At 43.8% G+C, this 69,710-nt stretch overlaps 1 protein-coding gene across 1 annotated transcript; it reads right to left on the reverse strand.

The window, feature by feature from the left end:
* Nucleotides 1-16,091: 16,091 nt before the first annotated feature.
* On the reverse strand, nt 16,092-60,166 carry Ccbe1 (collagen and calcium binding EGF domains 1; the record flags this gene model as incomplete). Its single annotated transcript, XM_046419476.2, has 9 exons — nt 16,092-20,166; nt 21,775-21,810; nt 22,715-22,750; nt 22,839-22,978; nt 27,137-27,257; nt 41,693-41,796; nt 49,226-49,378; nt 51,291-51,425; nt 60,114-60,166. Coding segments are annotated over 9 exons (997 nt in total), but the record flags the coding sequence as incomplete, so codon positions are not given.
* Between the last annotated feature and the right edge of the window lie 9,544 nt (nt 60,167-69,710).

A 69,710-nucleotide genomic window follows, 5' to 3' on the forward strand; every position in this document is an offset into this window, starting at 1 on the left:
AAGGAATCTTGGCAACTAACCTAACCATTGCTGTCTTACAAGGATGAAGAGCATTGTGAATTAACTGCCAAGTAACCAGGATACTTGGTTAACTAGTCAGCAGCCCAGGGATACCCTTAATTACCAAATAATCCTGCTGGTGCAGAACTAAGCCAGCTCTGTGGCATGGAGATCTGTGTGGGCCTTGCTTCCAGGCCTTTCCTTGGTAGCCTGTCCAGATGGGTTGTGGAGGAGAGTGGCTCAGGGCATGGACCAGGTGTCCCTTTGTGCCTGCGTTTCCCAGGCTGATTTGCGATGTGGCAGTGTCGCCCGTCCCAGGGCTGAGGTAACTGCAGCCTCACCCAGGAACTTAAGGCAGAGCCACAGAGGAATAGGTCTCTACGCTGTTCGCAAGCCGGATGCCAGGTGTGCCAAGGTCTTGGATTTTGCAGTGGGAGAAGTTTTAGGTAAACACCTGGAGAACCTGGTACTTTAAAAATTCTAGAAGGCAGCTGAAGGTCCTTCCCTCCCTCTGCAGCCCTCCCTGGCCCTCCACCAGCAGTTCTCCACAGCAGCAACACTGCCTCCTAGGGGTGTGTGTGTGTCTGTGGAAGAGGAGCTATTGACATAAGGATGGGGAGCCTAGAACCTATTTTGCATATAAACAAAATGACATTTTAAGGCTTTAACCTATAATAATCATATGCAAAGTAAAGAATGATTATACTTACAGCCAGTTGGAATTTTCTTGAGTTACTCACGTACACAATGCCCCTCAAGGTCTGAGGGATACGCTTCCAACACTTAGCCTGTGTTTGTGTCTATCACATTTAGGGTGATGCTGGGAACAAGTACTAACATCAGACCACTTCCTGACATCTTCCTGCATAGTTGTATCTGAGCATTTACATGTCGAAATACATAGTTACTATAATGACTCTGCTTTCATTTCTTCTTCATATTACTGTTAGCATATTACAGTGATTAGAGTATCGCATGCAAGCAAGTTGTAATATCTGTACATTTTAAGATATGGAGGGGCATTAGGTTGAGAAGTGCTCTTTAAATAGAACTTGCAGCCTCTAGCAATTTGGCTGTGCTGGAAAAAATGGAAATTAATTGTATTTTGGAATATTACTGCTGGAAGCTCTGGCCTGGCACACTGTAGCAACTGCTCAGATGCTGCTGTTATGTTGGTCCATTACTAACCCAGCCTCCAGAAGCATGTGGGGTGATGTTTGTTGAATCCTGGAAGGACTGGTGCTAGATCAAAGCTATATAATTGAGGACTGGGTTGGAAAGGGCTGCCTGGGAATATCATATTCCAGTTTTGTGTCCAATCTAGAATATCAATAATGCTTCACCTAGACAAGAGATAGATAGATAGATAGACAAATAAATAAAGGAAAGCCAACAAATCTCCTGGATTTCAAAAACTGAAAAATCTTTACTAAACCCGGGTAATTAATTTACACGGTCTTTCTTGAAAGACAGAATGTTAACTGGACAAGAACTTGGGTCCTGAAGAGCGTTCCTACAAGAAATCAGCAGGTGCCTGGCTGCATTGCTAGACTGTCTCACTGTGGGGCAGGAGTCTTTGGCTTTAAGCCGGAAACTTCTGTTTTGTGACTCTGCCATGGCCGCTTTCTGCCAGAATCGCTGCCCTTATAGTCTAAACTTCCAGAAGAAATACAGGTTTGTGCTGAATGAAAGTAGCACCGTCGGCGATCTCCTGGGGATGTGACTCTGAGCGGAGGCTCACTGTGCGATTCACCTGCGCCACCTGCCGAGCAAGCTGGGAAGTGCAGAGGCACTGGGAAAGGAGGAGCGGGGAGAAGGAAGGGTCACAATGATTGACAGGACAACTAATACAGCGCGCCCGTGGAGCGTGTTCTATTATTCCCATTTCACAGAGGAGAAAACAGACTTAAAGGTTCCATTTCTTGCTTGAATTCACAAAACTGTTAAATAGCATGCTTGACTTTGTAAGGGATCCCAAAAACTATAGTAAGGAAACTAATGTTGATCAGACACTATGTTAAGCAATTTCACTTTTAATGTCTTATTTTGCACAGCAACACTGTGAAATATGTACTATCCTGATTTTCAGAAATATCGAATCTGATCCTTAGGTAATTTGTCTGAGGTCCCAAAGTTGATCACCTGCTGAATTCTGCCTGCTACTCAAGCCTGGTCTCATAGGTGGAGAATGGAAGGTGGACACAGAGATAGAATAATATTACACCTGTAAATGGACCACAACCTTGTATTAAGTCTAGATTGGCTGCCTTCTTTACCATTTCCCAAAGAGAAGATATGCTTTGCTTTACACGGCAAAAATAGATGAGAAATGATATTTACAAATAGAATCTTGTTAAACTGAACTTTGTTCAGGACCTAGGAAGTGCATGATGGGAAGACTCCATCGCAAACTGCTTTGTTGCAGACAAAAATAAAACTGTAATTTAGCTCTTTAGCATTCTCGTGCGATAAAGAGGACAGATTTCACATTCATTTATATGTTCTCCTTATACAAATGAAAAAATTACAGATAATAAACCATTTGACCTACTTTGCCAGTACACCTCCACACACTGTCTTAGTACACCCTCAAAGGGAAATGGTATGTATTTGCCTAGACCTTTTCTGTGCACTTGCTTTCCTATCTTAAAAATGTATTACTGTATTAGGGGATATCTTTATCACTTTTCACTTCCTTTCTACAAAAGGATCACATCTTTTCCTATCTTAAAAATGCATTACTATATTAGGAGATATCTTTACATAAATAATGTGCGGTCTTCAAATTGCTCTTTCTCTCCCTTGCCCTACTTAATGTAATTTAGAGATCTTACCATGTTGGAGCATGTAGACTGGACTCATTATTTTAAAAAGTATTTTGTGGAATGGAGATACCATAACTAACACAAGTGATTTTCTGCTGATGGACATCTGGGGTGCTTCCAGACTTGCTTTGGTGCCTGTGCTATTATAAACAATGCTGCAACAAGGGCCTCATGCATGCCTCTGCACATGCGCAAGGTCCTCAAGGACAGATACCATGAGGTGGACTTGCCAGGAAGGAGGGTGTGAGCATTAAAAATACCAATACAGACCAATTGCTCTTCCAAAGTGCATGTACTTACTAGAGATACCTACCTGTTCCATCTTCTTAACCAACTCATCACTTTTAAACTTTGGCATTCCTTTGGAGATCACCTTAATTTTGAAATTTGAATTTCTCTGATTCTTACTGAGCCTGAGTATCTATTCTAGTATTTATTAGCCAATCTTTCCCTTGATTGCCTATTATGCCCTTCTTTCTATAAAACTCTTTGTCTTATTGTTACATAGAATTATTTCATTGAAATAACAGTAGCAAATTTTGATATAAATTTAAATTTTTCCCTTTATGACTTAGTTTTGGGGTTTGACCAAAAATGTTCCACATTCAGCCAAATCATTACAGATGGGCTTTATATTTGAGTTTTTATGTGTATGTTTAATCTAATTAGAATTAACCGGTGTTAAAGGTGTGAAGGACCAAATCTAGTTTTTCAAAATGTAAAGTCTGTACCTAAACATTTGTTAATGCTTTGATGACTTGAAGTGCCGACTTTATTATGAATTAAATTTCAACATATAGGTTTTCATTTCTGGTACCTATTCTATCTTTGAATGTTTTTCTAATTATCCACCTATTGGAATAAAAATACATGGTTTTAAATATGGTGCCTTTGTAATACATTTATGACATTTTAATATTTAATAGGGCAAAACTTTGTTTTCAAAATCTGCGTGGCCACTTTTGTGCAGTTATTTTAAGAATTCTAGAATGAGTGTGTTAAGTTACAGGAAAATCCTGTTGAAAATGTTTGGGGTTGTTTCAAACTTTATAAATTAATTTTGGTACGACAAAATTTACAATATTGAGACTTTCTATCAAAGAGCATGGCATTTGTAATAATTTTTCTAGCTTTTTAAATGTTCTTGGGAAATTTTATAGTTTCTACAAAAGGATCACATCTTTATCTTGTTAGGATTATTTCTGGATCCTCTATCATGTTTGTTGCTATGTTGCATAGAAACTTCTAAGAATGAGTTTCTAATTATTTATGTCTGGTACATGGCAAAACTGTGGATGCCTGTGTTATGATTTAGTCTCTGGTTACTTAATTGTAATCTCTTTTTGTTGTGACTTTTTAGGTTTTTAAAAATAGACAATTGTGTATTCTGCAAATAGTGTTAGTTTTCTCTCTTCTTTCCTACATTTGCATCTTTGGAAATCATGATATTTGATTTTACTAGGGGGGTTGTAGGGTTGTCTTTTTTTTTTTCCAATTAATTACATCTGTTTGTCTTCTTGAATCTGAGAAATGTTGCCTTTCAGCAAATCAGGAACATTCTCTGCCATTATCCCTTTACATATCACCCTGCCACTTTCTAATTCTTCCATGTAGAATTCAATTAGTGTCTTTTAGGGCTTGTCACATGGTCCCACACAACTCTTCGTATTTTTCTTGTTCGTCTTCAACTTGCTTATTTTCTTTAAACCTCTCTTTCAGTTCACCAATTCTGCTGTAACTCACCTGCTGTTTAAACCATCATTTTGATGATAATTATCTTTTCCATTTATAGATGTGATTTTGCTCCTCTTTCAAATATGACTGTTCAAATTCAAATGTTCCAGGTTCCTCTTTGTATTTATAAAGACTTTTTCCCGGAAATCATATTAAATGCCCTTTTTTTTTTTGGTACGTAAAAATTTCATCTGTGTTCTCTTGCAGTTGTTTTAGCTCATCAGCATTTCCATCAACTCATTCTTGGTTCCTTGTGTGTTTAATGATTTTTGACCAGGGGCTGATGTTTCTTGGGAATTTACTTGTGGGACTTTTCTTTGAGGTCTGGGTTTAAAATAAAGTATGTCCATCTGGAAGAATTTGCATTCACTTCTGCCAGATGCTTGGAAACTGTCCACCTGACGGGGGTCATTTGAAAACAAATGTTCATCTCAGAGTGTTTCAGAAGTACCTTGAATTGAGCTGGTGACAGTGAGGGTGCCTCTTTACTAGTTCTTTGGTGGATGCTTTCTCCTCCAGATGATCCCTGAGACTGCTGGTCTTTGTCCAGGCATTGGCCCAGGGCCCATTCCAATTTCCTTCCCTGCATGGGTTCCTAGGGCTATTGTAACAAAGTACCACAAACTCAGTGGCTTGAACAGCCCAGTTCTGGAGGTGGAAGTCCAAGGTCAAGGTGTTGGTGAGGTTGGTTCTGAGGGCAACGTAGGAGAATCTGTCTCAGGCTTTTCTTCTGGCTCCTAGTGGTCGTGGTGATCTTTGGTGATCCTTGGTTTGTAGGAGCACCTTCCTGAGCTCTGCCTTCATCTTCACATGGTGTTCACCTTGTGCGCCCATCTGTGTCCACACTTCCCCCTTTTCATAAGGACATCAGTTAGATTGGATGAGGACCTCATCTTAATTAATCTGTACCAACCACACTATTTCCAAATAAGGTCATATTCTGATGAAAGGGGGGCTAGGCTTTTAGCATATGAAATGTGATGGTCATGATTCAAACTATAACATCTCTGTTTTTCTTCAGGCTTTGTTTCCAGTCCCTATGTGCATGGTCTACTAACAAGTGACAAGGGATCAGTAGATACTCAGGGATAAATGACAACTCAAATTCTGACTTGCTTTTCTGCATTTATCATCTGACCTGCAAATAATCTCCTTGGTTTTCCACCAAGTTGACCATGCACCTAAGATGATATTTTAAAAATTATATAAATCATGTCAAGGTTCACAAAAAGAGTGGTTTTCTGAATACTTAGACCAAAATATTCCTGAAAATGGGAACCCTTTTTGATATAAGATAAATACAGAAGTCCTACCTGACTTTCCATTAGAAAGGAAAAAAAATTTCAAATTATTGGTTTACTGTGACCAACATTTTTGAATAAACCTTCCAAATATTTTTCATCATGAGGTAGCATGAGATAGGAAAACTAACCAAAATGTAATCCTGGCAAGAATTCTATGTTTTAAAGAAAAAGAAAATATTTAGCAGTATTGCTATACTACTTGAAATGATGAGATGATCATAAAAAGTTTAGAATTATTTAAATTGGTCTTCTTTGTTCTGATATATTTTTTTTTAAAAATTGAAGTAATCCTCCAATAACTCTTTGTCCTACCAGCATACTTGTAGGGTGATCAAATGAAGATTATCCACCCGCATGTTAGATCCAACCATAATACACAGAGGTGGCTGGATTCAGTTAAGTTTGATGCTTACAAGTTAACAAGTAGTGCAAGGATTTGTTTGCTTCTGCCAAAACAAGTTTTCATAATAATTCAGTTCTCAACAGGAAGGACATTCATGGAAGCATGCCACTTTAAAAAGTGATTTGACGGTTTTCCTCCCACTTTCACTGTAGCATAGCACAGCCTGACCACGCCTTCCCCTCACACCCCCTTGCCTTGCCTTCTCCAGTCTGCCTGGGCAGCTCTGCAGAGCCTCCTTGAAAGGACATTTTCTCTCTCATCTTCACTACTTTCCAAGTGAGATGCATCCTGCAGGATTCTCTTTTCCCCTTCACATTTTCTCCTTCAATTCCACTTCTGAGTGTCTTGGTACATGATCATTATTTATGTCCGCTCACATGTTCCCCATGGTCAAAGAGAAGACCAATAGCAAAAGGAGCTTCCTGTTGATTTCTTTTCTTTTTTTTTTTTTTTTAAGAGAGAGAGAGAGTGAGAGAGGGAGAGAGAGAAAGAGAATTTTTTTTTAATATTTATTTTTTAGTTATCGGCGGACACAACATCTTTCTTTGTATGTGGTGCTGAGAATCGAACCCGGGCCGCACGCATGCCAGGCGAGCGCGCCACCCCTTGAGCCACATCCCCAGCCCAAATATTTATTTATTTATTTTTTAGTTGTAGTTGGACACAATAACTTTATTTTATTTATTCATTTTTATGTGGTGCTGAGGATCGAACCCAGGGCTTTGCACATGCTAGGCAAGCACTCTACCGCTGAGCCACAACCTCAGCCCTGTTGATTTCTATTTATAGTGTAATACAGGGGTTCTCAAAATGTAGTTCATAGAACTTTTTAGAAATGTGCATATTTAGGGGCTGGGGTTGTGGCTCAGGGGTAGAGCACTTGCCTAGCATGTGTGAGGCACTGGGTTCGATTCTCAGCACCACCTATAAATAAAGGTCCCAACCATGGACAACTTAAAAAATTCGCATGTTCCAACCCTACCCCAGACACTCTGAAACTCAAATTCTGAGCATGGGCTGGAACACATTATGGGATGCTGCCCATCCCAGAACTGAGGCTGAGTCCTGGAGGGTCTCCCATAGGGGTGAAAGGAATTTGGTGATCCTCACTCGCAGAGCATTGGTCTGCTGCATCAGAGTTTTATCAGATCTTGTCAGGTTCAATGGCATGTTATGGAAAACTCAAAATGTTAATACGTGTCAATAATTACAGTGGTTAAGAGGACTTTTTTTTTCTCTTGCATACAAGGCCAGAGGTTGGCAGCTGATGAGGGCTCCACAGTCATCACAGACTCTGCCACCCTTTCTTTCTGGTCACCCATAATGGGCCTATTCAGAGTATTAAATGGCTGCTTCAGTCTCAATATTACATCCAAATTTCAGTTGGCAGGAAGGAGGAAATGACATGGCATTTTGCTGAAGTTCTTTGGTGTCTAGTCACATGACCATGTCCAGTTGCAAGGGAGGCTGGGAAATGTAGTCTTTGCTTTGGATGGCCATGAGTCCAGCTAAAACCAGGAGCTTTATTACTTAGGGGGAGAGCCAGAGACTTTCTGAGATCCAGTCTTAACCACTATCGATTACATGCACATCACTTCTATGTTTGTAAATCCACCTCAAACTCTCACTTGAGGTTTTTTGGGGGGCCAATTCTGCTGATAGATTTACCTCCTTTTTTCTCACTTCTGACTCATCAACTGCAATAAGTCACATGGGTCTGTTGGATGGTGAGGAAGTTTAAAATTGATTATTGTTCACAACTTCCCAAGTAACAGATTTTGGAGACTTCTGAGACTGCTAATGTCATTCTGTGATTCTCTGAATGGACTCACTGTGTGGCTTTTCCAGTGAGAACATGAACGCACTCCTCTGGGTCACAGACATGATCAGGATTTATCAGGGATTCCGGCCAACAGGCTCTTCCAGGGAATGGAGGTAGGCTTGCTCAGAAGCACCCGTCTCTGTGCCCTAATCACTCAGTGTGAGGCCTTGTTAACGGCCATGTAGCTTCGCAGCAGCTCTCTTGCCCTGAGTCCACCCATTCTTATAATATCTGTGAGGTCCACACCCACCACAGCTCAAGGCCTTTCCTTCCTGGACCATGAGATCTCAAAAATATTTTCTTACAAATTTCTGACATCAGGCAGCCCAGAGGAGAGTCTTTAAAGCCTGCTCAGCTCTACGTTCCATTGCCATTTGGAGCCACTGTTAATGCTCTGAGAGGAAGTGAGTGGCACAACGAGCAATCAGAAACAAAAACTAATAGCTGCAACTGGAGTCTGTTTTTTGACAGCAAAGGACATTATTGTCTCATACAACTGAGCCGTGCCAGGGAGGTTTTACTGCAGGCCTGTTCCAGGGGTTCCAATCAAGTGGTCCGGGCGCTCTCTGGGCTCTCTTTTCCCTTGCTTTGGTTTCATTCTTGGGCAGGCTTTTTCCATGCAGAAGAAAAGATGGCTTGCTGACGTGAAAGGCAGACCCGTGGAGTCTTTCATAGTATTTAAAGTATAAATGGATGCAAAATAAAACAAGTTTGAGAACTGTTGAGAGACATACTCATTAATGAATCATCACTGTAGCTGACATTTCATTCATTCATTTACTTCTTGTGTTCTGGGCACTGCATAGCATCAGGGCCTGAGGCGCGGCCAGCCACATCCCAACCCTATCCAATGGGTTTCCCAAAGACAAGATGTGTTTTGTTACCATAAAGAGGAAGAATTTCTGCATAGCTGACAACAGAGATAAACTTATCCCATGGTAGGTGCTATTTGTTCATAAAAACCCAAGTTTCTCATTCCCAGTGGGTGAAATTTACTGAGTGGTCTAACGGGACAGAAACAAATAGAACATCTTTAGAATCTTCCTCCTAGAGATCCAAATTCCACCCATATCCCTTTTGTTCAGAGACACATGAAGAGAAGCTGGTATAAATTAGTGGGTCTTGGTGTGTAGAAGGGCCCCGAGGAAAATTCCATGTCAAGATTTGTAGCTTGTTGGGACCTGAAAGAATTCTTTTCATTTGAGCCCAAACCTAATCCTAGTGCTTTTGCCTGTGGCAATGGGGAGAGTCAGGAAATGACTGTGACAAATTGCCAATGTCTTTGCCCAGTAGAACTTTCTAGAGGAAAAACCTTGCCCCAAAATGGCAAGTGGATAATTTGGCTTCTTCCACAAATACTGGGCACATGCTATAAGGAATGAAATCAGTGAAACACAGATATGGGATTTCATTTCAGCACATCACACGGCTCTGGTTTCTCTGGGACAAGGCCCATTCTGTACAATGGGGACTTACTCAAGAAAGGGAGATGCCTCAAAAGCTCCCCTCGAGGGAGTCACCTGCAGCACAAGTGGGCACTACATTTGAAAACTGGCAAATGATTTAAGTTCCCAAATTTATGCAATTGTAAATACTTATTCTATTTTCATTTTGAAAAATGCACATATATAGAGAGAATGTTATAATGGTCTTTGGGCACCTAAACAAAATACTATGAAATGGGAAGCTTACAAACAACCACCATTTCTCAAGTTCTGGAGGCTGCAAGTCCAAAATCAAGTCCCCTGGGGACTCACTTTGTGGTTCACAGATGGCACCATCTCACCACATCCTCACAGGGAGGAAGGGGCTTGCTCACTCCCTGGGATCGTTCAAAAGGGCACCAATCCCATTCGTGAGAACTCTTCCTCAGGACCCAATCACTTCCCAAAGCCTTACCTCCTAATACCACACATTCAGACCAAAGCAATAACAAATATCCACTCAGCTCTCAAAATTATCAGCACATAATGTTTTATCTACTTTCCTACCCATAAGATTTTAAAGAGTTCAGACAGACATTATACTGTTTTTATAAGGTCTTGAAAACCATAAGACCCATATAAAATGTCTTAATGGTATCATAGACTAATTTCCACAAACCCAAAAATCAGAATTAGATAAGCCTGGCCAAAAAAAAAAATCATTTTTTTCCTTCCCATCCTTCCAACTGCCCCCAAATGAGTCACCTCAATCAAGAATAATTATGGAGACATTTGGACATCCCCTATGCCAACAGCACAATGTGACTATTGGCCTGAGGTCCAGAGAATTATGAATCTTTGCGGACAAATCCACATGTGTCTCTCTCTCCCTCCCACTTTGGAACCAAATGGCCCTAATATTTGGTTTGCCACGAACATCTTCCATTTTTCACTTGCCCTCAGCATTTGAAGGAAATTTTTGCCGTGTATGGATTTCCTCCTGCACAGTGCTAGAGATAACAGTTGTGAAATTCCAGAACAGTTAACAGAGATGTCTCTTCTGCGGTATGTGCAGAGTTCTGAAGGACAGTGCTCATGGCAACAGATGCTACATCTCAACAAGATGAAACAGGCGAGAGCTTCCAGATCCACAGCTTTGGTGGGCACTTGCCTTGGATTGTAATTGGACCCATGCAGACTTCAAAGATTAAAAAAGGTTAACTTCACTTATAAATAAAAAATAATTGAAGTAAAGCCCCCAAGTACTAACGAATGCATCTCATTTCCAAATGGTTTACTGCAAAGTCTAAATTAATGGGAGAGGGAATGGTTTTTATCTTTGAATTCTCCCCTTGCCTTTTTGGTTGTGGCTCCTTTTGTGAAATCTTACATCCTAACTTGCTGGTCACCTTTGGATTTAAGATCAAGTCTCTCCCCCACCCCTCATTTTAAAAGCTTGGCTCTTCCCTGCTCCCAACCCCAGTGGAGGCCAGGGCTGTGGGCCTGGCTGTTTGGAAGGAAGCAGGGGTCTGGTTCTGAGACTCCTCTGACCTTTGCTTCTATGAATCCAAACTCCTGGAGGGTTGGCAAGAAGCACGAGGTAAAGGGCCAACTTTGGTGGCTGCTGATGTGTCAGAGGGAGAGTCCCTGGCACTGGGCTCCCACTGTCTCCTCTGTGTTCCTTCACAGGCAGGCGGGTCCTTACACAGCTGGGGCAATCGCCCACAGTCCTCTCAAGCCCGAGGAAGAGGCTGCTCTCACCAGACTCTCTCCTCGCTGGAGCGGGTGTTGGTCTTTAAACATAAGCATGTCCTACCTCTTCCAGGCACACAAGCCAAGCATCCCTCTCTGTACTGAAAAGGTAAGCAAGTTAGACTTGGAGACTCCTCCTGAGAATGCTTATGTCAGGCCTTGCTCTAGCAGCAAATGAGAGGCCAGAGTTCTGCAGCTCAGCACCCTCCTCCACACTCCAGAGCACCCCAAATTGTTATGAGCAGCATTTTGACACATTTGGCTGTAGGATAGGTAGGGACTCATTTGTCATCAAGAACACTATCCTCCAAGGTTGTGTACACCTCTCTTCCCCAGGTCCTCTCCCCTGCAGCCTGGGTCAGGTGGGGCAGTGGTGGCAGAGGCATGACTCAGAACAAGAGCTGCTTGCTCAGTCTGGAGAGGTGGCTGCTCCCAAGCCACCCAATGATGCTACCTTTCCAATGTGGGGGTCCCTAGTACATTTCTTTCTCAGCCTAAAACACAATCTGGTTTCAGTAGGGAAACCCCATTTCCTAGGCAGGACTTACAGGTTGCTAAACCCATATCAAAGTCCACACTTAATGCTGGGAGGTCACGGGACAGCTGCCTCCAGTCCCATGTGACCAGGGATTACCCACTAAGGTGGAACTTCCATTCCAGTCATCAGGGGTGAGCAGAAAAAGACACGAGCAACAAAGTTGTTGATTACTTCACAAAGAATTCAAAACAGAAGGTGTTGCGTTATAGAATCTCAGATTTAATCCTTGCTGTGCTCAGATCTTATCCCATGTCTGTGTCCCAGAAGGCCAATGCCTGGGGAAAATTGTATTCAGCACACCCAGATCCAGTCACGTCATCCCAGACTTTCATCCCACCTTATGTGAGCACTTATATGCACAGCCTGTGTCAATCTGCCTGGTGGCACCCGATCTCAACAGTCAATCGATGGTGAAAGAATAAGCCCTGAAAGAAAAATGTATTTGGCTGCTGCTTTGGAAGGCTGCTCTGAAGGAACCTCTTTCTGAAATGTTTTCCAGCTGTTATTTCCTTTCTGGATAAACTGAGCCTAATTCAATTTGGGACACCTTTCTCTTTTCCAGATTTTTTTTTGTTTCCAGAAGGCAAACTATCCACAGATGGCTCTTTATAGCCATATGTATGTTCCACTGGTTTTGGCTGAGATGTTTACTGATGTGTAAATGACTCTGTCAGTACATGGGACAAGTATTTCTTCCACATTACATGGTCCTTCAATTACATGGTATGATGGAAGACTAGCAGGATACTCTGTTCTCTCCAGAGCACTGGGGGGACAGAGTTGCACAGCTGTCTCCGGGATGAATCAGGCTGGTACAGGACATTCCTATGTCACTGTGAGGGAAACAGCCAAGCACGCTCGCTCAAGGGTTGCCGTGAGAAGACCAACAAAACTTGACTTTGGAAACTGTTCCATCCTCATACTTCACAAAAACTAACGCAGAATACGACTCCATCAATACAACTTTCCTTCTGGTTTCATAATTTTCCTTCTCAGCTGCCATTCCCGGTGTGGTTGGCAGTGATGTTAGAGACAGAGGAGGAAATAGGCTGGAGAAGGGGGAATTCAAAATGTAAGTTGTCACCTGGCCAGAAATGGGGAAGAATCAGAAGTACTTGAACCACCACAGATGCTGGGGAGACCACCACCAGGCAGAAGAATTGGTGAGTCCAGCGTCACAGGGTCCAACCTGAGGCATGGGCTTCATCTCTGCCCTCCCTCCTATCTGGGAACCAGCTCCAAAATCTTAGCATCCACAGCAAGGCTACGGCCCTGGCTGGAGGGTGCCAAGAAAGTGGGCCAAGCCCATTGTGATTTCTGCCTTCCCATTTTCCTTCCAGATATAATCTTTCCCCTTAGCTGGCTATCAACCTGATTCCTGCAAAAATGCTCTGGGGAAGTCTTACTGGTGGCATTTTTGAAAGTGTCATTTTCTAAAGAATCCATAGTTCACCCTCAATATCCTCAGGGCATATTTGCATAAAACCTATATGCTTTAGATTATTTATAAGACCCAGTACAATGTAAATGCTGTGTCAACTGTCACACTGTTTAGAAAATTTCAAGAAAAGTCTGCACATGCTCAGTACAATTTTCCCTGAACATTTTTAAATCCACAGGTGGTAGAATCCAAGGACATGTAACCTATGGACAGAAGCCCAACTGTTTTTTAAAATGTGGTAGACCCAGCAACTGAATAACTGATATATAGTAGTCATATTTGAATTCCTGACTCACGTCCGTTTTAATTTTGACTGCTCACATCTTGAGTATGGAGCAGAAACTCACGGGAAAAATAAGTCTCTTCTAATCAGAACTCGATTCTGAAAACAGCAGCATCCATATCACCTGGGAGCTTGTTAGAATGCAAATCTCAAGCCCCTTGAATCAATCTTCATTTCCATAAACTCATCAGATGATTCATATACACCATGGAGTTTGAGAAGTATTGATTTATCCAAGTGATTTTTGCTATGGGCTGCCACTATCAAGTTATACAATTAATTTAGCGGTGGTGATGTTAAAAAATAGCATGATGGCAGAGGAAAACATCAGAGCATCCTATATTTTAAGGCTAAATATTGTGAAATGTTCTTCAGTTACATAGATGTGTGCTGGGAGTTGATCATTGTGTAAACTGTATTTTCCCAGTGGGTCACAGTTGAAAACATTTGAAAATTGCTGATCTAACAATCAGGCTTGGTTATTTCAAGACAGACTGTGCTTTATTACCCTTCAATCAAGTTTACCCATCTGACCAATACCTGTAGCTTGGTAACTCAGCCCTGGTGCAGGCACCTGAACTAAAACATGCTTCCTATATTCCTTCATGGGTAGCACAAAGGTTTGTAAGAAGCTATCCACTGACTACCCCAAAAGGACTATTGAGGTATGCCATCTAGAACAAACTCTGAACAACTGTATGTTTCCTGTTATTAACTTGCTCATCTATTTCCCATTTGGAGTCCTGACTCCAAGTCCTTTTTGGGCCATAGCTAATGTAACTGTTTTAGTTTTGCTAAAGTTATGCTTTCATTATCTTTTCCACTGGATGAAAAAAAAAAGATGTCCTTAGTAGTTTACTATGCATTTATCAGGCACCTCAGAGCAGAAGGTCAGAAGGGCTGTCAACCCAGTGTAAATTAAAACACTGAATGGTGGTAAGCCAGTTTTCTTCCTGTGACCTGTACCACAGAGGTCTATTTGGTGATTCCAAAGTGGGGAGAGAATGTGGGGCTACCGGTGTCTTATGGATTAAACTGACAGGGTGTCTATTCTGAAATAGACCTTTGTCCATTATAGATGTTTTAGCTCTGTGACATGGGGCAATTTATCTTCTCAGGATATATACACATTGGGGAGAACAATGATACCCACCTTATAGAGTTCTGTGAAAAAAAAATTAGATGTTAATCCAATCAATTCATTATAAAAATAATCATTCAACTCTTACCATATGCTGGGAATTGTGGCAGATGCCAGGAATTCAATAGAGATAAACAAAGCACCTACTCCTAACGCCTCTGGGTCTGGTAAAGGAGCAGATAAACAAGCAGCAAGTTCTCAGAGGGACAGTAAGCACATTGCTTCCAGAGTCTCTGAAGGGGTTTCTGGGACTCCATCCCTGTCCTCTGGAAAAGCCTCCAGGGTCCATTAGGAGATGCAAAGCTCTAACCCAGGGTCTCGAGGCCCACCTATCCTCTGGCTGCATCTCCAAAGCACATTCTTCCCTTCCTTCAATCTGTTTTGGTCACACTGACCCCACTGCCACTCCTTGAGCACACCAAGCAGGTCCCTCTGGGTGTTCTGCTAGCATCTGTGTGAACCATTTTCTCCCAATACAACATGGCCCACCTCCCCCTTTGTTCAGGTCTCTACTTGTGTTGGTGAGGTTTCTCCCCACCTCCATCACTCCACTCAATTTTTTAAAGATACCAATATATATTGTGATGGTTAATTTTGGGCATCAACCTGGCTAGACCACAGTATTCACACATTGGGTCAAATCTTCTAGGTATTTCTGTGAATGAGTTTGAGATATTAGTGGGTTTTTTTTTTTTTTTCCCAGTGCTGGGGATGGAACCTACAGCCTTGCACATGCGATGCGAGCGCTCTACCAACCAAGCCACAGCACTAAGATTTATATTTTAAATCAACTAACAGAGCACCCATCATAATGTGGGTGGACCTAATCCAATCAGTTGAAGGCCTTGGTAGACAGACTTCCCTCAAGGGAAAATTCTGAGGAGGGGGTGTGGCTCAGTGGTAGAGTGTTTGCCTGCAATGCACCAGGTCTTGGGTTCAATCCCTTAGCACCACAAAAAAGGAATTCTGCCAGCAGGCTATCTTTGGACTTGAACTATGGCATCAGTTCATCCCTGGGTCTCTAGCCTGTCTTACCCTTCAGATTTTAGATTTCTTAAACCCTAATGAGTGCTGTATGCATGAGTGTGCGTTACTCTCCAGTAAACCCTGATGAGTTTGTCGCCAGTGCACTCCTAAGGCACCCCAATGATTTCCCAGAGAGTTGCTCTGAAAATCCCACCCAGGGGAATCCAGATGATCTATACCACTGAGAAACGGGCCTCTGACACCCAGACTCAGTGGAAGCTGGTCTTTCAGACCTTGGTTTAGACTTGGACCACACCCAGGACCCCAGGAAGTGGTAGGCCCAGAGTTCAGATTCCAGCTCTTGAGCAATGCACCTCTCCATCTTCCTGTATTCATCTGGTAAAAGTATGACTCCTTTCACAGGACCGAGTTTCAGGACAAAACACAGTAGAGCCAAATAAGAAAAATAACTTTGTTATTAAGTATATACAATCATACAAAATACTTCATAGTATCATATCCATAACTGTTGAATATTTGCTTGTTACATGACCTGATATAAATAATGAACAGGGTTACCGCAGTATGTGTGACTCGTCACTGGGAAATAAAAACAAATTCACAACACACATGGGATCCCTCGGGGTACTTGATTTGGTAATCTAACAAATACCTCCAAGATCCCTGAGGGATGTGTAGTAAACGGGTACTTTCCTATGATTTCTCTAAAGTGGAAACATTTGTAGAATGATCAGCTAAAGCCCATGATTTTATGCTTTAACAATCATGGTCACTTTTCCAAATGGAAAACTATTTTGATTTGTTGTGAAACATCCATGCTGACTATGCCAGGAAAAATTTCATCCATTTCCCTGAATTTATGATAAATAACTTTAGACATCTTTATTCTACCAATTGTTTGGCCTAGATTTCTGCAAATAACTTTCCTTTGCAGGAAGGGAGCCTGGAAGATCAGTGTTTTTTTAGAATAAGGCTGCTGAGACCGGCTCTATGGGGCAGTTGGAATGGGGAGGTGGAGGGATGGGACGCCCCAGATGCGATGTAGAATGGCCACCTGAGAACACAGAAGCCTGGGACCTGGCCACGTCTAGCTGTTCCTTGCATGCCTGGCAGTGGCTATCCCAGGGCCAAGGTGGTCATGAACTTTGGAAAGTGAGCAACCAGGGTGCTCTGCATGTGGTATCTGGTCAGGTTAGACTTTCCCCCTCCCACACCATGCCAATCAACATCTGTTTACCTGTCAGGCTTCAGAGACAATAGACACAACTCTGGTCAGTAAACTCTAAGCAGGTGTTGAGATTGACACGGAAGGCAAGAAATGCCAGCATTTCCTTGTACCCCACTCCTTTTTGGCATAAGAAAACATTTCTCCCTCTGGAATTAGGGAGGGAGTTTTCCTTAAAATAGTTACAAGGGTTTGCCTTTTAGTTTACAATATTTAAAATTCCCATTGTTTTCCAAAAGTAGGGAACACATGAAACAGCCCTTAATTATGACGCAAAAAAAAAAATTGATGGCAACACTTCTGGGTCAAGAAAATGTACAAAGATCTCTTCCTCCCATGGAAAATGAAGTAATTTAGTAAAACAGGCAAATTTTTACCTCCTTAAAAAAAAAAAAGGCCTTTCTGTTTGGCTTTGAGAAGTCAGTGAAACTTTAAGAATCCATACCTAAAAGACATTAGAAATAACAATGAAGTCTTATCTTTAAAAACACAATTTGGATGTGTAACTGATGTGAATCTGCAATCTGTGTATGGGGTGAAGGTGGGAGTTCATAACCCACTAGAATCAAAGTGTGGAATATGATATGTCAAGAAATTTGTAATGTTTTGAACAACCCACAATAAAAAATTAAAAAAAAAAAAAAAAAAAAAAAAACACAATTTGGGCACAGAGTACATAGTTTCATAGTGTCCCAAGTTTTGAAGTGGAGGATTATTGATTTTCTAAGTTGATCTGGTCTAGCCCATCAAGATTATAAAATATAGGCTATTGTGTTTTGCTGGAGATCATCATCCTGAATACTCAAATCCCAGACATTATGATTTTCAGCTCTTTTTAAAATATATTATCCTTGTCTCTGGTCAAACACTGCATTTTATTAGCATTTGACAATAAGGATTACATTTCTAAACAGTTTGCTGTCAAAAAACCAGCAAAGGTAACAAAATGCTGGGCTTAAACTCCAGGCATTCTAGATGAAGTACTCTACCACTGAACTACATCCCAAGCCCTCAAATCCTCATTTTTTTTTAAAAAAGGACCTGTGTGTAGTTTTATTGGTTCTTAAATTCTTAAACTGCATCCTTTAAACAAAGTTGCACAAGCAAACTTTAAAGGTATCCCAGGTGGGACTCAATAGCAGGACAGTCGATCTCTTCATGAGCCCCTAAATGATGAGGTTCTCTGTGATGAGGGTCAGAGAGACTTAAGGCAGAAGAGATAGAAAAATGCACCTTGAAAATGCTAGTGGACTGTCATGGGATTTGGACAGATTAAGAAACAGTATAGCCAAGTGTTTGTAAAAGATGCAGCCACTGTGGGGATTCCAGTTCTTAACACAGCCCAACAGTGGCGAAGAGAGAAGACTAATGCTACCCAAGATCTGCAGGCAGAGCCCCTTCCCAGCGTTCTTCAGGAAGATACCTGAAAAGCGGCACACAAACCCAGCGACAGTGACCGTCTTCCAACAAGGTGTCACAACAGCAGAGGTAAGAGTCGTAGGCTGAGAAGAGATGGACAAAATCACAATACAAACTGCTCAGAAATGAACGCAAGGGTTCATAGCAGGATGGGAAGTGGGAGACCCCAATGTGGACAAACGTGAGTCTGATCACGTGAAAGTCAACGTAAGGGCGAAGTTCTCCTGAATAGGTAGCGAAGAAGCCATTCTGTGTGTCCCAGGAGAAAAGTCCATCTTCAGAAACCTGTAAGCTGCCTGCTGACACCACGCGGGGCCTTGTGCTGTCGGGATGGAGCGGGTCCTCCTGCTGGCCTATGGCTCCTGGTGCCCAGGGCTCCAAAGACAGCCTGGTTGGGAACCTGCTTTCCCCTGGGACCCAGAGTGCTCTGAAAACACTACAACTTCATGAGAAGCCGGGAAATGTACCTCTTTATAAACTGCTTCCCACATTCCTAAGGAAAAATATACAAGGCGGCTGAAAGAACCGCAATTTAGACTCAATTAGGGAAAATTAAGGAAAAATAGGAATATCGGGAAGAAAATTTCTGTCAAGTAAGGAAAACCATTTATTTCCCCTTCCCATCATCTCAACAGAGTGACTCTCAGCACGTTAGCAAGCTTGGCTGGTTCTAGGCAAGGACTTCTAATGCCCAAGAGGAGCCCATTACCTTCTGCACTGGCCGACAGGGCTTCAGTGGGGTCCCTGTCCCTCCGCCAACAACCTACACCAGGGACGACCTTCCAGCTTCAAGCCCCACTGTACAATTAATCAGCCTGGATCACAGCCTAATGGCACCTGAAGGCCTCTGGTCACCTCATTTAATAAACTGGTTTATGGAGCTGGACCACACTTCTGATCAAATAGCTTAAAATGTTCTGGCACCAAGAGCTCACTGTTCCGATGTGAATCAGGGCATTTTATTGTCTTTGGAAAAGAGGATTTATTCCTACAGTCAAATAACTTTCTGCTAGTAGGATTTTCCTAGATAAGCATGGCATGTACTCAATCATTTAAATTTTAAAGTGTGGCAACCTAGGAGTAGTAATTCTTCTCTATCTTCCCTAATCTCTACTCCTTAATTCTCTTTCTATAATCAAATTTGGGAAATGAGGTTGAATAACAGGATAGAATAAAATCTATTAGAATGACGGGGAAAAAGAATTATCCACTAAGGTACATCTATATGTCCTCTCCACCCTTTTTGAATGAAGAGTCCCAATTTTGATACTGGAGGAAGAATGGTCTAGTCTATTTTGAACACAATTTTTAAAAAATAGCCTCACATTTTCTAAAGCTCACCCTGCTGTTTTCCCTCTTAAACATTCTGCCCAATTTTAGGGTGTTGGGGAGGAGTTAACTCAGAAAACCCAAACGTTCCTGAAATTTCAAAGAAAAGTCCCAATGTAGACCACCAGATTGACTGAATAGTATGTAAAGCCATCTCTTCTTGCGTCTCTAGCAGGTCCAGTGGGGCACTCTGAAAATAGTGTTTGAAGAAGAGTAGGGAGAAACCAGGGCAAGAGTAAAGAAGATGAAAATATCCTTTCTAGGTCTCCAGTGGTTTTTTCCTTCATTGCGCTTCCGTTGGGGTGAAGCTGTGGGACGTGCTATGGATGAAAGTCTCTGGCTTCATCAGTTCTCCTTGGATGGTCATCTCCAGAGCCAAAGTCCATGCTCTCTGGGTAGCTGGAAAACTCCTGAGGTAAAGGGAACTCCTCTGCTGAAGAGTGAGTCCGGTGCCCGAACACCTTGTCCTGCAGCTCAGTGATGTCATTGCGGATGTCAGCCAGCATAAGCAGCAGGAAGTCGAAAGACCCTGGGGGTCCCTGTGCGGGTGGAAGGAGTCACAGTTGCAATTTACAAATGGACATGAGCAGCGATCCCTGTGGCTCCGTGATCTGCTGGTCCTGTCGCTTGCTGGCAACTACCTGTGGGTAACTGCTCCCCCAGTGGAGTAAGTGTGAAGACTTTGAGGGTAGCCTGTGACCGTGGGGACTATCCTCTAATCCCCCATCTCACTGATAAGCGCTAGTGACATATTCATCTCTCCTCTCTCCTAACTCTAGGCTACACCCAATCTGATAGATGAATGAACGTAAGAATAACCTTCTTAGGTAATTTTCCAAATAAATATGGGAAATATACATGAAGGTACGAGAATAATGATTAAGAGGTTGGGTTTCTGTTGGGCTTGAATCCCAACTCTGCCCCTCATAACCTGTGGGATCATGGGCAAATTACTCAATTTCTCTGGGTTTCTGTATTCCCCATCCGTAAAATAAGAACAATAATTGTCCCATTTTTCACAGGTTTTCAGGGGTTCATAGGTAAAGATTTAAATGACTTAATGAAGGTCTTAATGCATAATAAAATTTCAAAAATTGTTAGATATCATTCATTTTTTTCAACATGAAATCATTAAGATCTTTATGACTATGACTCCAAACTAAATGAAGCTGAAAGTATATTGTAAAGATACCAATTCCTCATTGACCAGGAAAGACCAAAACAAAGCTTCCTAATTTTTCTATTTTTATCATTTTATAACATTATGCCTTAATTTCCATGCAGTGTTGTGGGTAAGGCAAGAGAAAAAAAAGTGTACAAACATGTATATTCTGGACCTATTGGAAGCTTAAAGGTAAAATTGTTGTTTACCCCCCACTCACCACCACCCCAATGGCAGTTGTGACTGTAGGTAGCAGCTTAATGGCAGCCCTTACACTGCAGTATCCCCCTGACCCTCAAAATAACCACTTGGCATGTGGCAGATCAAACCCCACTAACTGGCACCACACAGGTGAGGGAATGAACACCCAATGCTACGTGACATGCCTATGTTCAGAATGCTAACAGGTAGGAGAGCAGAGAAGAGACCCAGACCACCTACTTCTGTGGCCACTGTGCCTGGTCTTTCTTCAGAAACGACACATTTCCTCTACTTTTGGATATTACTGATCTTCACACTTAACCTCCAGACACTGTACACGTATGTGTCTAATTTATTCTCAGGTCTCAAGCACAGCCCTGTCTTTGCACTTCTGGGAGGGGGCTGCCATTCAACCTGCTATGACTGCAGCAGTGGCTACATTCTCAAGTGTTCCAAGTTAGTATAGCCCACGGATGTCTATCCCAGTCCCTTGAAATATTTTATAATATACTTGAACATAGACTCATGACATCCTGGGCTTAAAGGAAGACATTCTATATGGAAATTAGCTACAATAAAAGACAAAGTAACAACAGAAAGCAAATTTAAAAAAGAAATCCAAATCATCTGCTAAAGGCTTCCTGGCCTAACCACAGAGCCCTGGTCAGTCTTAGGGCCAGTTACAGTTTGCTACTAAGACCTACTTACAGACTTTTAAGACAAGAGCTGCATCCCTGAGAACACTCTCACTGGGGAAGCAGAACAAAGAGTAAGTGCCACTTACTGGAGACCCTCTGGGCCCAGGTGCTCCTCTCTCCCCCTAAAAACAGAAAGGCCAGCATTAGTATTCTGGACCACACGGATGCCACCACACTACCTAGATCCCCTCACCCATAATTGTCTCCTTGCATGAAAAAAAAAATTTTCTACAGGAAACTTTCAAACATATGATTGAAGCAGACTCAGGATCATTTATTTGAATAGAATTTCCTGGGTCAAGTATCACTCATGCCGATTTCCCCCAGAGCCATATATTTTCAAACCAGATCAAGAGGAACAACCGTATTTGGAAGCAGTGCCTGGAGCAGCAAACTCCAGTAATGCATGCCACTTCTTTATGTGACAACTCAAAAGTGAAGCCACCCACCTACCCAGAAAGGAACTCCTGTTGTTGAAATGGGGACCCACAAAAAAACCATCGTACAAAACAATACTGGTTAATGAGAAAACATGTGTAATGATCACAAGCAAGGCTCATCTGAAGTACAGAGGTCATCTTTCTTAGGAGTGGTGGTGGTGGTTCTTGATTTTAGGGTTGGTTCCACATGTTAAGAAAACTGCTTCTTATTTTTTGTTCCTACCATTGGGGGCAAAGTACAGATGGAGTATCCCTTATCTGAAATGCTTGGGATCAGAAGACTTTCCCATTATGGAATTTTTCAGATTTTGGAATATTTGCACAGACTTTACTGGTTGAAACTTTCTTAATCTGAAAAATCTAATACCAAAATCCAGGATTTTTGGAGCTTTCTGTCAATGCTCACGAAGTGTCCTATTTTGCAGCGTTTTGGAATTGGGGTTATGGAATGCTCAACTTGTCCACCTGTGTGTCAACTTTGCTATCTGCTCTCTGGGGTGATAAACGGTGCTGGTGGAGCTGTTTGATGCCTGGGCAGTAGGTGGGAACAGAGCCCCAGCTTGTAAGGACCACTCAGAAGACTTACCTTAGAGCCATCTCTTCCTGGTGCACCCGGAGGACCCTAAGAAACACAGGACATGGTTTAACAGGAGGAAAGAGTATGGGACACCTTTCCCTAGCACTAAGTGGATCTCTGATAAGATACTGACCACAGGACCCCTCCGGCCTTGCTTAATGTGGGACAGATCAGGAGACGGTCCCATGGGTCCCATTGAGCCCCGGGGGCCGGGCTGCCCAGGAGGGCCCGGCATACCTGGGAAGCCTGGGCTCCCCTTTGGTCCTGGTGAACCTGCAATCAAAGAACAGCTCATTAGTGCTCAGCCTCAGAGGACGACATGGGGCTCTGGCTGCAGAGTGTGTCCAGGAGCCCCGACTTCAGCCATTTCTCTTTGCCTTCTGACATAAAATGCCTGCCCACTAAGTTGTCCCCTGGGAATTTTAAACTTAACCTGATCAAAAGTGACTTCCCTACCTTCCTCTTTTATGGGCCACCAGTCACCCGTCCACTCACACCAGAAACCCGAGTGTCTTCTTAGAATAACCCCATTTCCACACCCTCCTTACCAAATCAGTGACCTGCTGCTACCCAATTTACCACTAACAGTCTGTGCTCCCAACCTCTCCATCATGTAGGGCAGTGGCAACCACCTCTGGACAGTCATTGCAAGCACAGGTTTTGCCAGAGAGCCCTATACTGAATCTTTAAGTTGCTGGAGATCTTTGAAACTCAGTTTCTCATTTCTGAAGAAATCTTCCTCATAGAAATCTCATTTAACAAGATTTTAGATATGTACGCACTATTACACATCGTGTCTCCTGCACAGTGAGCATTAAAACTCATCTGTTGGGCCTTTGGCTTTTTATGTTCGTCTCAACTCTTGCCTCACAGCTAGGCTCCCTCTACTTTCCACCAGCCTTGTATACTCTTCACCCGTTCTTTATGCTTCTATATGCCTTTTATTTCTAGACTCCTACTGTGCAACTTCCCATTTTCAACCCTTTGGTGCAAAAGCCTCAATCCACTGAGGTGAGGCAGCCAACTTGCCCTCCTGTGGGCCCTGGACAGACATCCCCTGCTCCTGAGGGGTGGGACGTGCTTTCCTGTGCAAGGTTTGCTCCCATACAAGGCACACTGGAGATGTGTGGCAAAGATCGTCTCACCTCTAGGCTCAGATGCACAGGTCAGGGTTAGGATTACAGATGGACCTGGAGAACTGAAGATGTTCTCTCCTCCCACAACTCTAGCATGAAAGGTACTGAGCCCAGAGGTCTTCCACTGAAGGGTGTCGAGAAGTGGGCAGGAGCTGCCGACGGGGGAGTACAAACAGCAACCTACTGGCATCCTTAGCCCCCACTAAGCATAAGGGAACAATATCCCACCATAGGAGGGACCGGATAGCTTGAGTATGACAAAACACGGAGGATAACTAGAGTGACAACAAAACGAAAAATCAGCTCAATTGCTCGTTAGACTGACTCAACTCCCTACTGGCAACCAGACAAAAGAGGGTGTCAGTCACAAGACGTAATTACTATGTAGCAGTCTCTACTTTTTTCTACTCTCTCCCCACAAACTATGTTCAGCCTTCAATCAATAATTGAGGCACATGTTTAAAAAGCAAAAGCAAAACAAGCACTGTCAACAAAACAATCAGCAGAGCTAGACTCAGAGGTGATCCAGATGTTGGAATTACCAGGGACTTTAAAATAACAATGATTATCTGTTAAAGAGGACAGTGGAGAAGATGGAAGCGAGAGGAAAAAATGGTAAAATGGAAATAACACAATATTAAGGATGAAACTTTTTTTGGATAGACTTAGCAGGCCAGTCATAGCTGAGAAAAGAACCAGGAAACTCAGTTATATCAACAGAAATGACCCAAAATGAAACAGAGGAAGCAAAAAGCAAAACAGAGCATCCTCAAACGGTAGAGCAAACAGGCTACGTGTCCCTGATGCCCAAGAAGAAAACCCTACACCAACTCCCCTTTGTGTAAAATTCAAACTCATTATACCACTGACCTCCAAAAACATCAATACTCTTTCACTATAAGAGAATTATCTGCTTGCCTCACCACACACTATTATACTTCGGTGCAATGTGTGAATATGTAGTGTATGTATATAATGTATGCACACACACACTACCCATGTTTTTCTATGTGTTATTATGTATGAATGCTTCTAATATTTTAAAATTTTGAGATTTCATATAAAACCATGAATTTCTGGCTTTAGTTTGAAAACAAGAACTAAAACCTGAACAACAATTCAGCCTTTGGCACAAGTGACTGGCACTTCATAAGGGGCCACCCCCTTACTACCAAAGCCAAAGGATTCTGACCCAGGGTGCTGCCCTGGGTTGGTGCTCCAGGAAATAGAATGGACTTTCACTTAGAGAAATCCTATTAGCTTCCCAGCTGCCCTAACACATCCCAATAAAGAGCATCACAAACACTGGAAGTAAGAGTGGGTAATTCCCCCTGTAAAAGCTCCATGCAGTTCTCCTGGTCTACTGCGAAAGCTCACTCATCCTCAATCACTCCATGCTCCATCAAGGACCCTGGACAGCTCGAAACATGTTAGAAACCAGATGGCAGAGCTGGAGAAGAGAGCTAGCAACTCATTTATTAAGAAAACTGCCAGCCAATCTGTCCGCTCATAGTGCTGTGTACACCGGCCTGGGATGACCTTCTTCCCGGGAAGCCAAGCAGGAGCATTCTCTAATAGAGGGATGGGAAACACTGCAAGGAATCTGTTTGTAAGGAGACCCCCCCCCCCCAAGTTTGCTTAGGGCACAATAGGCTGCTGCGTGAGGCATCTGGAGGAAACTCTGTCATGACCTGGAGAACCTCAGGCAAAAGGAATGAATAAGATGAAAAACCAAAGTCCTGGGCCAGTTCTGCTCTACACAGATGGAGACCCAGAGCGCTGATAGAAACCAGAAGACCAAGACCCAAGCAGAGAGAAAAATTCTGGAATAACACTGAGCTGGTTCTTGCTGACTTTCCAACTTAAAACTTTCCCATGCTCCTTTGGCTTGGACAAATTCTACCCATCTTCTGCATGCAGGTCAAACCCCAGATTGCTCTGAGCTATGGTAATCTCTCCTTTGAACTTCCATGGCAGGAAGCATCATGTTCTTATTTCTTGGCAAGTGGATACTCATTCAGTTTGCACCCACTGTGTGTGTCTTGTCCTTCTGATTAGGATGTCAGGAGGTCCTAACACCAAGCACCCTATTAAGCAATGATGACCAGGGATATAATGGTTTAAATAATTTCCTAAGGGGCTGGGATTGTGGCTCAGTGGTAGAGTGCTCGCCTAGCACAGGTGGGACCTGGGTTCGATCCTTAGCACCGCATAAAAATAAAGGCATTGTATTGTGTCCATCTACACCTAATAAATATATGTTTTTAAATTTTTATTATTAGTTGTTCAAAACATTACATAGTTCTTGACATATATTTCATACATTTGATTCAAGTGGGTTATGAACTCCCACTTTTACCCCGTATACAGATTGCAGAATCACATCGGTTACACATCCACTTTTTTACATATTGCCATACTAGTGTCTGTTGTGTTCTGTAATTTCCTAATATAAAATTTCCTTTACTGCTAAGGAAAAAAAAAAAAAAACAACCCTATTGATCTCTGGATGGCCTCATAAAATATAACACACTATTTTGAAGTTTTCATTGTATTTTTCCTGATGCAATGAGAGGACATTTTGGATTTTTATTGAATGAATAAAGGCAAACCTCCAAAACTATATGCTGAGTGAAAGCAGCCAGAAAAAAAGAATATAAGCTCCAGGATTCTCCTGACACGCAGTCCCACAACAGGCCAACCACACCGGAGGAAAGCAGGTCAGTGGATACCCTGATCTGGAGAGTGTACTGACCGCAAGTGGCCTCAAGGGATATTTCTGGAATGACAGGGCCTTGGTACAAGGGTGCAACCAAGTTTTGCAAAGCTCACCCAGTTATAACTTGAGTGCATTTTATTTATTGAATATATCAAAGTCCACTTCCAAGGAGAAATAGATATAACAGTAAACTTACATGTAAATGTATTAATACAGGAAGGTGAAAGAACTAAGGGATACGAAGAAACGAAGCTGGCCACAGTGATTAGACCATTCTATTCTTGCATATGTTAAATTTTCTCCCTTAATAAAGTTCAAATTTTTTCCTCGGTTGTTTCTAAAATGATCTTGAGGAATCTCAACCAATCTCAAGACAATCACCCTTCCTTGCCAAACGACTATCAGTTCTAAGGGTTTCGCAGGCTGACGGGCCATCTCCTGAGGACCCCTTCACACAGGCTAGTGGCAGTTCCCTGGACACAATTCTGCTTCCCAGTGACACATGATCTAAACTGAGCTCTTGGGAGGCCTCTGCTGGCCACTCCACCAGCCTCCTGGGCCCTTCTCCACACTCACCGGGAGGGCCCTGGCCTCCAGGCAGGCCAGGTGGTCCTGGAAGGTAGGCGTTGGAGGCCAGCACTTTGTCGCCAGTGATATATTTGCCCAGCTCAGCAGCACTGTTAGGGAGCAGCGCAATCTGCAAAGAGAAGAGGAAACCCAGGTCAGAAAGCAGCAGCCCCACTGAGAGACTCCCAGCTCTTGGGTGGTGAGCAGAGGCCGTGAAGCCTTTCCCTGGATTGTTTTCTAGTTCAAACTCCTAGGGACTGAAGGAATTCCTTCTCAGCCTAGGGGCCTTCCATGTGAACAGCTTGCATGGGCTCCCTCAGCTAGTCAGTGGTGAACCTAGATACACGCCCGATTGCACAGATGTGATCAGTGCTCATCATTCCCCCTCAATGACCAGAACCTTCATGGTTCACACTTCCAATTTGTTAATTGATTTCAAACTTTTGTTAGTGGGCTCAAACTTTTATTGATCTCCTATGTGCCAGGCTCCACGCTTAGTTCATAGGTTCCAAAGGTCTGTGTCCCTAAAGAATACTCAGCACTGGGAGCCAGGACCGAGAATGTGCCTGATGGTTCACCCACACACTCAGGGCTGACCTTCAGCACACGTGGGAAGTGGTGACTGTGGTGACTTAAAATGTACCCACAAATGCTGTGGTTTTCTTTCAAAGGCAGAGACTAACCTCCCACCCCTTTGACCATGGCCTGTTCTTGGTAACCTTTCACTGAAGAGTGACAGAAGCACAGCATTTGGATTCTCAGCCTGGGGCCCAAGGACACCACATCCACCTTGCTGCTTGCCGTCTTTGATGATTCTGTCTGGGAAAGGCCAGAGGACTGCATGAATGAATGACCTTTGTGCTCCTTGAGGTCGGGTCCACTGTGGATCCATGAAAACTTTGCTAAGAACAAAGGCTACAGATTCAATTTCTTCCCTGGCAAATGGAACAGGGGACAGAGCTCCACCTCTAGGGCTGATAAGTCAGGAAGTGGATATCGGGAGCACAAGACCTGAAACACAGTGCTTCCTCCAAGAAGCTAATCCAGAGAGGCAAGATCCAGTGGAGAACACTTCTCTGTATCCCAGAGTTCTGTAGAAATGGGGCATCTCCACCATTTTCCAAAGCATCTTGCATTTGCATCCATCCTCCAAGACAAGGCCCTGCTTGAAGACCCTCTGTTCAGAGGGAAATGCAGGTTCAAGTATGCACACAACTGATCCCATCCATAACCTCTGATGTGCTCTGAGGCTCTGAACCCATCTTTGGGTGAGATTTCGAGGGGAACCTGATCCCAGTGCATGACTGGGGTGGCCGACTGCCACTGTGAAAATGTGTCCAGTGGGGATCAACACCAGTGCAGAAGCACTAAAAGTTGTGCAAGGTTCTCCTTCTGGAACGTACGTCAACTCTGCAGTATGACTTTGGGACGAAGAAACTTAAACGCTGACTTGAACTACAGAGGCTCGTCACTTCTCCCTTCCTCAGAGATTTCCTCCTCCTCCCAAGATACTGCAGACCCTAAGTCAAATTCAGGTGCAGCCCAGGAAGCTCTCATCTGGCTTCAGAAAGTCTTCAGTCTCTGGTTTCTGAGCAGGGAGGTTTGGCCCTAGTGTACACCATGCTCCCATTATGAAGCCCAGTTCTGGAGAACTTTTGGGCCACAATCTTATTCTCCTGCTGGGTTTGGGGCCCTGAAACAGCCTTAGAGCTGATGATGATTCTTAGACAGGTATTCTTGCCCATGAAAGAAATCTGACATCCTACAAAGGAGGTAGCATTATGTCACATGGTTTGCACCTTGGCATCAACTTTTACCTGACACATCAAGGAAAATGAATTCCTCCAGCCCCTTCGTGACTGCCCTCGTCTCACAAACCCCCATTATCCCTGTGACAAAGCACTTGAGATTTTGTTTACAAGGCAAGGCCATAGGAAAGCTCAAAAGGACGTCTTGGTGACATCCCTACTACTGGCGAGGAAGAGAGCCACAAGGCAGATAGGGTAGTTCCTGCCCCATCTTCCCCACACCCCCCCAAAGCTGGTGCCAGGCTCTCCTGGAGTCAACAGGGCCCATCCCCACTCCGGCCTCCCCAGCTGTCCTATTTAAGGCACGACTGGTCCTGCATTTCAAGAGGGCTGAAGTTAGCTCAGAGTGCAAGGGTGCTCTGGGGACAGGGAACTCAAAGTCATCAAAACCGTCTTCCATGGGCTCCTTGATATCCTTAGGGCTCCCAAGCACACACTCCTAGGGAGTTTGGAGCCTGTCCTTGGGCATGGATAGCTACGTAAGTCTGTGAGCTAAGAGACTCTGGACTACCTACCCACTGCCTTCCACGTTTTGAAAAGACCTAGCGTTCCCTTACATTATGTAAGGAGGTCACTCAGCTGAGATGCCTCCCATTCAATTACCCTATGATCATTATTCAGAATCCAGTGGAAGTAACGGTAGGAATCAATTTTGTACAACCTGAAAGTCATCTTCACAAAATTTCAGGCCAGGGCTCATGGTTCAGAGTTCCCGCTAGGATATGCCTGTGATCTGGGGTTTATTTAAAACAGTGCCGGTGTCATGGTATCTCAGCAACAGTCGGCTCCAACCTGCAAATGGGTGTTTCTGGTTCTGGAGTGAACTGACAAGCAACAGATCCTAAGTCTCCAACTGCAGGATGGGGGGCCCCACACGGATACTGAATGCAGGTCCAATTTTGTTATTTGCTTCCAACTAAGACACTGAAATGTAGATTCCGGCAGCGGCCTCTGGCACTAGGCAGACTCATATTGTAATCTCAGCCCTGCCTCTATCTGTAGGTTTTGGGATAAGCCACAGAACTTCGATTTCCTCACCATCAAAAAGGGGGTTGTCACATCCACCTACAAGGGTGCCCCAGGGTTAAGCTGCTGATGCCTTTAACGTGTCTGGGCCCCTGTCTGGTCACTGTCATTAACAAAATGGAAATGCTCTGCCCAGGCTTGCTTCTGGCTATTTCTAAGTAGCTGTGTGACTTCAGATAATTTTTTTTAACCCTTCTAGGCTTTTCTCTTGTCTACAAAACTAGACCTTTGAACCAGCACGTCTTCCTACTAAAAATTTTGTAAGCAGGGCTGGGGATGAGACTTGGGAGCTGCTCTGCAGCACCCCTCTCAGGAGGCTTTGCACTTTGTTATGGTGACTGATGAGGTGAGCAAGGACAGGTTGACCCCAGCAGCCTGGCTGAACCCTGCTGGGCAATCACATTCCAGTTCCTTCAGTTCCTCTGTGCATCAGCAAGACCACAGGGAGGTGCAGGTTCTGGTGTTAGAGGCAACTATCTGTACAAACTCAGCAGATGGGCTTGCTGGACCAAGTTGTTCAGAAAGAATTATGTAGCAGGTATGGAGATGGCGGCGAGGGGAGTGCATTGCCCCCGTGTGCTGCTTCACTGTGTGGGAGTATGACAAGTCAGGACGGCTAAAGGATATCTTGTTAGGAATTTCCAGCAATAGTGGGGTGCTCCGGAACCTGGAGGAAGGATTTCCATCGCACGAGGATCGGCTACGGGGACTCAAACGCGAGAGGTTTGTCGCACGGAGGGTAACACTGCTTATTCAGCAAATTGCCCCGCGGCTAGAGTCTGCAGCGCGCGCTGGGAAACGAGGAGATAGCGACGCAGGGATACAGCGCTGCAGTTTCTGCCAGCCGCGCAAGCACCATACTCAGGGCTGAATTCTGGGTTCGAGACGGGGGAAGGAAGCGGTCCATCTCGGTTCTCCACACCGGTCAGATCACAGAGGAGGCCAGCAGCCACCATGTTGGAAAGCTGACGTCACCATCCCCGTTTTCAACTGACCGCAGCTCATTCAGCCATAGAACAGGTAATTTCAGGCTGCCATTTGCCTGTGGCTTGCAGACAGATTGCTAGGGTTCAGTGCCTGGGTGCTTCTTAGAACCTGATCTTATTGGAGCGCAACACCAAGCGCGGGGCGGCCGAGTTCCGGCTCCCGGAACCGTCCCGGAACCGCCCTGGCCCAGGGCTGCGGAGCCTGCGGAGGCTGCTTCTTGGACCCTGCTCCTATCAGAGCATACACCAAGCACTAAGCGGCCGAATTCCGGCTCCCGGAACTGAGCCCGCGGGGACTGCTTCTTGGAGCCTACCCTTATAGGAGCTTACACCGAGCACGGAGCGGCCGAGTTCCGGCTCCCGGAACTTCCCTGGCCCGGGGCTAGGAGCCCGCGGAAACTGCTTCTCGGTCCGGGTCCTGCTGAGGGCTGGTCAGGACTCACCCGTTGCTTTGGTTGCCCGGCAAGGGGAACGAAATGCTGCCATTCGCATAGGATACCAACATGGCAGAGATCTGATGTCAGCAGAAAGCGGCGGAGGAGAGAACTTCATCAATACCAGCGGCGACAGAAACAGTTGGTCTCCTGGTAAGGGGGGTGAGGCACAGACACCCGAGTCTCCTCAATTTGTTGTCGAGCCAGAGGGGAGGAGCTGCGCCGCCGCCAGCGCCCGGAGCAGGCCCAGCGGCTCGCCAGCGTGGTGACCGCGTGACCCCAATTGGAGAGGGGGCGGAGCGGAGCCGCCACACGCACCCGCAAGGTGGGCAGACCCGCGACCCAGTGGTACATGGGCGTGGTAGGAGGGGCAGGGCAGAGCCGCCGTTCGCGCTTGCAAGGTAAACAGACCTGTGACAGCCTGGCGGGTCAGGCCCAGTGGCCTGCCAGTGTGGTACACACGTCACCCCAACTGGAGTAGGGGCAGAGCAGATCCTTCTCCCACGCCCGGATCAGGCCCTGCCGGTGTGGTGGTCACGTGACCCCAATTGGAGTGGGGGCGGAGCGGAACCGCCACCCGTGCCCGCAGGGTGAGCAGACCTGTGACCAACCTGCAGATCAGGCCCAGGGGTCCGCAGGCGTGGTAGGAGGGGCAGGGCAGATCCGCAGCCCGCGCCTCCAAGGTACGCAGACCTGCAACAGACCGGCGGATCAGGCCCAGGAGCCTGCCGGCGTGGTACACACACCACCCTAATTGGAGTAGGGGCAGAGCAGAGTCGCCGCCCATGCCAGGAACAGGCCCAGCGACCTGCAGGCGGGGTAGTCACGACACCCCAATTGGAGTAGGGGCAGAGCAGAGCCTCCACCCGTGCCCGAAAGGTGGGCAGATATGCGACCGACCAGCGGGACAGGCCCAGTGGCCTGCCGGTACGACAGACAAGTCACCCCATTTGGAGTAGGGGCAGAGTAGAGCCGCCGCCCGCGCCTGCAGGGTAGGCAAACCTGCAACCGACCGGCGGATCAGGCCCGGTGGCCTGCCGGCGTGGTACACTCGTCACCCCAATTGGAGTAGGGGCAGAACAGAGCCGCTGCCAGTGCCCAGAACAGGCCCAGTGACCTGCCAGCGTGGTAGCCATGACACCCCAATTGGAATAAGGAGAGAGCAGAGCCGCCGCCCGCACCTGCAGGAAAGATACGCAAGCAGTATGAAAAGACAAGGAAAGAAAGGACCACAAGCAATGCAGGTCAACGCAACTTTAGAAGAGGTAACAGCTGCAGCAGATGGAATGTCAGATAAAGAATTCAGGATATACATGCTTCAGATGATCTGGAGTATCAGGGAAGACATTAGACAGCAAAATCAGACAATGAAAGATCACTTCGACAATGAATTACGCAAACAAATCCAGGAAGCAAAGGATCAACTATACAGGGAGATAGAGGTTATAAAAAACAAACAGAAATCCTAGAAATGCAGGAAGCAATAAACCAACTTAAAAACTCAATGGAGAATACTACCAGCAGAGTAGAACACTTAGAAGATAGAACATCAGACAATGAAGACAAAGTATTTCAACTGGAAAAGAACATAGACAGCTCAGCAAGACTGTTAAGAAACCATGAGCAGAACATCCAAGAAATATGGGATAACATTAAGAGACCAAACTTAAGAGTCATTGGGATACAGGAAGGTACAGAGCTCCAAACCAAAGGAATGAGCAGTCTATTCAATGAAATAATATGAGAAAACTTCCCAGACTTGAAGAATGAGACAGAATCCCAAATCCTAGAAGCCTACAGGACGCCGAATGTGCAAAATCATAAGAGATCCACACCTAGACACGTTATAATGAAGATGCCCAACATACAGAATAAGGAGAGAATTTTAAAAGCTACAAGAGAAAGGAAGCAGATTACATTTAGGGGTAAGCCAATCAGGATAACAGCTGATCTTTCAACACAGACTCTGAAAGCTAGAAGATACTGGAATAACATATTTCAAACACTGAAAGAAAATGGGTTCCAACCAAGAATTGTGTATCCAGCAAAATTAAGCTTCAGGATGGAAGATGAAATTAAAACCTTCCATGATAAACAAAAGTTTAAAGAATTCGCAGCTAGAAAACCATCTCTTCAAAACATCCTCGCCAAAGCATTACAGGAAGAGGAAATGGAAAATAACAATGAAAACCAACAGTGGGAGGTAGGACAGTAAAGGGGGGGAAAATAATCAAAGAGGAAAACAAACCATGTTTAGTAACAGAAATAAATATGGCTGGAAGAACAACCCATATCTCAATAATAACCCTAAATGTTAATGGATTAAACTCACCAATTAAGAGACACAGGCTAGTAGAATGGATCACAAAACAAGACCCAACAATATGCTGCCTACAGGAGACTCATTTGATAGGAAAAGACATACATAGGCTGAAGGTGAAAGGTTGGGAAAAATCATATCACTCATATGGACTTCGGAAACAAGCAGGAGTGTCCATACTCATATCAAATAAAATAGATTTCAAGCCAAAGTTAATCAAAAGGGATAAAGAGGGACACTACATACTGCTTAAGGGAACCATACACCAACAAGACATATCATAAATATTTATGCCCCAAACAATGGTGCAGCTATGTTCGTCAAACAAACTCTTCTCAAGTTCAAGAGTCTAATAGACCACCATACAATAATTATGGGAGACTTCAACACACCTCTCTCGCCACTGGACAGATCTTCCAAACAAAAGTTGAATAAGGAAACTATAGAACTCAATAACACTATTAATAACCTAGACCTAATTGACATATATAGAGTATACCACCCAACATCAAGCAGTTACACTTTTTTCTCAGCAGCACATGGATCCTTCTCAAAAATAGATCATATATTATGTCACAGGGCAACTCTTAGACAATATAAAGGAGTAGAGATAATACCATGCATCTTATCTGATCATAATGGAATGAAACTGAAAATCAACGATAAAAGAAGGAAGGAAAAAGCATACATCACTTGGAGAATGAACAATAGGTTACTGAATGATCAATGGGTTATAGAAGACATCAAGGAGGAAATTAAAAAATTCTTAGAGATAAATGAAAACACAGACACAACATATCGGAATCTATGGGACACATTGAAAGCAGTTCTAAGAGGAAAATTCATTGTTTGGAGTTCATTCCTTAAAAAAAGAAAAAACCAACAAATAAATGATCTCATACTTCATCTCAAAATCCTTGAAAAAGAGCAAAACAACAGCAAAAGAAGTAGAAGGCAAGAAATAATTAAAATCAGAGGTGAAATTAATGAAATCGAAACAAAAGAAACAATTGAAAAAATTGACAAAACTAAAGTTGGTTCTTTGAAAAAATAAACAAAATCGACAGACCCTTAGCGATGCTAGCGAAGAGAAGAAGAGAGAACTCAAATTACTAGCATACGGGATGAAAAAGGCAATATCACAACAGACACTTCAGAAATACAGAAGATAATCAAAAACTATTTTGAATCCTTATACTCCAATAAATTAGAAGATAGTGAAGGCATAGATAAATTTCTTAAGTCATATGATCTGCCCAGATTGAGTCAGGAGGATATAGAAAACCTAAACAGACCAATATCAATTGAGGAAATAGAAGAAACCATCAAAAGACTACCAACTAAGAAAAGCCCAGGACCGGATGGGTATACAGCAGAATTTTACAAAACCTTTAAAGAAGAACTAATACCAATACTTTTCAAGCTACTTCAGGAAATAGAAAAGGAGGGAGAACTTCCAAATTCATTCTATGAAGCCAACATCACCCTGATACCTAAATCAGACAAAGACACTTCAAAGAAAGAAAACTACAGACCAATATCTCTAATGAACCTAGATGCAAAAATCCTCAATAAAATTCTGGCGAATCAGATACAAAAACATATCAAAAAAATTGTACACCATGATCAAGTAGGATTCATCCCTGGGATGCAAGGCTGGTTCAATATACGGAAATCAATAAATGTTATTCACCACATCAATAGACTTAAAAATAAGAACCATATGATCACCTCGATAGACGCGGAAAAAGCATTCGACAAAGTACAGCATCCCTTTATGTTCAAAACTCTAGAAAAACTAGGGATAACAGGAACATACCTCAATATTGTAAAAGCAATCTATGCTAAGCCTCAAGCTAGCATCATTCTGAATGGAGAAAAACTGAAGGCATTCCCTCTAAAATCTGGAACGAGACAGGGATGCCCTCTCTCTCCACTTCTGTTCAACATAGTTCTCCAAACACTGGCCAGAGCAATTAGACGAAAGAAATTAAAGGCATCAAAATAGGAAAAGAAGAACTTAAATTATCACTATTTGCAGATGGTATGATTCTATACCTAGCAGACCCAAAAGGCTCTACAAAGAAACTATTAGAGCTAATAAATGAATTCAGCAAAGTGGCAGGATATAAAATCAACACGCATAAATCAAAGGCATTCCTGTATATCAGCGACAAATCTTCTGAAATGGAAATGAGGACAACCACTCCATTCACAATATCTTCAAAAAAAATAAAATACTTGGGAATCAACCTAACAAAAGAGGTGAAAGACTTATACAATGAAAACTACAGAACCCTAAAGAGAGAAATAGAAGATCTTAGAAGATGGAAAAATATACCCTGTTCATGGATAGGCAGAACTAACATCATCAAAATGGCGATATTACCAAAAGTTCTCTATAGGTTTAATGCAACGCCAATCAAAATCCCAACGGCATTTCTTGTAGAAATAGAGAAAGCAATCATGAAATTCATATGGAAAAATAAAAGACCCAGAATAGCAAAAACAATGCTAAGCAGGAAGTGTGAATCAGGCGGTATAGCGATACCAGACTTCAAACTATACTACAGAGCAATAGTAACAAAAACAGCATGGTACTGGTACCAAAACAGGTGGGTGGACCAATGGTACAGAATAGAGGACACAGAAACCAATCCACAAAACTACAACTATCTTATATTTGATAAAGGGGCTAAAAGCATGCAATGGAGGAAGGATAGCATCTTCAACAAATGGTGCTGGGAAAACTGGAAATCCATATGCAACAAAATGAAACTGAATCCCTTTCTCTCGCCATGCACAAAAGTGAATTCAAAATGGATCAAGGAGCTTGATATCAAATCAGAGATGCGCCGTCTGATAGAAGAAAAAGTTGGCTACGATCTACAGTCGGTGGGGTCGGGCTCCAAATTCCTCAATAGGACACCCATAGCACAAAAGTTAATAACTAGAATCAACAAATGGGACTTACTCAAACTAAAAAGTTTTTTCTCAGCAAAAGATACAATAAGAGAGGTAAATAGGGAGCCTACACCCTGGGAACAAATCTTTACTCCTCACACTTCAGATAGAGCCCTAATATCCAGAATATACAAAGAACTCAAAAAATTAGACAATAAGAGAACAAACAACCCAATCAACAAATGGGCCAAGGACCTGAACAGACACTTCTCAGAGGAGGACATACAGTCAATCAACAAGTACATGAAAAAATGCTCAACATCTCTAGCTGTCAGAGAAATGCAAATCAAAACCACCCTAAGATACCATCTCACTCCAGTAAGATTGGCAGCCATTAGGAAGTCAAACAACAACAAGTGCTGGCGAGGATGTGGGGAAAAGGGTACACTTGTACATTGCTGGTGGGACTGCAGATTGGTGCAGCCAATTTGGAAAGCAGTATGGAGATTTCTTGGAAAGCTGGGAATGGAGCCACCATTTGACCCAGCTATTCCCCTTCTTGGTCTATTCCCTAAAGACCTAAAAAGAGCATGCTACAGGGACACTGCTACATCGATGTTCATAGCAGCACAGTTCACAATAGCAAGACTGTGGAACCAACCTAGATGCCCTTCAATAGACGAATGGATAAAAAAATGTGGCATTTATACACAATGGAGTATTACTCTGCATTAAAAAATGACAAAATCATAGAATTTACAGGGAAATGGATGGCATTAGAGCAGATTATGCTAAGTGAAGCTAGCCAATCCCTAAAAAACAAATGCCAAATGTCTTCTTTGATATAAGGAGAGTAACTAAGATCAGAGTAGGGACGAAGAGCAGGAGAAGAAGATTAACATTTAACAGGGATGAGAGGTGGGAGGGAAAGGGAGAGAGAAGGGAAATTGCATGGTAATGGAAGGAGAGCCTCAGGGTTATACAGTGGAGGGGGTAGAGAGAGAGGAGGGGAGGGGAGGGGAGAGGTGGGGAGGGGGAGGGTGGAGGATGGGAAAGGCAGCGGAGCACAACAGACACTAGTATGGCAATTTGTAAATCAATGGATGTGTAACTGATGTGATTCTGCAATCTGTGTATGGGGTGAAGGTGGGAGTTCATAACCCACTTGAATCAAAGTGTGGAATATGATATGTCAAGAAATTTGTAATGTTTTGAACAACCCACAATAAAAAATTAAAAATAAAAAAAAAAGAATTATGTAGCAACGCAAGCAGAGTCTCCGTTTCCTCTGGATTCCAATCAGTAAAACTATCATCTCATATTAGCTTCATAACAGGATCTACCTCACCGAGCTGTTGGGCGCAACTTGGTGAGATGCTGCCCAAAAAGTTTTTTTTTTTTTTTTTTTTTGGTACCAGGGCTTGAACTCAGGGGCACTCGAACACTGAGCCACATCCCCAGCCCTATTTTTTTTTTTTTTTTTTTTTTAAGAGATAGGGTCTGAGTTGTTTATCGCCTCACTTTGCTGAGGCTGGCTTTGAACTCACGATCCTCCTGCTTCAGCCTCCTGAGCTGCAGGGATTATAGGCGTGCACCACCACGCCCAGCTTGCCTGTAAAATTCTAAGGAATGCCAATCTTAGTTATTTATTTGGTACAGATTTACAGGGCTCTTTCTAGGTGGTAGGCACCAAGTCCTTTGTAAATATTAACTCATTTGATCACAAAAATCCTGTGTAGCAGCTGTGACTTATCCCCTTTTTATAGCGCTCAGGCACAGAGAGCTTAAGCAGCTAACTCAGGGTCTCACAGTTATCAAGTGATGGGGAAGGAAAAACAGCCATTCGCCTCCCAGAATCTATGTTCCTATCCATTGCCCCAAACAGCCTCTTAGCTACTATGATATTTGGCCAAGGAATCTAGCCACGTTAATCTATTTGGCCAAGGAATCTAGCCACGTTAATCTACTTGGCCAAGGAATCTAGCCACGTTAATATATTTGGCCAAGGAATCTAGCCACGTTAATATATTTGGCCAAGGAATCTAGCCACGTTAATATTGGGATTAGTCTTCCCACCAATCCTAATGCTTATTGTACATAATAAATAGATCAAGGTGTCAAGGAAGCTGCAAATGCACTGGACATCAAAGGCAGCACCAGATGGAGCAGGCACAGCAGCATATTCATGTTTTCTGGCTTTTGAAACCTCAGGACCTCCTAACTCCTCGAGCTTGACCATTTAGCCCACTGCCTTTGGCCATTATTGGTTGAGTTACACTGTGGGCCTGTTTGTAACATTGGACAGTATGTTTATTTAAGTCAGGACTTAATTCCATACTGTTTTATGTTCCTCATTTCCCAGACCACTGTGGGGCACAGGAGGTGCTCCATAAACACTTCCAGAATCATGATTCACTCTTCCCTAATGGTTCACCAGAGGAAAGGTTGTTTAAAGAGATCCCTTGCTCCCCAGTGACCACCATGGAACCTGCAGTGTCCAGACTGGCCCCTCATTCTCAGGTCTCCTTCCCCTGGGACTCCGTAGCCATCCCAAACTGTCCCTGCAGCTGGGATACAAATAGCTTAAAAAAAAAAAACAAAACCCAAACCCCAGGCTGGTTGGATCTAGTTTTTCACAGTGCTGGAACAGAACCAAAACTGATCCAAAAGTTCAACAGATATTTTATCTATTCCCCCGAGTCCCTTTTCTCACCAAATCACCCGTTTCCTTCCCATACCACAGGAAAAAAAAATGAAAGGGTAGAGGTACTGGGGTCTGCATCGCATTAATAAAAACAAACTTCATTGAAAAATAAGACAATCAAGAAACCTCAAAAAGCAGATACATATCCTAGTACATGATTGGAGAGCAAGCAGCCTTTCAAAACACACTCAAGTCAACCGCACCACTTTTCTCCCACACCAAACCTCACTTTAATATTACTTCCTGTGTTTTAGAAAATAATCTATCATCCACGCCTACAGGCTATGGTTTAGTCCTTCACCTTTAGAAAACGGCAGGCCTTTTAAGTCCCTTGTGTTCTGTAGGTAGGTTGCCACCTCCCCTGTCCTTTACAATTTATTGTTGAAGGCCCCAGGGCATTTGACCTGCAGCATCCCACATGTGGAATTAGGCTGACTGCACACTCAGTGGTGCAATTCAACAGGTGTCATCACTTCATACTTCGGGGCTGGCCACAGACCAGGACACCTGGTACCACTTCTTGGCCAATGTTTATTTGGGCAGTTGTCCCAATTTCTTTTGTGAACAAAAACCGATGGCATTTGCAGCAGCCAGCTGATATGAAAAATCAACTGATGGTACGAACACCAGCACAGGAATAGAAGTGAGAAGACCTAGGTGTGAGGTTTGGCCTCTCGGGCACTTACTTCACCCCCGAGAATGCAAGTACCTTTCTCACAGGGTTACAGAAATAATGACATGAGATTCTGGATGTAAAACTGCTCTTTATAAACTATATAATGCAACACATTCTAATAGGTACCTTAAAAATGAATTGCTCCTCATAATGTTCCTCAAGGGTCTGCATCCAGTTTCTCAGAACTGTCACCATGCATATGTAGGGAGACTTTGGAGGAGGAAGGCCTCTTGCCAGCCAGCCCACCCAACCGCATGGGTGTACTGCAGATCAGACAGCCTGGTGGATTATATACAGCATGCAGCAGGGTCTTTGGGGGTGGCAGGTATCATGACACACATTTTCAATTTCTTTTTAATAGCTCTTCTTTCATTGATTACAATACACTGTAAAGAGGTGAAAGGAAAGCCAAACTTTGCCCCTGAATTTCTGAACTGGTGATATTTAACTCTGCTGTTCTATTGGGAAGAACTGCCCTACAGCCCATGGATTATTTCCAGGGAAGGAAAGTGAAGGTGGCTTTGTGCCTTACAAGGTAAGCCTGGGACACTGATAACTGCCTCCATCCTCCAGCCTACAAAATGCGTCTGTAACTATTCCACACACTCTTGTAAGTCCCCTTGATGAATACCAGTGTCAATGTAAACTCCACCCAGGGATCTCTGTGGCATTTAGTTATTCACCTGGGTCCACACTGGCACACACAAGGTGAACTGCCTGATCTCCCTATCAGATCACAAGCTCCTCGGGGGTCGGAGCTATGTCTTGTTTATGATTATACAACACATATATATATGAGTACCTTTGCTAAGGTCAACGACGTCTTCAGCAACAATGTTTAAGAGACCGTAAAGCGACTTAGTCTGTTGATTCGCTTGTTTAACTGGTAGCTGTGGTTCTCATTAGTGGCTGGTTGCAAGTTTGTCGAACATGGAAAAAAGATTTTCTCATGATTGCCCTTTTGCCCTTTAGGAGAACTGGTTGCCAAAGTTAAATAGATTATACACACCTCTTTGATCTACTAAGAGCCTTGAGTGGAAGCAATTAAACAGAACAGTTTATGTTTTAGCAGCTTAAAAGCAATTTGAGTTGCTGACACACCAGCACGCTGATCTCAGGTATAATTAGTACTCCCTAGGTCAGGACAGGTGTGCAAGATGTCAAATCACCAGATCTGCCACGGGGACCTACTCATAGCGTGACACTGCTGGAGACCTGGTATCCTGTCCAGCATTCAGGGAGCCCTTCATAAAGTCAGTCTTCATGCCTGGTGACACGAGGTCCCAAAGGCCTGCTTCCATAGGTGCAAGGAGCTGGATGAAGGGCAGGACATACTTTTTCAAAAGTGAAAAACCTCTGCAGAAGGTCGTCAGTTGACAGAACTTTAGAGAAATATTGCTGAAGCACACATAAGATACAACGACCCAGGGCTACCCCAGGCCGAGTCCAGACATTCCTTTTTAGAAGTGCCACAGCTTTGCCATGCCCACGGACCTTGCCAGTGTCTAATCACCTCCTTGATTCTTCACCTCGGGTTGCATTGTTCCCTTGGTGGCTTCAGTGGGACCATTCCGAGTCCACAGCCAGCTGGCATCCACCACAGAGAACGTGCAGCGCGGGTGATCTGCTTTCTCATTGACCCCAGGCCCCCACACCTCACCTGGCCAGCCCTCCTCTCCCCCAGACGGCCCCCGCCTGCCCTCGTACCTTTTGCTTCAGTTGCAGCACCGTCTGCTTCATCTGGTGGAACTCCTTGCACGAGGCACAGCAAGTTTCGGCGTTCACGGCATTCTCAGACTTCTCCTCGTGCCCTGGGAAAGAGGATGGGCTCAGTTCCATACGGAAGGTCAGGAGACCCAAGGTGCAGGGTAACTGCTGCAGGAAGGCAGTCCCCGGTTGGGCAGGTTGTGGGGGGAGGTCACAGAGCAGCCTACAGTGGAACATGTGAAGGGTAAATGCCGACAATTATACACTTCTCAGGTCCCTGCCATCCAGGTTGAAGACAGGAAGGGGTGACAGAGCCGTGCTGCCCTTTGGCTCAACTCTTCCTAGTCAGGCATCCGAAATATGTGGAGAAGTGCACTGTGGCCCTTTGATTATCTACACCTTTCGTGTTTGAAATGGCACTTTATCAGTGCCTTTCCTGGAGGCGGGTTCTGTAAATTTGACATGATTTACAACGTCCACAGAGGGCCAGTGTTCACAGGCTGCCAATATCCCCCAGCTCAGGCCATGGGACTCCAAGCTGGCATTCATCACCCCAGGCCACCTGGGTCTTCAGAGAAGCTCTGCAGGCCAAGTGGCGCCTAACAAGTAGAGACAGGAAAGAGAACTCCGCCAAAGAGGGGAGTCAGACAAGCATGGCCAGAATGTGGACCCGACTGTCCCGGTTCCAATGGAGTGGATGATCGGAGTGGGAGGATGGAGGTCACTCAACCATCGTTTGGTATCAACAAGCCTAATGGACCTGGAGCCTGGATCATCTCTTCATGCAGAACTCCACCAGCCTCCACAACCAAAGGTGACTGAGGCTTCAGGGCTTCCCAAGGACACAATGTATACAATCCCCTCCATCTGTCTTACCTTCCCTCTACCTATACCTCATCCATCCATCCTTCAGCCATTTATCTGTTCATCCAGCTGCCATTCATTCTACCTTCCTTTCCTCCCATCCTTCTGTGGAGCATCTGCTATTAGGCCCTGAATGGGGTGATACAAATGCGAAGTAAACGAAGACACCTGTTCAACGACTTATGATTGAAGCCAGCCCTGTTGGCAGAGCTAGGCCGTCAATAACAAATTAGAAGTCTTTGTTTCTATTTTCACATGCCCAGTTGAGTTTTCTGAGTGTAATTGGGCAACTAAACAAGTTCAAGATAGATTGTAGGGCCTGGTGAAGAGGTTTATCCTATTTCATTTGGATCATGGGTATTAGAACTGGCCCTTGGGAGGGTGAGGCGGGCATGAAGCAAGACTGCTACTAGAAGTTCCACTGAAAACACTTGGGAGCTATCTGCCAGGCAGGTTCCACCGAGGAAGCTCTGCTGGGCAATCTTTTCCATGGAAAGGCCTGGGCCGTTTTCTCTTCCTTTGTAGAATTACCAGAAGATGGAGAATCAAGATTAACATTTATCCAAAAGACTCAAAACTCCTATTGACATTGAAGCACAGGGGCGAGTGGTGTAGGGGCTGGCCGACTTGGACAAGATTCAAATCTTAGTGCTGTAACTGAGTACCTTTTAGGTTAGGTAAGTCAGCGTCTCTGGACTCTGTTCCCTGAGTGGTAGAATGGCAATAGCACCTGTTGTCTGGGGCCGACATGAGAAGTCAATGATATCGGACACGTAGGAAACAGAACACTGCCTTGCCCACAGCAGGTGCTCCAAATGTACCCTTGCTGTTGGTTTTATTGTTTCCCTATCAAGTTAGAGAACATGTGGTAGGGCCCTTGATAGCCTCTTCCTGTATGTTTTCAGCCCTCTCAGTGATGTAGTCATGCGTCTCAGAGAAAGGGCTTCTGCCATTAAATTTTGCTCCAAGTTCTTCATATTTTAAAGGAGCGATATAATGGATCAACCACACGGGGGCGCAGAGCTCTAAATTTTACCCTCATTGAGCAGGTTGTACACCCTGAGCATTAGAAATATAATGCCTCACAAATGATAGTAGCAATACCCAATACATCTTGGAAAGCCAAAGAATATTCCCAGAATCTTCCAAGTGGGCAGTGCCACAAGTGAACAAAGCACATTCATTTGTAAGTTGTGCCCCTTTGTGTTACGGTGGTAGTGCCCAGCCCTGGCAGTACATTATAGTCACCTGGGTGTGGGGTGAAAAAATCCTGCAGAATCTGGGCACCCCAACCACCTGGAGTGGTAGCAAAACAACAGTATCAGTGTTTTAATGCTCCCCAGGTGATTCCAAGGCCGAGAACCACTCATCTATGGATTAGCAGAGCTTGAAAGTTACATGAAACACCTGGCTGTCTCTGACACTTTGAACTTTAATAAGTGACGCCGAAGGTCATGGTCATGTTATCAGAAAATAAACAAAAGCTGAAAAATAAAGACTAGTAACCTAATTACTATGGAGCCAACATTTCCTTAATTTGTCTCCCAAATGGTGCTACACCGACTCCCTGGGGTGACTAAACTGGCTCCAGCTCAGTATTTTCAAAGAGAAAAATCAAAGTGATTGAATGCCTGTCAGCCAGATGGCTTGTGTCACCAAGCCTGTGACAACCTTTCAATCATCAGAGGCCATATGAGGGCCATGTTCCCTTCTACTTTCTGCCTGTTTGATTTTAAATTCTTGACTAACATTACAGACACTGGACAACAAAGTTAAAACAGGAGGAAGAGGAGGCGACTTTAGACCCAATGTGTTTAAACACAACATTCTCTTTATCAAAAAAGGTGATGAAATGCCGGGGCTTATTAGTCCAGAGCAGATGAAACTGCTTAGCTGCCTCTGCTCTTCCAGGAGGTACGGCTCTTTGGACCCGTAACATTTCTTACTGCTGAGATGAATGTTTGCATGTTCAGTTCCTCATCTTTTTAAAAAATATTTTCAAGTTGTAGATGGACACAATACCTTTATTTATCTTTATGTGTTGCTGAGGATCGAAACCAGTGCCTCACCCATGCTAGGCGAGTACTCTACCACTGAGCCACAACCCCAGCCCACAGTCGCTCATCTTCTAAGATACTGAAAGGAAAGTTCTCTGCTTAAAAGGCATTGAAGGTGGGCAGGTTTTCAAGCATCAGTACTTGTTCAGAGGACCAAGGAATGAAGACTGCCAGGGACTCCCCGAGTTGGTAGGGGCTACTACTACTTACACCATATGACAACCAGTTTTGAAGATTTAAGAGGGTGAAAGGTCCTCAGGACTCACGGAATTCAACACACCCATCTACAAATGAGCAAACCAAGGCTCCGAGACTGCCAGCCTCATTCAACTAGTGAAGACTGAACCAGCCCTGTTACTCTCTCCCCTAACTTCCACATCAAGGAACGTCCCCTGGCTCCACAGCTGTCCAATGTGATGACTTTAGGGCACTTTTCCTTCCTTCTGCGGGAACCCATTAGTGCCAGCCCCAGGTCCTCACTGGCCCAACCACTCCAGTCAGGACTGGAGCATTCAGGGCACACAATGTACCTGTTGTAATCCTTGGTTATTACTTAACTACATAGGAATGACTCCTCAGTCCCCACCCCAAAGACTCCTGGCCACTGGTGTTGGAATGCTTCTCTTAGCACAATATAAGACTGTATGCTAGTTTTCTATGTGTTTGTGGTGAGTTCAGTGGGGATTAATTACTGCAAATTGAATACTGAGAGATTACTTCGTAAGGCTGCTGCTGGGGAAGTGTGATGTAGCAGATGGTGGCATCCTAACAGGGGCTTTTGCTTTTGTTCTAATTATTTGAAGTTGCTATATTTGGATGAGGAGTGGGGGAAGAGAAGGGGAAGAGTCCCTGCTCTAATCTCTGATAAGCTTTGTGTTAAAATAAGGCCCAAAGGCTGAACCACCAGACAATTCTTACAAGATTAAGCATGAGAACATTTTCCATTTACAGCACTGGAAGAGGAACCCAGTGTCTCTCCACATGGTGGAATGAAGCAGCGCTGTGCTGTTCTCACTCACTGATGCTGGACACTCCACAATAAGTCACCTCCCCCCTGGACTTGGGCTGCTCCATGTGTTGGTAACACCCACCCTTGGCTGAGAGTCCACCAGATGGCCTATCAAGTTTGGCCCCATAGCCAAGATTTCTGACATTAAATGTTTCCCAAACCATGTTTCTTAGGACATCACTACCTGTGAGACATTAAGATTTCTTAAATAATTTTGCAAAATGTAGTTTTAATCGAAATTAACTTTGAATTTGAATTGTGAGCGGATGCGGTAGTACATGCTTTCCCAAACATCCGAGCATAAGACCTGAAGACAGGCTTCACACCACCACACAGGACCCCCGAGTTTGAACACAATATGGGGGAATGCTGCAACGTATTATTGAGATAAAATACATCTTTAAAAACCAAGGAAGGTGGGAAAAAAGTTGCAAATATGTGTTTCTTTTTTTGGAGGGCAGGTACTGGGGATTGAACTCAGGGGCACTCGACCACTGAGCCACATCCTCAGCCCTATTTTGTATTTTATTTAGAGACAGGGTCTCACCGAGTTGCTTAGCACTTCACTGTTGCTGAGGCTGGCTTTGAACTTGTGATCCTCCTGCCTCAGCCTCCCAGGCTGCTGGCATTACATGCATGTGTCACCATGCTGGCTATATACATTTCTTAATACTGCTACTCAGACTTTTCACTCAATTCAGCCATGGAAGTCAAACTGGTTGTCACTCAAATAAAACTGACTTGTTTTGAAACTCTTATTTGCAAACTTTTATAAGAAGATCACCACCCTTGACAGGGAATCAACCAGGTTAGTGAAGCCCCAGTAGTGACTCAATACAGTAATGACTAATTTCAAAGATGTCATGAGATGGCCCCACCCTTGCTGAAGGTGGGGGCCCAGGTGAGCACCTCTCACCAAGGCTGACCTCGTCACTGCACTCTGACCCAGAGCCATCCCTTCGGACTGAAGGGCAATGTAGCTGCAGGAGGTGAGAAGTTACTGCAGGAGGTCGACGTCACCCAAGACGAAAGCAACTCAACTCGGCTTATAAAATATTACCTGTTGTCTAACTCCCACCTGGACTCTGGTCCCAGCTAATTGTGGTCCATGTTACTGCCGACCACTCCATCCCACCAGACTGGGACTCCTCATAGAGGGGAGATCCTATTACTTTTACAGCCAGATCATGGACTCCTGCCCTGACACTCGGCAGCAAGTGTCTGTTGTTCTGTGTCTGGTCGGGTTGCTGCAGGCTTCCTTCATGCCCCTATAAAGCGGATTCTTTCTACATAGAAATGTGAGGCAGAGACAATACACTTGCCAGGTTGAGCAGCCTGCAGCCCAACAGCTCAAGAGCTGCCTGGCTCAGAGCACAGCTGGAAACCCAATTCTAAAATGAAAAATTGCAAAGCTGCTTTCTTGTGACCTATTCTCTACAAGGTCCACACATTACAGTGGATAAAAAGCTGCACCCCATTTTCCCATGAGATTCTTCCCAATAAAGGACATAATTTATAGTCAAGTCACACATCCCTGGCTCCTCCTACCACAAATTGCAGCGATTTTAATTTTGAATACAAGAACAGTCTATAAATGTTTTTAACTTCATTAACCTGTCTGCCCTTGCTTGAGGGCCATGCTCATTTACATGATTCCCAATTGCCCAGAGCCAAGGTGGCTCCAAATAGCTTTTTTCATCGATTTCCAACACATGGTGGCTTCCTCACGACTCAACCCAGTTGCTCCTCTGCATTTCATTTCGCTTTGTAGATTTTCCTCGGGAGGCAGCTGGTCCCCAGCTGTCCGTCTTCCCACCCCTTTCTGAAGCTGGGCTCTCATGAGCGCCCGGATGGTTGTGGCTTTTTGATGTCCCTCATTTCTTCATGCACGTGACCTGCCCAGGGCACCTCTGCCCCTCCCAGGGATGGCCCAGGCCCAGCTAACCCCCTCACAGCACTCCAGCAACTTTCTCTTTCCCAGGGAAGTAGACAGGAGCCGAGCCCTGAGCCCAGGGAGGTCTGGCCCCGGGCCCTCTGAGTGACCCTGGACTTTCTCCACAGGGAACCTGTCCAGTCAACCGTGGTCAGTGGAGAACAGTTTGCTTTAAAGTTCATCCTGACTGGAAGACCCGGGACACTCCTCCATACAGGCTGAAATCCTAAACTCTAATGACGGGCACTTGTAATTTGGCAGAGATCCCAGAGTTTAGATGTGAACGTGATGATATTTTGCCCACCAAGGCATTCCCTGAAGCACCCACAGCAGCTTTGGGGGTTCTTTTCCCTTCTCCTCTTTCTTATTTTTTCCTCCAAACTTAAATAAAGATATAACCCAACAGACCAGGCTGATCTTATGCCTAGGTGATGGAACATCTCAGTTGAGGTACCTATATTATCATCATACAAAACATGTACAATGTAGTCGGTACTATGTAGCTGTATGTAAATCAGCTTAACTGTGTTGGACAACCAGCTGTTAGAGATTTTTCTGATCGTGAACTGATAATTTTGCAAAATGAATTGCTTGAAATTGGATATAGGGCTGGGGTTGTGGCTCAGTGATAGAGCACTTGCCTAGTACGTGTGAGGCGCTGGGTTCGATCATCAGCACTACATAAAAATAAAAGTATTGTGTCCACCTACAACTAAAAATATATTAAAAAAATCAGCTATAATGTAACACAAACAAATGCTTGGATTCAAATAAAATTCCTTTCCAATAGAGTTTTCTAAACACTCAATTTCTATTTCTATCCAATCATGACTCAAAGAACAAATAGTTTGTGGACAGGCACCGGGCACGGATCATGCTTTGAGTAACACTGGTGTGGAGTGGTACCTCATGTGAAAGCGATTTATATTTATATTTCAGTCTGTTTCCTTGGGGAGAATACAGACCTTCTGGTCTCGTCTCTGCTCATTCTTGTTCACTCTTAATACAAAGAATCAAGCGCTGCTGATTTCTTCATGAGCGCACCACCCTCCTCCAACACACCAGCTACCTCCTCCATGCTAATAAGCATCACTGCCCCCTTAATTCCTCCTCTCTAGGAAGAGTCTGAACATATGTCCTCAGACCCCAGGTGCCACCGGGGTCCATGTAAATGTCCCTTCCTGCCCTGTTCCAAGGAACCTGGTTGGGCTCCCAAGTGCCTGTGTATAATTGTTACACATGATACGTATTAAAAGCATATTACATAGATTATGTTATGGCTCACTATATACAACATGAAAATACTACATATTACCTAAAATACAACTATATAATATTGACTATGTTGTACATGTTTTGTATGATATAGGTACTTGAGAATCTTATATAAATGAGATATCTATGGCTACAGTAACACCTGTAACATTATATTATATAAATAATGCATATTACATTATATATAAAGGAAAATAGACAAATATATTCTATAAAAGGTCCACTGGCTGGAGACACTGGGTAGCAGTGGGTGGGAACATGAGATACATGTGTAATAGGCAATATGTTTAAAATATAAACATTACACAAATAATACAATAATCATCTGAAAGTCCCCAAACTGACAACGTGTAATATAAAAATATGCACAGAGGGCAACTCCATGCCTCACTCACCAGTGTCGTTGGGGTACTTGTCCCCCCTGGTGCATGTCTTCCCGTCGTCCTCAAGGACATAGCCCTCCCGGCACTCACAGCGGTAGCTGCCCACAGTGTTGACACAGATGTGGTCGCACAACGTCTTGTTGCTGGTGGCACACTCGTCGATGTCTGGTGTGAACCAAATGCAGAAAACGCTCAGTTTCTGAGAAGTCACTTATGCCACAGATGGCACGAGACTTGTCCCTCATAATACCTGTGCCAAGGACACTATTCCAGACCTTGACCGGACAGAGCCTGGCAGGAGGTTGGGCGGGAGGATGGGCCGTCTGTGGAAGCAGCACTTTAGCCATGTGACTATCATTACAGACCAACCAATGATGGGTTCCTGGCCGTCACGGGACCCGATGGAGGTACGGCTGGCCTTTAGAGAGTTCACCTGGGAAATGATGATAATGAAGCCTGTACCTAAATACTTCCCAGGGCTCCTCAGGAGAGCACTGGGGCCAACACACCCTGATGAGCAGACATTAGCTAAGTGATTTTTTGCAAGCAGTCTAGTGTGCTGAGGTTTTTAAAGTTCTCCTTTATGGCTGGAATTCTACATGTGACACAAGGGCCACTTAGGAATAGCCCCTTCCCAGTTAAGGAACACAATATACTTGGGAAAAGATACTTATGACAAAACAGTCACAGATGTCTAATGAAGAGAGGCTTCCCTACGAAATCTCTGCCTCATCAATGACCCAAGCAGACCCCCATGAGCTGAGGAAATGAGGCATGAGACCATCAAATGAGTAACCGCGGAGGGTCGGCGTCAACTGCCCACACCATGGGGCTTGCGCCCCTGCTGCACTGGGAAGAAACAACACGTTTCCCACCATGAGAAGACGGGCTCAATTCCATTTCCTGTTCACTGGCTAAAGACACCCCGTAGCAGTAGGTGGGAACCAGGACACACAGCCCTTGACCGTGACATGTGGGCAGACAGAGCCCAGCCTTGAACTTTAGGATGCCGGTAATTTTTTAGCCTGGACAAGCAGCCAGGGACTCAGCTCTGGCAGGCTCCCTGGGTGCCAAGAGCGAGCAAGTAATTCGGGTGCTCCTCTGCAGTATACACTGTTGTCATATGTAGCCTGGATGGAGGCGACGGTTGGAGCCACCTCTGCAGTTCCTCAGGCTGACTGCCTCTTTCTCCAGGTGTTCCCACCCTAAATGTCAGAGTGAAGCGGTTGTACTGGCCACAGAGGACACTCTTAGTAGAATGCAAAGTACTGCTGATCCCCAAATGTCTACAGAAAAAGAATTAGGGCACGTAGCTCCCATCAACTGAAAGGAGAGCCCATGGGCCCAGCTGTGTGGAGTGTCCCATGCGCTCTGTAAGAGGCACCCCGAGTCCCTCCTACCCTCCTCCATTTGCTTGTCGGTTTGGGGTACCTTTCCCAGATGCTTTTTGGGAGAAACTAGGGGACCTAAGGCTAGACTTTCCCAGGTGCCCAATGGAGGAGGGAGCCTTGCTCATATCAAATGGCTTATTTCCCACCTGGGTCCATCTGAGGTCTCTACTCTTCTTCCAGTTGATCTGAAACTTCACTGAGCATAGTACTCATTCATGTAAATGCACGTCCCTGGACCCACCCTCAAAGTTGTGGCTCACTATGTCTGGAGGAGGGGCCAGGAACCTTTCAAGCAGGGACCCCAGTTGAGGAGACAGGTTAGTCATGGGCTTGCCACACTCAAACACACAGTTCCAGACCATGAGCCCTAAACCTCCCCAGGAATTCAAGGAGGGCACTAAGAATGCCCAGTCAAGGAGAATGACCAGAGCAAGCTGGTGCCCCTGGTGATGGCCAGGCAACTGCTCAGCTGCAGCCAAGTTTGCCTCTAACCTCCTGCCACACGCACACCTCCGTTTCCCCAGTCACCTCTTGAGAACACTCATTCTTGCTTCTCTGGTTTACATTCCAGACCACTCATTTCCTGTTTTGCATTATTCTATTACATCTGGCCTGGTTCCCCGTCTTTGGCTTTTACATCTCACTGCCAGTTAGGAGCTGGAAAATAACACGCATTGCCAACGCACCCAGGCAGTAGGGCTTCTCCCGCTTCCGGTGTCTCTCGCGGTCATATTGGTATCCTGGATAACAGGTGCACAGCACGCGGCCAAAGTTGTCTGTACACTGCTGTTCACAGGGAGCCTGGGCACAAACATCATAATCTGAAAGAGAAAAAGTATGCACTCACGTCAGCCGCAGGGGTAGACAGGGCAGCCTGGCCTGGAGCTCGCCTTCCGGGCTGCATTCTGCAGGTGTGACCTGTGAGCAGCCACACCTACAGGGGCATTAGCCCTGGAGGCTGTGGTACAGCTTCTGAGAGCACTGTGGTGGCAGAAGGCAAACACCACTCATGCTCTTCTCTGAAGTTGCCTCGTTGTGCCCCTGGGTCTTGGTCACTATCCAGAAGCAAAGATGCTTTAGTCAGCCAGGCTCTGGAGCAGTTCCTGGGGGCCTCTTTGATCTTCAACTGCTATAGGAACAGGGAAGTCCTTCCAACAGGGCATTGATGGGCTTTGGTGCCCAAATGTAAGAGGAAGGGCTGGCTGGCAGACTCAGAAAAATGAGGGCAGCTTTTGGAATAGATATGCGAGAGTCTTCAGAGAGCCTATGCTCGCACAAGTGAGTGTGGTAGGTGTGCACACGATGGTGTGTGTGTATAGAGATTCTGCATGTGAGAGGGGGGTGGGTGAGACTGAATGGCTGCAGATCTCTTGCTGGCCCTATGCCTGTGCATACGAGGGTGAATGCCCAATAATGTGTTAGGAATTGGGGCATCTGCTACTCTCCATTCTTATGAACTGATATTTAATGAGCCTCTGAAGGGCCTCTGGCTCTAAATCGCTCAGTTTTGACATATTCTCCGATCAGTTCCAGCATCTCGTCACTGTCGTCTCCATGTACTAGTCCCAGATGGACCCTCCTGAGACACAGGTGAACCTGGGTCTGCTCTCCTGTATGTGAAGGGAAAGAAGTGAGCTGTCTCTGATGCAGACAGGGTCAACTTTGACAAAGATCATGCCATTCTGGTGATGACCTGGTAAGCTGCCCTTGTTGGACGATACTTCCCACAAGTGGGACTCCAGGTCTGCTTTGCCAGCCTGGGTTCTGACCAAGCCTACAAACTCTCTGGCTAACTTTTCCTCAACCAAGCATCACCTCCAGGCAACCAAAGTTCTGTGTTTCTTTTGCTCAAAAGTCTCAGTGTGACCGGTAATGAGCTGCCCTGTCCTGCCAGCTGTCACCATTACTGGATCAGCCAGGGAGGAGGCAGGAGGCAGAGGGGCCCTCTAAGGCACTGGTTGGCTGTGGTGCCCAATGAGGTCTTGCTTTCAGAAGCAGCCGTTCGCACTCTGCTTGGCTTCTTAGGTGCCACTTAAACTCTTCCAGCTATTTTCATGTTCATCCCCGTAACTCTAAGTATTCAATTTGCATTGCTTCCTTTATTTTAAATGTTGCTTTTACTTTAAAGGTTCCTTATTAACTTCCAGTCACGAGATACACTTAGCATTTTTATTGCACTTCCCCACCCCAGCACTTGGCACTTCTGGTTCCTTCCATCTGGTCAATGGGTTTTGTTGAGATTTTAGTTTGGTCAATCTCCAGTATTTGCCCTGGAGTGACGATATAAAAGCTCTCTGGGCAGAGCCAGGAGGTACACTCCACTGAACTGCCCTTCCCTGGGGAACTGTCTGATGTCCTTAAGGGAAGCGCCTTGTGTGTTTTTGGGGGTCTCAGTCATTGAGCTCATTTAGTTTTAAGTCTGCTCCATCTTCTTCCAACACCTACTTGGTGACGTGAGGCTCTGGAGACAATTCTCCAGCCTGTTGGGTGCTTTCAACAAGGGGTGCTGTGGGGAGGTGTAGGTACAGAGAGAGGCCCACACAAACACATGGAGGCTGGAAGAGGGGCTCTGCACCTTTCTGCCTGTGCTTGTTCCTGAGCCTTATCCCAGTCCCACCCAACTCCATCCAGACCCTTTGGATAGTAGCAGTAAATGCCAGTTTGCAGTTTCTAACACTTGGAGAAGCAGCCTCCCCACAAACATCTTAGGGGCACCCGCACCAGCGATCTGGTGCTCCTTCCCCCAAGTGGGGTTCCCAGATCCATGAGCCACAAACTGAGTTCAGAGAAACAGCACCGGCTGCCCAGTGGCGCCTCCTCCGAGCTTCTATGTCTTAATGGGTCTCCTGCCTCTCCGCTCCCCTAGCTTAGAAGTGGGAGCCACTGTACATGGTTGTTACTTCTGGGAGAGTTTTCCTTTTGACTTTTCAGTTCTCAATGTCTAGTCTTTGGTTCTTTCTATCAAATGTTCTCTGATAAATAATGGAGCCTGTGGATGACAGTTATGATTCATTTCTAGGGACTTCCTGAAGTTTTTAAATCTCTTCAGGTGTTTAAGTATCTGCCCATTTCTGATTGAGGAAGTTTCTTCTAGAACATTCTGTGCTTTCTCCCAGCAGAAATCTCTGTGGCTGCTTCTTGGTGTGTCCATTCCCTATCATCTTGGGGATTCCACCCACACTCTTTTGACCCTATACTTCCTTCTCCTCCCTCATCTTCCTCTTTTCTGGTTTATGCTCTAGTTTTATTGGAGCATATACTCCAGTAGCTTCCCGAGAAAAGTCACGAAAGAGGTAACATTTTTATGCTTATGCGTGTCTAAAAATATATTTTAGTGATTGATAGTTTGGGCATAAAACCGTAAGAGAAGTTCACCTCCACAGTATGCAGACATCGCTGCATCGTTTTCTAATTCAGGCTCACTGCAGCCGAGTCCTATGAGATTCTACTACTAAATCTTTCATATGAATTTCACTTCTTCCCCCTCTGAAATTTTGTTTCCATTGTATTACAATTTCACAATGAGGTTTTCACGTGGGGCTTTGTTATTCTTTGATGGGCCCTTTCTATCTAGAAAATTCTGGAGAATTTCCTTGAATTCCATCTTCAATGACAACTCCTTTTCTCTGTGTAACTTAATTATCTTGAGGTTGTGTTCCCTGGACTGTTCCTCATTTTTCTACTTTTCATTTCTTTGATCTTCTGCTCTAGGTCTTGGGTAATTTCCTTAATCTCACCTTTCAACCCTTTTGCTATTTTCTATGTGTCATGTTTTTGATTTCTAAGAATTCTTCATTCTGTTCCTTTGTATTGACACCCTGTTTTTGTTTGATGCGTTCTGTATCGTTCCTGAAGTCTAAGTGAATTAATTCCAAGTCTCCCTCTGTCCGGGTAGCTCATGCTTTCTCTAAGACTTTCCCTTATGTTAAATCTTTTTGAAGGCTTTCCTCCAACATCTGGTGCTCCTTGGGCGTTGTCCGAGTTTACTTGTGGAGTATGAAAAATAGCTCAACAGCAGCTCTTTGCACGTGGGATTTTTATAAATCCCAAGCTTCAGCTTAAGTGACTCGACCGGTGCCTTCCAGCATCAGTTTCTAGAGCTTTCCTGGTGTCTGCTCGATGTCCAGAGGCAGCGTGTCCAAATCCCTATCCGAGAGTAAGTCCTTTTTGAACTATGAAGGGAGAGGGTGGGTGTTCAAATCTGCAATGTGTACGCATTTGCTTAATGCCTCCACGTGCGATGTTGAGTTCTTACTTGCATCTGACTGGTCCTCCCCAGCCAGCCTCAAGAACCTCTGCTTTACCCTCTTAGAAGAGGGTACTTTTGGTTTCCTGCCTGGGTATAAAAGGGGCGATAATTTTGGTTGCATGGAGGGCACATCATAGTCTGACTTTTCAGACTTTTAAATCTAACCTGTTTTGGCACCACTTCAACACTTGTTTTCAGTTTTGATCGTCATTAGTGTCGGTATGAACTGTTGGCTCCTTAGTTTTCCCTGGTGCTGCCTGAGGGCTCAGGCTTTTCATTTTGCTGAATTATTTACTATCTTGTCTGTTCTCCAGCTTCTAAAATGTTGTTGCCGTTATCTCTTCTTCCTTTCTCCTTAATCTTGTGGGTGTATGTCTTTTGCTTCCTGCCCCCGCCCCCTACCCCCCCCCCCCGCCAATTTTGTGGAGTTTCTGTGGGAGAGGCAAGGCTAAGAAATTTATTCTGTCCTTTGTTTTTGAAAACTTGTTTTTTAGAGCCTATCAACTTAGTCAAGTGGCTTTTATCTTTAAAATTTACACATTTTCTATGCTCTGTGGTATTTCTCTTGGCTCCCATTTCAGATCTTCATAGTCTATGTAAACAGGATCCTACTCCCAAGAACCTTCTCCTTTAAATCCATTCTGCACAACCGCCGCTAGGCTACCTGACCAACACACAGTGCTCAGACAGCCTACTAGTTCTAAATAGGCCGGGCATCTCTGACAATCTGAACATTGGAAATCTCAAGAATTTCAAGCACCATGTCTTAGATTTTGAAGTATTTCAGATTTCTGGATCAGGAATGATCAACCAGTGAAGTCTACACAAATATTCCAAATTTCAAGAAACTCTGAAACCTAAAACACTTCTGGTTGGTCCTAAGCACTTCAGATAATGATCCTCAAGTTTGTACTAATGAAGCATGGGTGGGTCACTCTCGCATTTGAGGTTGGGCACTAAATTCCTTGAGATTTCTCCAACATTAAGATTTACCTTTGAGCTTCTCTTCACTTTTGTCCTTGGTCCCAGTCACACCTTCTTTCTTACATACTTCTGTCACTTCACCTTAGTAATTAACGTCCAACCTGACACCTTCACTCTCAGTGCCTTGTAACTGTGGTTTTCTATCTTCACTGCAAAAGCCTTCCCTGATCTCCTCCATCGAGTCTATTTTGTCTCCTCTCAAGGCCATGGAACTCTGACCATCTTCCGCTCACGAGCTCTGACAATGATCAGGTACCCGCCCTCCCAACTTGGCCACTCTGTGATCTCAGTTTCTTTAAGGCTCAGTTTCCTCACCTGTAAAATACCGATAATACCAACACCCACTTCACTCCTGTGGATATGAAACCAGATGACACGTCAAGCACAGTGCCTGACACACAGGGAAAGCTCTACCTGCTTTTCTGCTGCTGGTTCCCATCACTGTTTGCCTTCATGGGAGGGACTATGCCCCCTGGAGTCACGGCCGGGATTTCTTCCCCATGTTGTATGCTCAGTTCATAACTGCTGAGCTAAACAAATCGGATCATCCTATCACATGGCCAAGATAACAATGGCGGGTGTAGGGGCACCAGATCCTGTCTTTGCAGACCTCCCTTGCAACTATTCAGCTCCACTGCTGTCATGCAAAAGCAGCCATAAGTAAGTACTACTTTGGTGAATAGGTATATGGCCCCATTTCAACGAAGCTTTATTTCTAGAGGCAGGGAATGGACCAGATTTGCTCCACAGACCACACAGGTCACTGCCCACGACTCAGCAACAAATGAGCCAGCAACATTTTAAAAAACTAACTTCCACTCATCAGTTAACACATCTGTTTAGACACACTAGTTTCTTTTTGCTACCTGGGATGGTTAATTTCATTAGTTAACTTGGCCAGGCCATGCTACCTATACATCTGGTCCAAAGTCCACCAAGAGAGTGTGCATGCTGTGAATTAGTACCCAATATATGGTGTGGTTTCTCCCTTGACCAGTATTCATTCACAGGATGAGGAATCAAGGGGTGGAAACGAGAGTGGCATCCCTCTTGGTTACCCAGTTTCATCTCCATGATCTATTAGAGGAGACCTTTTCATTTGGGGGATAGAGCTATTGCTCAGGAAGGTCTCAAATGATCTCCCCACTTTAGCCTCCCAGTAGCTGGGACTAGATGTTCACAACAAGACATACAGTTCTACTAGCAGAATTTCTGATTCCCATTCCTGTGACTTTATGCTGTTAGTTTCAAATGCAGGATGATTGTGGGAGGAGAAAAAAATGCTTCCATAGGTTTGCCATCTGGACACTGGGGTCCTCATGCCTCATAGGCCTGCAAGGGAGGAAGTCACTGCGTTGGCCCAGTGACAGTCTAACAAGGGGAAGCTGGACGGTTACTCCTCAGCAAAGGAGTGTCTGGATATAAGGAATATCTTAAGGTGTCTCTGGGTTACTCTGTCCTGCAATTACAGTTGATGGAAAACCACCACCCAGTTCAGGCTAGATGAATGTCTCAGGAAGAAAGAGGTAGAATACCTCACCAGGTTAACAACAAAAACACCACAAAAAATAAACATGACCAGGTGAGGAGCTTATTGGAGGCAAAGGGAAAAAAAATTAGTGGAAGAAAGAAGTTATGAATAGCAGCTATGACCATGTGACCAGTTTCAGAAACAAGGGCCATGATTGTCATGAGCATTTATATTCTAGAATATGTGTGTATATGTGCAAATATCTTTTTCTTATCACATTGTGTATCAATAGGATGTATTAACTTATATCACAGCATTGAAATATGGTGAACTTTAACATGACAGCATTTAAATTATAGCATATGGAGGAGAAAAATAAATATTACTTTGCATCCTTTTCTGGGGAAGGTGTCCGTGCATTTTAACATGGGGGTAGCAGCATTGCATCAGGTGGAGGTATGGCCTTATGATTGTTTCCATTTGGAGATTAAGTTCAGGAGATTAAATGTGTATGGGTGCCAAGTTGAAAAGGGGTAGACTGTGATGGGTAATTTTATATATCAATTCAACTAGGACAAAGTACTCAGATATTTGATCTCACATTATTCTAAGATTATTTGATCTACACATTTCTGTGTAGGTATTTAGATGAGATTAACAGACTTTGAGTAAAGCAGATTACCCTCCCGCCTGGGGTGGGCCTCATCTGGTCAGTTGAAGGATTAGTAGCAAAACACATAGACCTGCTTTGATAAAAAGGGAATTCTGCCAGGAGACTGCCTTTGGCTTACCCTGAAGATTCTGGGCTTGTACCTCCATAATCTCATGAACTGATCTTATAAATCTCAATCAAAATCTGTCTCCCCACTACACACACACCCACACACACAGCCTATTTTTTTTTTTTTTTGGTCTCTGGAGAACACTAACATGCAATCTTTTTTTCTTCTAGTACTGAGGATTGAACCCAGGGCCTTTGTATGTGCTAGGCAAGCACTCTACCCCTGAGCTACAACTCCAGGTGCCTAAAATACAGCCTTTACTGGAATTCTACATTTGTACTTTGCATTTGTGGGTGATAGAATCCCTTATGACTAAATGTATCTTTAGTCAAGGAAACAATCACTAATCTATTCCCACTGATTAAAACAAATCAACTTGAAAATGTATTCTGGTGAGAAGTAAGAGCAGAAATCATGGCAGAGGAACCTTTGGCAGTAGAGTCCACTTTCCCTGGAAATATTCAGCCCTTGGTTACACTAGTCACAGGTGCTGTGCTCTCATTTTAAGGGGAGAAAGCCTAGGCATTTGAAACCACAATATCTAACATTTAAAGAAACTAAGTATGGGGTATCCATAGGATGTATTTTTCAGTAACACTGAGCAAGGTCTTTCTTTAGTTAGGATCTTAAATTGGCCTCAACTTAATTTTCTTTGGAATCTGCCAAACTGCATTATAAAGGACACAGCTGTTGACTGAGAAGAGCTGGCTCATAAAGAAAAGCAATTCTAATTTTCATGGGTTTTTTCCCTGCCAGGCTCTGATCAATAGAACTGGCTTACAGAGAGAGATTCGGCTTAGAGAGACTTCAGGCCTCAACAATGTTATGTGAAATACTTTCCTAAGCAGCTGTCCATGGCGGCTTTCTCAAAGGTCAGTCATGATTTAATGAACTCTTCCATCCTTCTACCAAAGACAGCAACACACAGGAGGGATTCATCTATTTCCAACTGATGAAGACATTGTACTCCGTGAGACAACGCAACAGAATTAGCTTGGCTGGGCTCCACATCCTCCCTCCAGAGACACCTGGCTTCCTGGGTAGTAGTGAAGAAAGCTCTTTCACGTGCTCCATCCCAGACGGCGCAAATTAACCCCAGGCTTTTCAGTCTCTGATGGGCTGGGGATGAAGCTCAGTGATAGAGTGCTTATTTAGCAGGTGCCAGGCCCTGGGTTCAACCCCTAAGTCCTGCAAAACCAAACCAAATGCCCTCTCCCGACAGTCTCTGGTGCTTTCTATGTCCCTGCTAGACTGGAATCCTCTTCACCACTCCAACTACCTGGCTAAGACCTGGGCAGCCTTCCTTGATAACCCCGCTTAAGTATCCCCGCGAGTCCACCTGGTCTTCCATGTTGTGTGTTACCTTTGAACAGCTGCTGCACTCAATTGTCTCTAAGGCACACACTGCATCTATTAATAGTGACAGCAGCAGCCACCACTTACTGAGTGCTTAAGAACTGGCCTCCTGTTCCAAGTACTTTACATGAGGCAAAGTTTAAACGTCCGTATGACCCTAGTACCAATACCTGCCTGTAAAAACTTAAGGGTTAGAAAATTAACTTTCCCAAGGTCATACTGAGCAGGACGTGGAAGCTCAGTTAGAATCCAGGTCTGGTTCCATATGATCTGCCTCCCGTCTCTGCAGTACACACCTGACAGCTGGGCTCATCTTAACATCTCTGTGTGCAGTGCTAGGCTGAGCATTTAGATAGCGTCCCCTGATGGTCATGCAAAGGGGCTTAAAGTTTAGCACATGAAAACCAGGCAGAGGGAACAAGGAGGGTTGATTGTAATTTGTCTATGAAATGCTGATTAGGGAATTATAGCCTATTAAGTATAATATCTCAAAAAACCCTCAGAGCATGTCACATATGACTAAATTAGCAAGGAATTTTATGCCAAGGAAGAATTATACATAAACACAGATAACCAGACAGATAATATTCTATACACATCTGAACTTCATAGACTTCTAATGATTAGTCATGAATAGAAAGATGAGGCCATCTTTTACATTACATACCTTCTGGGATACACTGTCCAAGAACAAATTTATACCCTTTGCAGCACTTTTTCCTAAGAGATAAACAAACAAAAAGGCATTTTAATTATGGTGACTATGACATTAAAAATAAAATTGTTTTTGGTTATTGTTTTTGAGTGAAAGAACTTATGCCCAGGAAAAACTAAGCAATAAAGTAGAGATGGGATACTTTTAAGTCATTTAAAATTAAATAGAAAAATATTGCAGAACAGGACCCAGGATCTGACACAAAACACATGAAATCAACCCTCTGAATGCTGTGAAGTAATGAGCTGAGATGTCAAGGTACTTACACTATAAAAAGAACGATGACAACTTGAGCTGCCACCTATCACGAGCTAGAGATTTCACTTTTAATCTAACCAAGTAAATTGCACAATAAAGGAAAAATATCCTCTCCAAGAACAAGATCACAAAGATGCAGGGTCTCCACCACATGTGCAATGTGTGACCTTCTCAAAAGGGAAAACTATCAGTGAGTCAAACTCCCAGAAAACCCACCATATTGGAATGATCAGACATTAAGCTAGCTATTAAACTAATTAACTATGTTCAGTGACATAAATAAAAATATAATGAATTTAAAAAGCAGGAAATCTCAGAAGAGAAACTATTAAAAGAATATGGAATTCCTGGAACTGTAAAATGTATCTGAAATTTTTTTTGGAAAAATCTGATAAGGTTGAAGAATGGAGACACGATCCAAGAAAGAACTAGTAAGTTTGGAAGCAAATTGATGGAAATGATCCAATATCAAGCAAAAAAAAAATTAGATATCTTTTATAAATGTAGACTCAGGGTCATGTGGGGCCAGTATCGGAGGTCTAACATAACCATAACCAATGGTTATGTTTGGAATTCCAAAAGGAGAGCAATGAATGGAGTGGAACAAAGTGCTTTAAAAAAAAAAAAAACCTGAAAAATTCCCAAATTTTGTCTGAGACAAATTTGCAAATTAAAGTTTAGCAGATACTCAATAGGTTAAACACATTCTCATAAACACATACACAAAATCCCTAAGGACATCATAGTCATACTGCTCAAAACAAAACTTTGAAGATGGGAGAATTATGTATCATTCAGAGAAAGTATAATTTTAATGACAATGAGCTTCTCATTAAAAAAAGAAAGTATTGGTAGCCAGAAGAAAGTGGTATGGCATTTAAGTGCTGAGAAGACAAACCTGTCTTTATATCCAGTGAAAATATCCTTTAAGAATGAAGATGAACTAGACATTTCAGATAAAAGGAAACTAAGAATTCATTACCAGATCTGCAAGACAAGGAATGCTAAGGAAAGTTCTTCAGGCCAAACAAATTATACTTGAGGGATACGAGTTACAGGAAGGACTGCAGAACATCACAAGTGGTAGATATCTGGATATATGTAGAAGATTGTTTTTGCTCTTCATTTTTATGAAGTATTATAATATCTTGCAAACTTTATAATGTAGATGCAATAAAAATCATAACTAGGGGGAAACGGACCTATATGGTTACAAGTTTCTACATTTTACCTGAAAAACATCAACATTTCCACTGGAACTGGAGCAAACGTCCCTGTGCGTCTCCATGGCTCCTGCTACTTTCCCTTCCTGTCTCTCCCAGATGGAGTCCATGTGAACTTTCCTTCACCACTTCCAACATCACACAGAGGCAGAGTTACCATATTCAAGTCATCTTCAAAACTCAAGAATACACCCCAAGTTACCTTGAGTTGACATAATAGCTAAATTTTATAAAAAACTGCTTCTTTGTAATAGAAGTCAGATGCAAGGTTACTGCTATAGCAATGTCAGTCTCACTTTTGTCTGGACACACTGTCTAGGTGGAAAAGAAGCTCAGTTAAATATAGTCTAGCAGCTGGGCATGTAGTTGGCATGCAGCATACAGACCACTGGAATGAATATACTACATATATGGTGTAGTGAAGAAAGATGCACAAACAACTGATTTGGGAAATTAGGTATGTCTGCAGATATACTGAAGCCAGTTCTCACCTTCAACAAATGGCCAGAATGCTCAACCAGGTTACATTAGGACTTCTATTTAAGAATTTTTAATACACCTAATTTTTCCTGACTTTTTAATCAGTTTTTTTTTTTTTTTTTACTTTTGCAAATTTGCATAATTATTGGTCAAATCAATTTGTATCAACTGGTGACTTACCTTTCATAGGAGAAACTTAATCTTACTACACAAAATTAAATCCATAATTTATAAATCTTAAGAAAAATGAAATTTACAAGCATTATATTTTCCAGGAGAATTTTGCAGTCCAATTGGGTACAGCTACACCACTCCATTCCCCTCTGCAGCATTTCCCACATGCAGCCCAGCTGTGGGAGAGATCTTACTTCAAAAGCAGAGAAGAGTTTTCAAAAGGAAAACAGTGGCATTTGGGATGCTCTCAAAACACGGTTGACTGAAACAGTTAAGGTTCCCCTTCCCCCACCCATACATTTGCCTGCCTATACTCATCTTCCAGTATAGATTTATCTGAATCTTTCTTCAGCATATGTATCCATCCAACTTACTCATATTAATGACATGTGGCAAGGTCCAGAATTTAGGCATAATTTCCTAACATCTCCAACTAAAATATAATCTTACATGCCCAAGGGGGTTATAAATGATGCTGATGATTTGCAACAGACGTGGAGAATCTACCTTTACAATTCATGGGACTCAAACTCAGCCTAGTTTTCCATGGTTTTTAAAAAAGCTCCTAGCAACCAAAAATTGCTAGATTTTTAATGAATGCTCTATAAAGCCAGTTATTACCTACTGTATTACTTGGGGCTGTCCTGTAGAAAGCTCCAAGAGGAAGAGCAACACACTAGATGGTCAGAAACTCAAGTTATCCATGAAAAATTCAGGCACGAAACACATGTGTTTTTGATTCTGAAATCTCACACCACATTTAAGCATGTGGTTGTATTTGCCCGTTTCTATTTAAAAGCTGCAGCTAAGGTACAGTGTCAGATGTTTAAAGGCATTTTAAAGTTTATAACAACTGGATACGACCCTTATACTTTCCACGTCCCAACGTTGAACTTGGGCACTGTGACTCTTGAGCATTTTGAGGACTTGAAATTGCCCACACAGTGGTACCAGAAGCAACCTGCCATTTGCTTTTTGTGAAATTAAACTACAGTGATATGATCTGACATGCTTCTAAAAGGCTACAGAGCTCTGTCTGAAAATGGAACTTTCTGGATGGGCAGGTATCATTTACCTGCCTGGCTAAGAATGAACTTCCCCTTCGGATTTTCTCTTAATTGCACACTGACCCAGCTCTCTGCTCAAGAGAGGAGCAAGATTCCAGTTCAACCTCCTGCCTTCCTCAGAGTTCCTGGGAACGCAGTATTCTGCATGTTAAACATCCAATCATAAATCGCCTTTTAAATAAATAATGAAATACAAGAAAGTCTAAAAAATAAACACTGGCTGCATGTTATACCATTTCAAGGATGACTTACAACATTATTTACGTATAACAAAGTTGAGACGGCCAAAAGGAAATCTTGTCATGCAAGCCAGGGCACTTGTTAGATCTCAGTACAAACACTGCTGTGCAATTTTTATCTTCAAGGAAAACAAACGAAGATGAGGAACACTTATGAGGACTCTGGGAGGCAGTGGTTCTTACCATGCGTCACGTGTTGGGGCTGGCTTTTCCAAATGCAAATGTTTCTCTCATTTCTTGGCAAGAGAGGCTGCGATTAGATGGCTGTTACATAGAAAGGATGACTCTGGTAATTTAGAAAGCCTGGGGAGGCTTCCCTTGGGTGCCCCTGAGAACTGTCAGGAGTTTTAAAAAAAGAAGGGGGGAGGTGGGGGCAGCCAGAAATACAGCCCATCCGCAAGGTGTGATAGTGAGCTTTGGGAGGGGAAAAACTAGAAAAATAAAGATATCATCATACTGGATCACTGGAGTCTAGAGAAGATTTTTTTTTTTTTTTTTTAAATCTGCCTACAGAATTAGAGGACTAGCAGGGACCGAAAGCCAAGTGAGTCAGTAGATAAACTCCTGCCACAACAGAAATTTTCCTAAGCTCTCCCTGGATTCCATTACATAACTGCCTACTTATGCACCTAGGTTTCAGATTGTTTTAAAAAACAAGAACTGTATTTGAGAGAATTTTATAGCTCTTGGTGCCAAGCCATTTGCTGGTTTGGGGGCCCAGCAAATCTGGTTTTATAATTCTGTCTCTAACATTTAACAAGCTGGGAATATGACCTTAGGCTTGCATGACCTTAGGCTTGCTTCTTAAATTTGCCGAGTTTCAGACACGTGGATAAAACATGGATAAATAATATTTGTCTTATAGGAACGCTGCAGGGATGAGAAAGAATATGATGAAGGAGCCTAGCGTGGGCCTGGCTTGGGTAAGAATCGTTCTAGCTGCAGCTTTTTGCAGACAGCAAAAGCAATTTTTTTTTTTTTTTTTTTAAGTAACCTGCTCTTTTTTTTTTTTTTTTAAGTCAACTTCAAATAATAATAAACTCACAAACGACATGCTCCATGGATTTAGGAAATTAACCCTAAAACACAATATATGAATGTGGCAATGAAATGTTGGGAGTGGTTGAAATGTGGATGAAAAGTTGGGAGTGGTTTTGCAGAGAGGAGTAACTTCAAACCTAGGTGCCTCCATAGATGGTTACCATGGAGAAAGAAGCTAAGCCAGATAGCAAAGAAAGTGAAGGCCAGAAGTCAGTGAGGTGACCTGAAAATCTGATTAAAAGCTAGACTTCAGTTCCCTCTCCAGTTCCAAGCAATTGGCCAAACATTCTTTGCCTACTAATGCAATCAAATTGTTTTGGAAAATTGTACCCCGTTCCAGGCTATGGGACACCAAGCCAGAGCATAGACACACAGAATTTCCAGATATTGTTAAAGAAATCCTTCAGTTTAGTATATCATTCCAATAACAGGCTCTCCTGAATAGCTTTTAAAAAAGCAAGAGATTAGAATTGAGTAACCAAGAAAGCCCTTAACGAGCATGAGACTTAAAAGTGAGAAAATCCCATTTGCCTGATTTATTTTATCATTCTTACCATCCTGAAGTGTGCCCGAGAACAGTCCATAGGAAACTTCGGCCAGGAAGCACACAGAATATGATCTCTTAGGGATTATTTTAAAGAGCTGAAGATTTAAAAGTGGTTCTGAATTTCTTTGTGAAATGCCTTACAGTGAGCAATCTTTCCTCTCTTCCTTTTACTTTCTCCCTTTCCTGCAACCTTCACGGAACCTCGCTCAACTTTATGGGAGCTACCACAATTCCTTTTAGAGTCCTGATAACAGAAGTGAGTAAAACAACTCACTCTGATTTGGGTGTGCTTGGTCCACCCTTTTAACCAGAAAGAGAATTCTTCCTAGGCAAATGTAATAGTCATTCCACATCAAAATCACCAAGGTAAACTCAAAGCCAAACCAACCCCCCAAACTCATTGATTCATCCCCATGTGCACTTGTTATTACAAGTCCTGGGGTCAATGTTGAAAGACTCTTAATGGGCATTTTAGGCCTAATCTGCTTGTACACACAATTATTGATGGTTAAGGTCAATTGAGGAAAACAGTATGGCGGTTCCTAAAGACTGAAACGGTCACCATATGATCCAGTTATTCCATTTCAACCTTCTCCAAAGAACTGAAAGCAGGGGCTCAGATATTCATAATAGCCAAAAGATGAAGCAACCCAAGTATCCATTGAGAGGGGAACAGATAAAATGTGGGAAGGAAGTCTTGCCGCAGGCTGCACCCCAGGGAGACCTTGAAGGCACCATGCTCATTCAAATAGGCCAGGCGCAAAAGGGCAGCATGTGAATCTGCTTATGAGATACTTACAACAGTCACATTCAGAGACAAGGTGGGACAGCTGCTGCAGGGACGGTGGGTCAGGGAACAAGGACTTTCTGTTCAATGAGGTTACAGTTTCAGTGTGGGCAAATGAAAAAGTTCTAGAAATGGATGGTGGTAATGGTTGCAGAACAATGTTAAGGTACTTAGTGCTACAGAATTATACATTTAAAATGATCAGAATAGTAATTTTTTTTGTCTATGTTGCTCCACATACATTAGATTAAATGAAGAGGCAACACAGTTGAAGTCATTCTTCTAAACTTTAAAAACCTTAATCACGAACCTTAGTCACGGTGTCAGCTGAACCATAGCCATTTGAATGAGGGAAAAATTTAAGTATTTGTGGGAGAATTACTCTTTGATGGGGGCAGGAAAACAACCAGAAGATATAAATTCCAACAAGACTGCAAGCAATGTTTTCAGCCAACAGATATTCATCATATACTCAGAAGAGCTGGGGATTAGGGTCCTGGGCCTTGGACATGAACTTCCAGGTTTGAATCCAGGTTCTCTACCCTCCTCCGATGAGCTCTACCTCAATTTCCTCATCAGTAGAATAGGATAGCAACAGTACCCAACCTACAGGTGAGGGTTAACAAGCTCAACCCGCCAAGATCTTAGTAAGGGCTGGCACACATCAAGCCCAACCAAAAAGCTACCTGCTGCGTCCCCACCCCAGCCCACCTCAAGGACACCAGGATGCAGCAGAGCGGGCAGACCAGGGAGGAAGTGTCCCACTAGGGTGACGCCTGTCACACATGGCTTTAACTGAGTGGCAGTCAGGCCTCCCCGACAGCAACACGGGACCAGCACCTCAGTGAGGTGTGTCCTGTCTCCCTGTCACTACTGCACAGAGATGGTTCTCAGCCTTAAGAAAAGCCCTCTCAGTCTAGTAGACACCCCTCCCTGTGATCACCATGCTATCCTCTCAGAGGTGAAAGTGTCTGATAGGAGCTGTTTATGGAAAGCTGGCATGGGAACTCATAGGAAATGCAACGGCCGCCTACCCGGCCAGGCTGAGAACACACCTGGTCACCCCTCTGAGCCGTTTCCAGCAGTTGGTTGGATCTTCCCACATACCAGTGTGCTCCACAGGCAGAGTCAAGGTCCTCAGCAGATGGGTGGTCAGAGTCCAGAGATGAGAGACTTGGATTCACTTCCTCTTTGCAACTAACCTCAATGCTACACACTCCAGCTGTCTCCTAGCCCCTTTCCCCTCCCATTACTCCCAAGTGAGTGTCCACCTAGGCAACCATCATCATCCTGATGGCTGATTGCCTTTCCCCTCCCAACACCATTCAGATATGGTGATTATTTTTTTAATGTTAAGAAATACAACATTCTTTTAAATATAAGAAATTGAAAAGTGGGAGTGGGTTGAAGCTATCTTTGCAAAAAATGTTATCTACATGCATGCTTACATATGAAGAATGAGATTCATTTTTACATTAAGTGTATGAAAATAAGATTAGGTATTCACCACAATATGGTCAAGTGGTGCTCCTTATGTGGGCAATATAAAAGATGTTCTTGTGTTTTAATTTTCTGTAATGAGCATTAATTGGGTTTATAATAAAAGGAACTAAAGGAAATAACTCAAGGATCATTTTCCCAAGTCTTCTGGTACCTTTCTAATGCCAGGCTTGGCAGTGGCTTCAGAAACTTCTGGTTCTGGAAACTGGTTAGCGTAATGTAACATTCAGGAGCACGGGTTTGAACAGGACTGCACTGACCAGGATCCACTAAACCAACTCAAGACTGGGAGGCGACTCCTTCACGAAGTCACCATGACCAAGGTGATCTCCGCTAAGCTGCTTTTGGCCTAGTCACTGAGAACCAGTGTGTGGCAGTCATTAAATTGCTTTAGGAAATTACAGCATAATTCAGTAGTCTGTTCATTAACTTTTCCACCTCATTTAACCGGTTTAACAGAGGTTCGCTGTACAGGAAAATGTTCATTGAACAGTTTTCCCATTTGTGAGGCACATATAAACCAACCACCCTCTGCTCTCAGAGTTCCCACAGTTACTTACTTCTGGAAGCTCTGCTTGGAAACCTTACTCTGTGGTTATTCTCTGAAGGCAGGGCACGGAACAGCACAGACCGCTCCCTGGCAGCAATTTGGTTCACTGCATGCAGTAACTTTGTGGGACTAATGTCAAAGTCCTAGACATTTCTTTATTTTGAGGCTCTCCTTTAAGTGTTATAGTAATGCCCAAATGCTTAATAATGCTACAATAGGGGCTGGGGTTGTAGCTCAGTGGAAAAGTGCTTGCCCAGCATGTGTGAAGCACTGGGTTTGATTCTCAGCACATACAAATAAAGGTCCATCAACTAAAAACTATTTTTAAAAAATACTGCTACGATAGCTTTATCAAGCCGACTGTATCTTCTGTAATAGCATCATGCTTGATAATTCGTACAGCATCTCAAGGCTGGTTACTGCCCAATCACAAAAGTTTCTGCTTTTACTCAAAAGTTTCTGCTTTCTTTCCTGCCATATCCTTCCACTGTGTGGATTCTACCTGAAGTTCAGCCATTGCCTTCTTAATCCTCTTCCTCAAGGGTAGATCCTTTCTTAGGATTTCAACTCTGACCTTCTGCTCAAGACTCCTAAATGGCAAACCCTAGACACCTTGAGCACCTTCATCTTGCTGAACTATATTTAGGTTTCTTCGAGTTACAAGCTCTTTCATTTGTAATGAGAAAATAGAAAAAAGCTAATGGAAAAAATAAAGTTTTTTGACTGTTAAGGTGGGAAAGAATTCTAATGGAGTCAGAGCTCTAAGGCAAACTACCCACAGGCCTGCTTTTAAGTATTGCCTTTTCTCTTCCTTCTATAAGACCCAAACCATCCACAGCCTTTTTCAAGTCACTACTATGGCACAGACAGCCGTTTTCCTGTACTTTTCCTTTGTTTTCCTACAAAAATGGAAACCATGTTACAGCTGGGTACTTAAGAACCCAGAATAGCAGAATTTCCCAGCCTCTCATCCCACCACCTTCAGCTTGACAACTGGCCTGGCCAATAAGATGCAAGTGACCATGAGGTTTGCAACTTTCAGATGGTGCCTTAAATGGAAGGGAACATGGCCTTTCCCTTCTTTTTCAACTTCCCACGAAGGGGAATGTAACTGTGGTGGTGGTACACCACCCAGGACAACGTGAGGAAATACCTGGGTGATGGGTAGATCTTAAACAAAGAACCCAATCCAATACATTGTGCCATCACCATGAGTACCCAGGACACCCGACAGTTACATATAAAAGGGGAGAAAAAAAAAGCTGTCTTGATTAAGCTATTTTTGGTTTCATTATTGGAGCCTAAAACACAAAGCTAAAATGATGGCCAGAATTGGTTCCTAAAGAGAAAAGCTACTGAAATAGAAGGTTAAGAAGCCAAAGGTGAGCAGAGGAGATAAGGCCTTTGTTTTGCTCCAGCAACAACTGTGCATGGAGGCTTTGAACCTGATGAAATGTTAATCTTTGGAATGTAAATACCTGGAAATTTCCTTGTAAATGATTCAAGGCTGAATGATGCTCTGTCTTAACAGGGCAACGATCTTTCACCCCAAAGTGGGCAGAGTTTCACTGGCACTCAGTCCCATTTTTCATGCATTTCACCAGGTAAATGAAGCATTTCCAGAGAGATCTCAGTATAAGGAGATGCAATAGATTTGCTGATTCAAATTGTTACCTTTTTTTT

The sequence above is a fragment of the Marmota monax genome, unplaced genomic scaffold, assembly GCF_021218885.2.
Source record: "Marmota monax isolate L192 unplaced genomic scaffold, Marmota_monax_Labrador192_F-V1.1 WCK01_AAM20220418_F8-fsc00088, whole genome shotgun sequence".
In the NCBI taxonomy this organism is placed as follows: Eukaryota; Metazoa; Chordata; class Mammalia; order Rodentia; family Sciuridae; genus Marmota; species Marmota monax.